The sequence below is a fragment of the Megascapheus bottae genome, chromosome 14, assembly GCF_031878675.1.
Source record: "Megascapheus bottae isolate mThoBot1 chromosome 14, mThoBot2.hap1, whole genome shotgun sequence".
Classification (NCBI taxonomy): domain Eukaryota; kingdom Metazoa; phylum Chordata; class Mammalia; order Rodentia; family Geomyidae; genus Megascapheus; species Megascapheus bottae.
Genome location: NC_143522.1, coordinates 37,703,161 through 37,775,249, shown reverse-complemented (window position 1 = coordinate 37,775,249; position 72,089 = coordinate 37,703,161). Strand labels below are relative to the sequence as shown.

At 34.7% G+C, this 72,089-nt stretch overlaps 1 long non-coding RNA gene and 1 pseudogene across 1 annotated transcript; one reads left to right on the top strand and one right to left on the bottom strand.

The window, feature by feature from the left end:
• Positions 1-22,494: 22,494 nt before the first annotated feature.
• On the bottom strand, positions 22,495-37,908 carry LOC150055073 (uncharacterized). The gene is made up of 5 exons (XR_016537679.1): positions 37,830-37,908; positions 34,128-34,201; positions 32,555-32,610; positions 25,769-25,859; positions 22,495-22,658 (listed from the first exon to the last, which is right to left on the bottom strand). It is a non-coding gene; the product is annotated as an uncharacterized LOC150055073 (long non-coding RNA).
• Positions 29,120-29,221, top strand: LOC150055074 (small nucleolar RNA U3; annotated as a pseudogene).
• Positions 37,909-72,089: the final 34,181 nt, after the last annotated feature.

Below are 72,089 nucleotides of genomic sequence, written 5' to 3'. Positions count from 1 at the left end.
GGTTACAGTTACATAAGGTTAAGAGTTCATTTCTTATCAAAAGGTGTTACCCCCTTCCTCATTTTCTCCCACTTTCCCTTTCCATCCCCTGGCTTTTCTTCTACAACCTACCCCATTCCCCACCCCAAGTTGTAAACTTTATTTCCGAGGTTTATTCTTGTTCAGATTACTGTTGCATTGGTTAGCCCTTTGTCTGTTAGTTCACCATTTTGCTGTTTCCCTTTCCTTTCTCAAATCAAATAAACGTACATAAAATACATAGGGCACAAAAATCTAAAACAATGATAATAGGGCATAAACTAAAAAAAATAAAACAAGTAATAATTTCACACAGTACATTATACACACACATGCAACACACACACACACACACACACACACACACACACACACACACACACACACACACACACACACCCTAAAACAAAAACAACAAAACCCTCTCTTGTTTCCATATGTTGGAATTCATTTCGATTAGCATCATCTTATATGGTGATATACACATATTTATTGCGCTATTGTGATCTTCCTCTAGGAATATTCTAGACATATTACAAATTAAGGAAATCATGGAATCTATGTTTCTTTGGGTTTTGCTTACTTGATTTAATATGTATACGAAATATATTCCAAATATATTTAAGATGTATATATATATATCAGATATATTTATATATACTAGATAAAATACAGGTACATGTCTAATATATATTATTAGCAGGAGAGAAGACACACAGAATTAATATAACCAGTTAGAATTGTCAGATGAGCTATAATTGTATTTTCAAACATAGGAATTAAAATAGCTCCTGATTTTATTCCTAATTATAAGTTATATTAATATGCAATAAACTTTCTTTCAATATACCATATTTAAGGCCTGACCCATACTAAATTTGTAGTACATTAATATATCATGAATACTTGAGCTGAAAAATTAGGTATTATTCAGCACAGTAAAGAGAAGTTAGTGACAATCTCTATTCTGGGGTACTCTGAACACTTGTATAGGCCATGTACACTTTATTGCAGCAAAAATCAGTCTAGAGAAAGGCTTTTAGATGAAAACACTAACTCGACTGTGTCTAGGTTTGTTCCTGTTAATCCATCTGGAAAGTATTTTATGCTTGGATTGTTTTCTTAAAATAAGATAGATGTTACCTGTGAAGGGAAATTTCCAGATGATAGAAGTTTATACTTGCTACATAAGTATTGTAGAGTAGAGGAATGATGGCAATTTCTTTGCTAGAATTTATACTTGAAGTAGAGTTTTCTTTCGTTGGTTTGTAGAAATGTAAATAAGTATGTATATATTGCTTTCTTTATATCCTTATTCTTTATATCATTGATCCAATTATCTATGACTTGCTTGAATTTTAACCTAACAATACTAAGCATTTCAACATTTGACTGTTTACCAAGAACTATAAATTGCAATTACCTTGTGGATTCTGTAACACAAAAGGCTTCTAGTAACAGTTCTGTGAAAAGCTACTGTAGATATTTGAAATTCTGTACTAGTGTGAAAGCAATCGACCATTGAATATGACATAATTTTCACTTCCCTTCATGATGAAACTTCATTGATAGATCATATTTAAAATGTAACAACAATTTAAATTGGTGTCACAATGAATAAATATATTTGCAATGACAAATAGTAATGTTACATTAGCTACTTTTTTCTATAGAGCATAGAATATTGAATGTTGCTTCATTTCCATAACCCCAACTAAATGTATGACCAAAACTAACAAAATTCTAATATTCAATATTCAGTGGGATGAGAGGTAAATAATGTATGGCATAATATTTGTGTTGTATATATATATAAATAAAATATATGATACTTATAACAATTTGTTAAGTGACAGAAACATCTTTTGCTTTTTCTTAATGTATTGAAGAGGTAGAGCTAGGTACCTGTGGCTTTACTCCTGTAATCTTAGCTACTAGCAGGCTGGGATCAGAGGATCACAGTTCAAAGTCAGCCTGGGCATGAAAGTCCATGAGACTGTTATCTCCAATTCACCATTAGAAAGCTGGAAGTGGCGGTGGGCTCAAGTGGTAGAGCACTAACCTTCAGCTGAAGAGCACAGGGACAGTGCCCGGCCCAGAGTTCAAGCCCCACAACCAAAAATAAAAGAGGTAGAAACAAAAACATAATTTCAGGTACTCATATATTTCTTTTTTCCATATATTTTTATTGTAATTAATAGAAGGGTTACATTATGTTTACCAGATGGAAGGTGCATTACTTCACAAACATTGATACCCTTTCTCATGTCTTGGTCCCCATTTCCCTCCCCCCACCCCACCCCTCATCTTACTTTTCCCCTTTCCTATCCTATTTCAAGTAACCAGATAAACATATACAATACATCAGATAACAAGGTAAAATACTATAACAATATGAGATAACCAAGGGACAGCAAAAGAGATGAGAGATAGCATAGTGCATTAAGGACAACAAATCACTCATTATATGGCTTTTGTTTCTGTATCCTGGAGGTCTTTTCTTTTAGCTTCATACTATATGGGCTTATGTATCTAGGTTTTGCTCTATTTTATATCTCTGCAAGGAGAGCCTAGTGTATTTTCTATTCCTTCTTGTAAAGTTTTCAGTGTATCTGCTTTTACCTCCAGGTCTTGAATCCATTTGGTGTTAATCCTGGTGCAGAGTGACAAAGCAGGATCCAACTTTAGTTTTCCGCAGGTGCTTAACCAGTTCTGCCAGCATCACTTGTTGAAGAGGCTGTCTTTCTTCCATTCTATTTATTTTTGCTCCCTTATCAAAGATTAGGTGACCATAGGTCTGTGGGTTAATATCTGGGTCCTCAGTTGTATGCCATTGGTCCTCAGGCCTGTTCTTGTGCCAATACTAAGCTGTTTTGGTCACTATAGCTTTATAATAGAGTCTTGGGCTCTGATACCTCAGGCTTACCTGTTCTGTACCATCCCTTTATCCCACATCCCATGCAATTACTCTCCTCATTTTAGGGATGATCTATTGGGTTTGCAAATATTGGTACAAATCATGACTTGTGATATATGTACTTGTAGATATAAATGTAACTTTGGGTGAAAATAAGTGTCTATAAATAATTATTTTCATATATATGTATTTGGTATCTGTATTATATAACTGACATAGGAGGCATTTGGATAACAGTTATTAGTAATTTGTATATCCTATAATAACAATAATTTATATTTTAAATGTCCTCCTCTAATACCAAAAAATAATACTCATGAGGAAATAACTAATTCCAGGGCATAATCAAGAAGCTACAAATTCAACCTGGGCCATCTTGTCTCAGAAAGTGGGGAAGTCTTTGAAACATGACAAGGTCAGATAAAAGCATAGAATTCTGCTTAAAGTGACTTTCACTAGTCAACTCAGTGACACTGGGAGGAAGAAAATAGGTGATGAAGAAAACATATTGAAACATGTTCAACACTCTACTAAAACTTGAGTTCATAGATGTGAAAGGAATCAAAGGTAAGCAAAACATATGATTGCATATATTCATGTGAAAGCAGCCATATCACACATAACTGTTCATTACTGAAGGAAGATTAGAGAAAGACAGGGAGAAAATGGCTGCCTGCAAGTTAAATGGGAAACCAATCTTGCCTACACCTTGATCTCTTATTCCCAATTTCCAGAACTGTAACAAACTGAACGTCTTTCTTTCTTTTTCTTTTCTTTTCTTTTCTTTTCTAGTTTTTGGTGGGTTTTGGGCTATGATTTCTGGATCTGGGCACTGTCGCTGAGCTCTTTAGCTCAAGGATACTGCCCTACCCCATGAGCCTCAGTTCCACTTCCCATTTTCTAGAGGTGAACTGAATATAAGAGTCTCTACTTTAAGTGCCAGGGCTGGCTTCAAACCTTGATCCTCAGATCTCACCTCCTATGTTGCTAGGATTACAGCCGTGAGTCACCACATCCAGAAATTCAAAATGAATTTCTTTAAACTGTTTAAGCTTCGGTGTGTGTACACAAGCACACACACAAATGTACATTTTCATAGAGAAATGCACACATAAATATGCACACATACACAAATATGAATGTATGTATATATGTATATAATAGCTTTAACAAAAGTGTATGCAGCAGACCTCAAAATCTTACCTTTTGATATAGTTCTGCTTAACACTTAGCTCTTTGAAGCCTAATTCTCCTGGATTTAATGCTTTGCATTTGAAACATTGAAATGTTAAGGGATCTATTGATACTGTGTATGTTTTCTTTGTCCTTCTAATGTATTAACTATACATATTTAGTAAATTACACTAAAGTAATATTTATGCTAGTGAATTTAAACATTTCCCATCATTTGAGTACCTTGTATTCTTATATTCTCTTATATTCTTTTCAGATACCAAGGATATATATATATTCATATGTATCTAAAAGACATTGAAACATTAGCAATTTGTAAAACTTAACCACTAATTAAGGTTTGAAACAGTGGTTGGCAATTAAGTTGTAACAATTCTGTTTACACTTCAACAAAAAGGTAAAAATGTAACATAAAATATTTAACTAAATTCCCTCCACAATGAGAACTATTAAGAACATTACGCTACTCAACACCATTTTACCATCATTCAAAATTTCATACGTTTAACCAAGGATCACACCTCCTATTTTTCATGCTCATAACAAGTTTTCCCAGCCTCACTTAATGAATAGACTATCCGTTCTTCAAAATCAGATTTGGCTTCTTGGTCAAAAATCAGTTTGCTGTACATGTGTGGTTTTACTTCAGTTCTCTTTTCTGTTCCAGTACTCTATGTGTCTGGTTTTGTGCCAGTATCATATGATCTAGTAATTCCTTTCAAACAGGCAATCAAGAACATGAAATCTCTATCAAAAAGACGTATCTGCACATCTCTGTTTATTGCAGCACTATTCACAATATCCAAGATATGAAGCCACCACAAATACTGAACAACAGAAAAGTGTGTGTTAACATTATGTGGTACAAGGATTAAAATGAAGCACTACTCAGTCATATGGGAAAAAATGTCATCTTGCATTTGTAACAATGAAACTAGGAGGTGTTATGTTCAGTGAAAGACAAAGGCCTCACCTTACCTCACATTTGATAATGAATGAACAGCTCTGGGTTCTTACAGAGGATTACATATTTTAAAAGGTGAATCGAATAATATGTACAATTTTTCTACAAAATCTTTTAAACCAGTGTGATTGTAGTTCATGCCTACTCAGGAGGCTTAAATCTGAGAACTGTGCTTTGAAACTGGCTCAAGCAAGAAAGGATGTGAGTTTCATGTAACCAGTTAACCACCCAAAACCTGGAAGTGGTGATGTAGCTCAAATTGGTAGAGCACTAGGCTTCACAAGAAAGCTCTGGGACAGCGTCCAATCCCTGAGTTCAAGTACCACATTGGACAAAAAAAGGAGAAGCTTTTAAAATCATCAGATACCATGTACATAAATTATTTCTTCTTTTTCATATTCAGTTAATGCAGTTTTAAAATACATGAATTGCAAACTATAGCAAAAATATTTGGAATTTTTTTATATTTCATCTAATACAGTAATATATGACAAATCAGTTCATATGAGTATAGGACAGAAAAAGAAAACTCAAAATGACAAATGCACATTGAAATATATATGTCTTACAGCAATGGATGGAATGTGATTTAAGGTGAAAAAAATCTAGCTTTTCAAACAGGAGCAATAGCACTAGATATTCCATGCATATATAATTTAAACATCCCTTTCATAAGCATTGTACATAATACAGCTTTGTAGGACAAGTTATCAAGATAGTTTATAAAGACTGATAAAAACAACTGGCAATATGTAAAAATTTCTATAGCAAGAAATATCAATATTAAATGTTGTTCCTAAACAAATAGATTGAGGCTACAGAAAGGAATATTTATTAAATTGCTATGTACTCATGTAACATTTCTATTGCAGCAAACATAGTGTTGAAAACTCAGAGAATAACAAGAAGACACAAATGAAATAAAAATGTTTTCTATATATATATACAGTCATTAATATTTATGACTATGTTCAAATAATACACTCTATTTTTTTACAACATTACTTTGTGTCTTAAGAGAAGTATATATATATATATTGCTTTGGAATCTGTAAGTAAAATAGAAAATAAATTATGATGCATCTATAAGAATACATTATCAGGGACTCTTTTACTGGTTATTTTTATAAAGTACACCTCTAAGAACTTCCTTTAACTTTTTAATGTTGCAATTTGGATATGTATTTAGTTCTTATTTGGCAAAAATCATATAATATTGTAAATCACAATGTAATTGTTTTTTCAGTTCTGATGTTTATACAAATGTATTTCCCATAAAATCATGTGCCCACATTAAAAGAAAGAATGTAATTTTTTCAGCATATAGTCTTTGAAAGTTTTCCAAATCTTTATAAACCCTCATGATTTAGAAGTATAACTACATTTTACAAGCCTTCAAATCATATTGTGCACCAGTATTTTCTGTTTACATAACTAAGATATTGTAATTTGAACTTTTTCTGAGAAAATTTCAGTAAATCTGTTGAAGGGATATTTATTTATGTATTAATTCTTCAATTGTTTATTTAAATATGTATGTCAGTACCAGAGCTTGAACACATGATCTCATACTTGCTTAGCTGGCCCTCTACTATTTGAGCCATGCTTCCTCTCTGATATTTTGCCCTTTAGCTTGAGATGGAATTTGATTAATTGGAGATAAGAATCTCTTGGTTTTGTAGTGCCTGGGCTGTCTTTGGACCATGATCCTCATATATCAGCCTCCTGAGTAGCTAGGATTACAATCATGAGCACCTGGCCTCATGTACTTTTCTGAATAGGCTTAGAATCTCAATACTAGGATCTCAAATCCTTAAGAAGTTCAGGTTACAGTCACTTAGCTAGAAGGCTTATTTTTTAGAATTTATTAACATAGGTACTCTGTAAATGTAGAAAGTGCAAATATGTATTTTCTTTCATAGAAGCAATTATACAATAAGTATTGAGTGCTAGTGCTTGGGTAAATTGGAAAAAAATTTACAAGTTATTCACCTTAGCTCTTAAAAGATTCTGATTCAATATGAATGTACATTTTTATTCATTAGGTGAATATGGTGATTTCCCCTGCTCCCAAATTCAACATTGTACTTTAGAAGCAGCATAAATGACAACAGGATTTCTCTGCTCAACTATTGAAATGAATCCTTTGTAATTTTCAAGCAACGTTTTCTTAAAAAATAATGTTCAAGGGGCCAGGAGTTTGGCCTAGTGGTTAAAGTGCTTGCCTAGCATTCACGAGGACCTGGGTTCGATTCCTTGGTATCACATACATAGAAAAAAGCCGGAAGTGGTGCTGAGGCTCAAGTGGTAGAGCTGTAGCCTTGAGAAAGTCCAAGGACAGTGCTCAAGCCCTGAGCTCAAGCCCAGGACTGGCAAAAAAAAAAAATGTTCAAGGAGTGGGGAGAGGAAATAGGGACAAAAACATAAGGAGGGGTATCAATGTGTGTGAAGTAATGTTCATTATTTTTCAAGTTAAGATGCACATTAAAAGAAAGAAAGCTGGGCACAGTGGCTCACGCCTGTAAACCTAGCTACTCAGGAAGCTGAGATCTGAGGATCAAGGTTCAAAGCCAGCCTGGGCACAAAAGGACCTGAGCCTCATAGCTCTAATTAACCTCTAGAAAAATAGGAAGTGGGGCTTGGCTCAAGGGTAGGGTAGTAGCCTTGATCTGAAGAGCTCAGGGACAGTGCCCAGGCTGAGTTCAAGCCCCATGACCCACCCACCCCCCAAAAAAGAAGCAATCACAGAAGAACAAAGTTTTCCACAACCACAGGTCATTGAATTGAAAATGTCCTTTTAGAGTATATATGTACAAACAATCCCTTCAGGCAACTAAGATTGTATGATCTTTCTCATGGTTTTCCAAACAATATGAATATTCACTCTTTCAAAATCTTATAGCTTCATGAATATTTTTGCTAACCAAGAACACATTATACCAACTTAATGTATTAGAAAATAGTTACAATCCTGCGTTTCCTGGGGACAAAATGTCACTAAAGACAGAAATGGCAACAGGTCTCTAAATGAAGTATTGGCAAATCTAAAAATGAAATAAAATACTGCATCCCCTCTGTGTTCAATTTATGAGGCAATATAGAGCAAAACATACTAAATAGTTTCTAGGCTCATTATTAAGTCTGTGATGTAGTATTAACAGCAAAAAGAAAAGTATGCTCCTATTGAATCTATATACCCCTGTGGTTCAGATGGAAGCACCTACAACAGTGGCTCTAATCACAATGTAAATGTGAGTACATCTGCCCACGTATTCTTTTCTGCAGGCTTCATTCCAGCATTCCGCTGCCATTCTATAAATGACTCCTGCCCATAGTATCCAGAGGTGACACAGTGCTAGGTCCAAGATACATCTTCCATTGCTTTTAACAGATATTATCAAACTAGCTCACTCAGTAGTGCACCTTTTCACTACCACTTCAGGAAGAATTAAAGCTTAGCTGTTTTGAAATAATGACCTGTGTGCACAAGTATGAGTATTTTGCCAAAATGCATACATGGTCTTAACTGAAATCTATATTTTAGATGTGGACATATTTCTATAAAAATGAATGAATAAATTCAAATATAGATTAGGGATTGTGTACATAGGTTTTACTCAGAAATGTGGCTTTTGATATCAAAAGAACAAGAGACTACATTTGTAAAGTAAAACTGTATGCTGGCACCAGAAAATGGTAAGTGGTTACCAGATGCAATTGTGAGATATAGAAAATCCTGAAGGTTTTGAAGGAGAATACACTTGATGACTCTTGGCTTACGAAACGTGTGTAATAATTTGGAAAGAAGTAATGGATGTGCGAAGACTGTGACACATTTGGCTTGGATGGATTTATTGAAAAAAAGAAAGTCTGGTGAATTTATTACTACCAATTGTTACAAGACAGCAAGACTAGTCTTTTCTTTGTTAAAATGACAAAGAGGTTTTTGAGCATTCATCAGGCTTTAAGAAAAGGTACTCTGCCTTTATAAGAAAAGTCTCTTACCATTCATGAATAATTTTATGTGATTTTCATATTGAATTTATACTCTAATTATTTTGTGTTTTTAATAATATACAAAACTGACAGAAATTTCCAATTCTTAAATAGTTAAAATGTCTCTACATATTATTTCTACTTAGAATATTAATAAAATATTATTATTCAAACTGGTGGTTGGCTGATCTAACAGAACAAACATGATTAAGTCAACTGATCAGAATTTTAAAAATATATGCTTTGAAATATTTTTAGATTTTGAACATTTTATCATCTTACAACTTTTAGTGAAGCACTTTGTCATTCTGAATCAATATTTCGCCTATTATGTTAGTGCCTTTAAACTTATACTTTCTTAAATCGTATTTTGTTCTTGCTCAATATTCATGATTAAGAAAGACTTTTAGCTAGCCCCTATTTCTAATGGCAATATTAAAATTTAGTATTCTTATTTCAAAGTCTAAGATCTCCTTCCTTTTAAGAGGTATAGGTGGGGAGTTTGGCCTAGTGGTGGAGTGCTTGCCTAGCATTCATGAAGACCTGAGTTCAATTCCTCTGTAACCCACATATAAAAAAAGCTGTAAGTGGTGCTGTGGTTCAAGTAGTAGGGCTCTAGCCTTGAGAAAAGCCCAAGGACAGTGCTCAAGCCCTCAGCTCAAGCGAGAACTGGCAAGAAATAAAGAAAGAAAAAAAGAAAGAAAGAAAGAAAGAAAGAAAGAAAGAAAGAAAGAAAGAAAGGAAGGAAGGAAGGAAGGAAGGAAGGAAGGAAGGAAGGAGAGAGAAAGAAAGAAAGGAAGGAAGGAAGGAGAGAGAAAGAAAGAAAGAAAGAAAGAAAGAAAGAAAGAAAGAAAGAAAGAAAGAAAGGAAGGAAGGAAGGAAGGAAGGAAGGAAGGAAGGAAAGAAGGAAGGAAGAAAGGAAGAAAGAAAGGAAGAAAGGAAGAAAGAAAGGAAGGAAAGAGAGAGAAAGAAAGAAAGAAAGAAGAAAGAAAAAATGAAAGAAAGAAAGAGGTATACATTAAAGCCAGGCATGGTGGCTCCTGCCTGTAATTCTACTTACTCTGAGGGTCATGGTTCAAAGCCAGTCCGGCACTAAAATGTCTGAGACTCTTATGGGCAATTAATCGCCAGAAAATTGAAAGTGGCACTGTTGCTCAAGAGATAGGGAGGTCTCCTTGAGCTGAGGAGCTCAGGAACAAAGCCCAGGCACAGAGTTCAAGTCCCACATCTGAATGGAAAAAAAATGTATAGATTATTGTACAGCCAAGGCTATAACTGAAATTTCTCATATTCAGGAGGATATTGGAGATTTCATGTGGTTTAGAAAGACTAGACTGCTATTGGAGTTTGCACTTTAATTCTGGAAAGAAATCCAACCATCTGTTCCAGGAAATGGCTTATGTCCTTTGACTTGCTACGTTTTTACTGATGAGGAAATTGAGCACACTTTGTTGGATATTAATAGCAAGGAATAGAATGAGGAGGATGAGGAGAAGGAAAAGAAGGGTAAGGAGCAGGAGAAGCAACCTAATTCACAAGTATGAATGGATATTTTGGCTTTGCTGTCTATACTTAACAATGCAGTACAAGCAAGAACACATTTGCTCCAAACAGTGATTTGGATACTGATACTTTAGGTAAGAAGTGATTGGTCTAATTCTTAGCATAGCCTGTAGTGATGCAATAGTTCAGTGCTTAACAGGATTGAAAGTTAAATTTATATATCTATCCATTATATTGCAAGGAGCTGCAAAATATTGGTTTAGAGCAGCCTAATACCTTGTAAAAGCCAGCAAGTAATAAGTAATGGGCTATACAAAAGTAGCAGACATTTTCACTTAGTAATTTCTGTCATCTCCCAGGTTTTGTCTTTATTTTATGTACTATTCTAGGCATTTTAGACATTATGATATTTATTTCTCAATTAATTTTCAAAGTGGATCTCATCTTCCTAGGGATCGCACAGATATATGAGATTCTTTTTTTATCTTATTTTTTATTATTGAGGTAATTTATAGAGAGGTTATAGTTACATCACCAGATAGAAGGTGCTTTAATTTTCACACATTGATAAATCTTATGTTTTTGCCTCATGATATGTGAGATTCTAAGCCGAGTCAAACCAGGTTTACTTGGGCAAATCTTCCCAAATAGGCAGATTTCCTTCCATATTTCTGTCATTCTCTTTATTAATTTATTTGTTGAGGCTGATTTAGTTTTCTTTCTTTCTTTATTTAGGCTGATTTAGAATCTTAGCTATTGTGAATACTATAGGAATATACATGAGCATAAAATATATCTCCTTGATGTGGCAGTATTTTGATTTAATACCCCCAACTGAGGTAGTTGAATCAATCATGTAGTAGACCTAATTTCATTTATAGAAAAGCTCCACAATGTTCTTTGTAACAGATATAATAATTTCACATCACCACTTACACTGTATAAAAGTTGTTTTCTCTACCCCATCACTAGCTTGGTTATTTTCTGTATTTGTCATATAGTTAATACAATTGGGCTATTATGGTATGTCATTGTAGGTATGTTTTTTAACTTCTTGATAACTTATAAGCATCACAAAATTTTCATTAGCTTCTTAGACACTTACTTCCAAGAAGTGCCATTCATACTATTTGCCTAATTTTAGTTTATATCTTTGATTTTCATATTGAGGTTTCTTTGTTCATTTTCTTATATATTCTGGTTATTAATGTTTTCTTGGATAATGGTTTGTAATTTTGTTTTCCATTTTTAGGTTGTTCTTTACCCTCATTTAATTTATTGTGTAGATGCAACTTGATTTAATATTATTCTACTTGTCTACTTTTTCTTTGCAATTTTAATTCAGAACAACCGCTGTTTGCTCATGTGAATGGCTTGAAATGTTTTTTTTAATCCTTTTGGTTCATACTATCATATTTGAACTTTATGTTTACAACCTTGATGTGTGTTGAGTAGGTTTTTGTATTGGGTGAAATGTAATTGTCCTGAAGTAACTCCAGTCTAGAACCTAGGAGAAATAGAGCATAGGAAGAAATAGTGCAGAGACAGCCAGGGATGATCTTTCCCTCAGTTAATTAATCCTCTCTGGACACTCAATTACAGACACACCCACAGTATACTTTACTAATATCCTAGGAGCTTCTCAATCCAATCAAGTTGACAAGCAAGATTAACTAATTAAATGTTTTAATTATATTAGCTCTTGCTAAATGGTGCTTCCTCAGTTAAGTAATGATGTCTTAGCTTTATTTCATCCTATGTAAGGAAGAGGTTGATATAGGAATGAGAACAGGCTTAGACATGTTGCAGTTTGTTGTTCCACGTCTCACCTTTTCCGTGGCATAGGTTTAGAAAAGAAACCTATGATGTCATAGACTTCTTGTCTCTTAAAGGAGGATATTAATAAATACTCCATGAAATTACCAAAGAAATTTAGTGAATTAAAATATATGAGTTTGAGACATGGCGCCGGGAGTTTGGCCTAGTGGTTAAAGTGCTTGCCTTGCATGCACAAAGACCCAGGTTCGATTCCTCGGTACCACATACATGGAAAAAAGCTGGAAGTGATGCTGAGGTTCAAGTGGTAGAGCTCTAGCCTTGAGAAAATCCAAGGACAGTGCTCAGGCCCTGAGCTGAAGCCCAGGACTGGCAAAAAAAAAAAAGAAGTTTGAGACTTTCAGCGTAGAAAATATTTGTTTTTGCTATTGTTGTATTCTCAGAAAGATGCCAGTAAAAATCATTATTTGGTTGAAGAGTATTATAAATTTCATCTTTCATTAGGTTAGCTATCATTTTTAAGAAAGAAATTTGCTCCAGGCACCTATCCTAGCAATATCTTTTTTTTCTCAAAAACTGAATTGTTAAAATGGTTCCTATTCTCATTTTTATACTTAGGCATTCAAAGTGAAATCTACAGTTAACTTGCAACAAATGAAAAGACTTTAAAAGATGCATTTCTTGTAGCAGCCTACATAGTTTGTTTTATATTTTAAGCTTAGATTTTTGTGATGAGTTAATTTAGTAAAATGCTTTGTAACAAATAATTGGTAAAATGTAAAAAAAACTGACTCAAATTTCTATTTCATTTTTAGGAGACATTCAACTGTTTAATATATTTTCCACTTTTATCCTGTTATCAGAGTGATACCTATCTTAAATTCAAGTAGGAAAATGTATTTAGATATTTTCATTTACATTGTTAATTCCTAGATATATTAACATATAATATACCATAATATTAGCTTCATTTATAGGCACACAAATTTGTTTTTATTATGATGATAAAGCACATATTAGATGTTCCATAGTTTGCAGAAAATATCTTTTTATAAACAATGCTATCTGGGGTGGGGGGAAGAAATGGGGACAAAAAACATGAGAAGAGGCATCAATATGTGAGAAGTAACTGAAACCCCTCTATACATTATCCCAATAATAAAAGATAAAATAAATAAAAATAATGTGAACTTAAAATTTTTTTCATTCAAGTGACAAATAGGAAAAATAGTTTTCAGAAAATGTCAAAAGTAAAATTAAACAGATAAAAACATTCACACTACAATCAAATAAAACACTTATATTCATCTTCTAACAACAGATGAATTACATGCACCAGCAATTGCTCTCTGAGAATATGATAATGTTGTCAGTCAGGCACTAGTGGCTCATGTCTGTAATCCTGATAAATAGAGGGGTGAGATCTAAGGTCCAAAGTTCAAAGCCAGCCCAGGCAATATCAATTGCCCTTTTTCTGGTCTTTAACACTCAACATCCTTGAGCTTCTTTAAACAATATAAAAAATACTTGAAAGTGATATATGACAAAACCAGGATATGGAATATATACATGATACACATTCTAAAAAAGTTTTGTTGTTGGTCATGTTGTTGAATTCTGGGCCTGGGTGTGGTCCCTGAGCTCTTCAGCTTAAGGCTACCACCCTATCCCTAAAGCCACAGTGCCACTTCCTGAATCTTTTTTATATGTGCTAGTACTAAGACTTGAGCCCAGGGCCTCATGTTACTATCTGGCTATTTCCCTGAAGGATGACCCTCTACCAATTGAGCCACACCTCCATTTCTAGCATTTTTTTCTGATTAGTTGGGGATAAGTCTCAGAGATTTCTTTGGAACATGATCCACAGGTCTCAGCCTCCTGAAGAATATAGACATCAGACTGGGTAATGTGTTTTGAATTCGATTAATTAATATGACTACAAAATTTCCTTAAGGACGGTAACAATCTCTTGAAACAATCTCCTAAAGGTCAGAGTTTTTTGCCAATATATAACTTTTCACATATTTCTACAGAAATACAATTCTAAATCAATATCAACAAGCTAAAGTAACATTAGCCAGGAATTTGCCAAGTTCATCTAGAGTGTATTAGCAAGTGAGGGTTATGAACTTTCCTCTTTCTGTCATTTTGTTTTCATAATTCTTACATAAATACCCCCGGAAATAGTCAACATAGTGACATTTAGCCCCTAAGCTGATGACCACTAAAAATAAACAACAACAACAATCAAAACAATTGTTCAGTCAAGTCTCTTTGTCAAACTAGAGTCTAAAAATGGAGAAAAAGAAAATCCTTTGTCTCATTTAATTTTGATTGCTTAATAAATCATGTTACCATAAATTATGACTTGGTCAATGTCACTGGGCTAGTAATCATTAAGGTTCTGAGAAGAATTAGGTCATATTGTCTCATATCCATCTTTACCAAGTTGCTTTCCTTTTACAACGATAAGGCCATCACTATTCCAGTTACTAATTAATGAAGTATCTCAAACATTAGAATTAGTGGAATAGCAAAATGACAGAATTGAGGTTAGTTATATTAAATGGTTCTAGCTTTGAGAGGAATGGATTAAGTCAACACAACACCATAAAGACTTCTATGATACAATACATGGTTCTAATTTGAGAAGAGGGCATAAGATAAATATCAGGGAAACAAAACTGAGGTTAAAAGCTTTGGATTTGAACTGAATTTAAAGAAAGCCCTGATGCTACTGAGAGATATTTTTAAATCAGGTTTGAAAAATAGTAGCCAATGCAACAGCCATACTCACAACACAATATGCTGAAAATTAATTTTACAACTTGAGGAGAGACTTGGGGGTGGAAAAGTGGGAATAAATGAGGGAGGGGATAACAATGTTCCACAAGAAGTGTATTCACAACCTTCCATAACTGTAACAACCCCTTTGAACATCACCTTGACAATAAAATTAAACAAAAAAGAGAAAAGTATCAGCCATAAAGAAAGATCCAGAGTTCCATGACAGTTTCTTCATGTGGAGAAAATGTAGTTCCTTTCTGCCTGAAGGGACTGACATTCTTCTCGTCTCTCTTCTTTTTTTCTTTCCTTTTTCTTATTCTGTGGGGCTGAGTGCTGTTGCTGATCTTTTAAGCTCAAAGCTAGCACTTAGAGCTAAAGGCTCCACTTGTGATTTTTCCGGTGGTTGATCGGAGATAAATGTTCCTGGGACTTCTTATGCAAGGGCTGGCTTAGAACCAAGATCCTCAGATCTCAACCTCAAGATTAGCTAGGATTATAATTAGGAGCCACCAGTGCAGTAAACCGTTTTTAAATCTTGCCAATTTACGGACCACACTCTTTTTCAAAAACCTGGGTGTGTTATTTTTCAAGCAGAGTCACCATGGAATCGAGGTTTCCTCTTCCCCATTTTTTGGGAGCATAAAAAACTCAACGTTTGGTGTTTGTACCTTACTCCCAGGTACAAAATAACCTGCAGTCCACAGGCAGGAAAGTTTATTTTTTCTTTGTCTGGAGCTAGTTAGTGAACACAGATCACCAATTAATTGTTTCCTTGTTATTTCTGTACCTTTTCTATACTCAACACCACCCTGAGGTTAACATCTCTGATTTTAGTTTTTGATCCTTAAATAATAATTTGGGAATTAACTACTTCCTAAGGCATCCCCCACTCTCTTTGGGTGCCTAGTTTTCCATACCTCTTTAGATTCTCAACATGAATTTCTAACTAATACAAAGATTTTAATTTTGAAATGGAAATCATGCTACTGTAACAAAGTAATATCACCTAGGAGCTCTCAAATACTATCAATGCATTGGATTCCATCTTTGGACATGAGAGGTATGAACTTAAGTTGTCAATGGGGGCATTCCTCGTGCTGTAGAGAAATTCTTCTTTCTGTGTTTACAAACAGCCCTTGGCTTACATGTGGATCACTTCAGGCTCTGTTCTCACATCTCCACCATTACCCTTCCATTGCTTGTCTTCATTTCACCTACATTCAGTGGATGTTGTGTCTAAAGTCTTCTCATTAGGAAGCTATTCATACTAGAGTAGAAGATCACTGCATTCCAAGATAATCTCTCCTTTCCTAATTATAACTGTAATGATTATCTCAAAATGATGACATTTAATGCACCCTGCAAATACCTTCCCAGAGATAGAGATTAAGTGGGAGAATAGGACGTCACACTTTCAAATTCATAGTCCTTAGTAAATCTCTAGGAATACATTTAGGCATTTACTCATTTCAGGTTGATATTGAACACTTCAAAACTTCATGAAATCAATGAACACAATAGCACATACTTGTAATTCCTGCGTTTTGAAAGTGGAACGGTGTGATCTCAGGAAGTGGAGGAAGGAAAATGTTGAGTTGGAACTTGCTGAGTCTACACAGCAAGACCCTGTCTCAAAAAGCAACAAAGCTTGATGAAATTTGAACTAAACAAACAAATTAAGATGCTCAAGTATCACTTATTACCATAAATAATTGTTACACACATTCTGGGGAAAATCATGTTGTTACTTTATGATTTTAACTTAAAATGAGTTTGATTTTTTTTAGCAAATTAAAGAGTTTGTAGAAGTTAAACTTGCAAAAATACAAAATAGTTCTGTAATGCAATTCAGAAACTACCACTTGGTGGCAAGATAATGCTATTGTAACATCGCCATGAGTGTGGTAATGACCTAAATATTTACTGTTAAATTATAAATTGCTGGTAAATTTGAAATAGCTTCATAAAGTGAATCAGGCTAAATTACGGATATACATTTTTAAAAGATGTAATTTACATAACAGATATAACATAAAATACACATGTAAAATTGAATCCAAACAATAAGCTAATTCTTCCATCAGTTATTATTAATAAGAAACTAAAATAAAACAAAAAGATGAAAAATTATTACATAAAATATGTACTATCTGTTTATGTCTTTTATCTTGGTTGAAGGTATAGTATTTTTCTTAAAAATGGTTTCTCTGGGGCTAGGAGTTTGACTTAGAGGTAGAGTGCTTGCCTAGCATGCACAAAGACCCGGGTTCGATTCCTCGGTACCACATCCATAGAAAAATGTCAGAAATGGTGCTGAGGCTCAAGCGGTAGAGCTCTGGCCTTGAGAAAGTCCAAGGACAGTGCTCAGGCACTGAGCTCAAGCCCAGGACTGGCAAAAAAAAAGTGTTTTCTCAGTTTGAATTCATGTGACTAAGCATCACTACTTGCTCCTCATCACTGGAGTTGTGTTCAGGGATAGGCTTAGAAAATGGGAAGGATTTGCTAAATACATCCACATACTCACTTTTGTTTTGTTTTGGCTTTTTTTTTTTATCATGGAGCTTGATCTCAGGGTCTATCCACTGTTCCTGAGCTTTTGGCTCAAAATTAGCATTTTGCCACTTGGAGCCACAGCACTAATTCCTGTTTTCTGGTGGTCATTTGGAGATAAGAAGCTCATTGATTTTCTGCCCACCTGGATTTGAACCTCAGTTCTCAGACCTCAGTCCTCTGAGTCCCAGGATTACAGACATGAGTCCCTAGTGCCCAGCTATAATTCCTCTTTTAAGACACAGGAGGAATTTATTAACTTTTGCACAGACTCTTCACTTGAGGTAAAATAGAGCATCAAGAGGAAAGTGTTTTATATTTGTGAAGGAAAATTCAAAGAAGTAATTGAAAATTGGGTTTGCAAGAAGAAAATAGCATAAATGTAGAGATTTTTAAAGATGCAATGATATTTTTGCCAGGTTATAATATGTAATGATGAAGAAATGCTCACAAAATAATGCCATGAGAAAAAAAAACACTTGGATATTAAACTATATATAAAAATTGTCTTTTCTTAAATAGTGTATTGCCATTTTATTATAGTATTGATATTATAAAGATAATCTTAAGCAAAGGGTACTGAGTCTAAATTAGTTAATTGCTGTGCCTAACAATTTCTTTTAGCTATCATTCTATGAAGAATTTGTGGTAAGTTGTAATCCATTGAATTGTATTTTGATACGTTTTTCAGACATCAGAATATGGTTAAGAAAGCAATTATTACTACGTCATTGTAACCCTATCTCTATATCTATATATTCTTGGCCATATCACTTCATTTCTTTTCACCTCAGTTTCATTTATAAAATGGCAGAAACCATAGCAGCTGCCTGATTAAATTAAACAGTAACTATTCAAAATAGTTAATATCATATAATTTACACTCTCAGCATCATATTCCCTTTCCCTGATTTTCTTCAGCCCCACATCAGTGAACATTTCTTGACACTTGATGAACAATAAGTATCTTAGGAAAGCATCTTAGGAAATATATTTCTACCAGATTCCTTTTTTCCCAAGCCTTTTACAGTTTCTTCACAATTTTCAAGTAGGAAAAGATTATAGGGTCTTTTTGGTTGCTGACAGAAGATCAATTCTCCTTGCTTTCCATAGCCTTTGGTGCTCTGCTTTGGCTGGAAATCTGAAATCAAAGCGTGCCTGGAGGGGTCACATTTTCTGGGAAAGTACTAGAGTCCTGTAGTGTATAATGCTCAGCATAGCTCTCAATGAGCTTTTCAACTTCTGTGCCATCTCCTGTAATGAATATTGCCAATGGCTGTGGCTTCTAAACTTATTTTTTTCTCTCAGATCTTTTTAGTCTCTTAACATATTGCCCAAGCTGATAGAGACAGATATCATGAAGTCACTCAGGGTTCTGATACAGTCTACTCCATGCTAACTGGCATTGACAAAAGACAAATACTATATCTAAACACTAGGCTTTCACAAAACTGACATAGATGCCCAAATTTATTCGGGCCTAGAGGAATGCTCAGTGCGATCATTGGTCATTTCTTAATTTAACTGTATAGACTGACATAGCAATATGGGGATGCCTAAGTAAGTTATCTTGGGAAGTTAAAATTAAATAACGAATCCTACTGGAATCAAAACATTTTGCATCACATTATTTCAAAGTCATTTTTTAGGGGCCAATGAGAAAGGGAGGACAAATAAAGAAGAGAAGGGGGGGTGGGAAATTCAGGCAAGAATCCAAGATGTAGTCTACAAAATTTAAGAAGAATAAGGGAAGGGATGTGTAAGGGAGAGATAGTTAAGAATGCTTATAAGGGTGACATTGTTCAAGATATATTGTATTTGTGAACTGCTTTGTTAAATGACAACTTCCTTGTACAATGACTTAAAGATTATTTGAAACAAAAAAGTGTTACTTTGTGTTAGTGAAAATGTGACTATATTTGTCAGATGTTTCCTATTATAGCCGAGGCCTGAGGCAATGAACACAGAGTATTTATGAAGCATAGTACACACAGAAATGTGAGAACCAGTCAGTCACTCTACTTTCAAGAGCAAAAACAGTATCACTTGATGATTACCTTTTTCTACTAAAAATGTGCAAAAACAATAGGAACTGTAGCTGTTCTAGGTTGGTATTTTCTATACTTCTAACAGGCATGCTTGGAACTATCTAAAAATAAAGAAAAGATAATTAATATTTGGAGCCTTATCTGTATGGTAAAATTATTCTTCCTTACTGTATCATAAAATGTTTTATCAAATAATGAGATTAGATGCCCTTGAAAGAGAAATGCCCTATCAGTAAGAAATCTACTTAATCAAATATGGCAGATCTTTTTCAGCTTTTATATAGAAATTAAAGATATCATCTAGCCCCAGTGTTCAGCCCAAGGACATATGCTAACAAAATGCAAGAATTATTTTTAAAATAAATATGTTATTTTTTAAGACAAAGAAGTATCAAGGATTTCCCCTTAAAAGGAAACAAATAAAAAAGTCTAATCAACTGAAGACACTTGAAAAAAAAAAGCAAAAACAAAAACAAAAACTCCAAACATGAAAGCAGGTGGTAACAGGGCTGATAATTTAGACAGCAGAGCAAGTTTTAATCACAGATGGGTGAGAGAAGATACCAAAGAGATTATTTCCCAAGGGTGATTTAAAATTTGTTCTTGCCAGAGAGAAAGGAATGTGAGATATTTTACAGGACAAGGCTGCACAAAAGTCTGCTGCTTCTATAAGATCTACAAAATCAAGGAAAGGAGATGGTCCATTCATTTAACACCTTCTGTGGCCCTTTGGAGACTTTATTTTTTCCCAAAGCTCACAGTTTGCTTTAGAGACAGATCAGACGCTGTCTTTTCCTTTGGACAGAATATCAACATGAATTCTATCCAGCGGTGACAAAATCTGTGCTGCATTTCTCTAAAATACAATTTAATCTTCTTCCATCACAACTATTTTGACCAGCTCCATAAAAAGTGATATCATTGTGATCTGAGTTCTCACCATTTACATTGGACAGCATTTGCTGGTGTTTTCCTTTTACACTGGATAACTCTGCTATTCTTATATGTTATATATGTGTATATATATATGTATACTATACACACACACATATATATATATGTATATATATACTACATGTCTCAAAACAAATACAAGAAAGAGGTGTTTTAGAAGCAATGAAAAACATCAGGATAAAAACTTAAAGGCAACTTCAGGGAAATAATCCTTAAGGAAATTCACTAAGACAAGTAGCGTGCTTCAAAACAGCAATGACAGATGCTATGGAACCAAGCAAAATAATCAGCCTAAAAGTTTCCTTCCCAAAATATATATTCAGAAAGATACAGTTTTTACTTTTATCAAAGGAAATGTAAAAGATCTTCAAGAGAAAGGAAGTCGTGAAAGGAACTCTTGTGATACAAAAAGAACTAATTGAAATTGAATTGGTTGCTCCATAAATGAACGTTAGCAAATGCCAAATCTGCACAATACTAATGATTATGTGTGCAGCTAAAAATCAAGAAGTATTTGTATTGAACTGTGTCATTCTGATTCTAGGCAAGAGTACATTTAAATGGTGGTAGAGTTATGTAAGAGCCTTTTGATAAGGAGCAATAATTTCTTTAGAGTACTGATAATCATTAAATTTTGATACATTAAGTACATATGTATCCTACTTATTTGTTCAATGTCTGAAATATGCAGATGCATTTTCTATTTAAAATTATGTTAAACTTCCTTCTCTCACATGTAAATAGAAACATCATCACAAGGAGTAGAGAATTCATAACTGTGTTTATGAATGTTTATAAAGGCTAATTCCTAGTACCTAATTCTCTCTAAGGAAACATTTTTAATTATGAACTCTATAAAAATTGAAGAAATCTTACTTTATATATCATATTTTCTTCAAAAAGCCATATGCACACAAAACAAATAAAAGAAATAAAAAGTACATTGAATGATGATTAGACCTTTGAAAAGGTGATATAAATTATAGTTTTACTCTTCTGGTATTGTTGGTAAGAAATTATGAGCTTACATGTAATTATAGGTAAAATCTTAGGAGTATGTGAATGTACATGCATTTTTCAGTAAATGTAAAAGAAATACTTTTCTTAATACAAAATAGAATTCTAATAATAGCTTTTGAACACGTATTGCTTACTCACCTCTTTTCAATTTATTATAATGCTAAAATAATGAATTTTTCCAGGTGACCTCCTGTCATTAGAAATTAATGATGGATTCACTCTATTCAGTTAATACATTTTACTTTTAAAATTAAAACCTACCATAGTTTTCTGTCTTGTAATGTTAATATATAGCTCATATAATGAGGTATCTTTATTGATTCTTCTACTTTGGATAATGAGTAGAAGAAATGTTGAGATATGAGATAAGGACAACTGTTTTAGGGTAAAATATGTGTTGGAAGCTGGATGTACATGACTTTAATCTAGCTTTCAGGAAGCTGAGGCCAAAGTTTGGGCATAGCCAGGACTGCATAGAGAGGCCTAGTCCCACTATCTGAAAGAGAACTCATCAGCATGAGTTTGGGTGATTGTAGGGAAGGCCTACAGTTCATTAAGGAAAAGGTACACATCCTAGAAGTATGAAGCTAGAGAGAACAGAGATGCACTGCATAGAAAATCAGGAGGTACAATTCCCTTGCCATCTTCCTATCTTACTTCTTCATAGAAAAGAGAAATACATGGAAAGGCTGAGAATTCAGTTGACAAAAATGCTGAAAATAATTTTAAAATAAATAAATTTTAATTAAGCTACACCTCATCTTTCCTTGTAGTTAACCTTCAGAAAATTCTGAAACATATGGGGATTTTGTGCATAATTTCCCTCTTTATCTGTGAAGAAAATCAAATATCTATGCCACTTTTGGTCGTATCTTTGTTGTGGGATGCAGTATTCATCTCGACTCTTGGATACATTCAAAGGGAGTGGGATCTATAAAGAGGTGAAAAGAAAAAATTCATGTAACTTTTAGCACTAACAATCTCAGGAATATTTGAAGGGGTAAGAAACTCCCACAACTTAGTATTCAGAAAACAAGTACTTTTGATATAATATTTGCGTTACATTACTTAAACATAATTAGGGCTAACTAAATGTTTTATTTTGTAAATGACTAATGCACTTACTAATTTACATGATCACTTTATATCTCCAAGCATATATTAAAATAATGAAATCAGGAGAAATATTTTCCTTCATGTCTTGTACTAGACTGCATATCCACTTATTGTATTTGTCTTTTGCTAGGGAAGTAATTTTTATGTAAATATTATCTATGCATGAAGTGACAAATTACAGGTTAATGAATTTCCAAAATGAGTATACTTAAGTTACCAATTATACAGGTCAAAAAGTGAAATGGTGTGACTAGCAACAGAATTAGCAACTGCGTCTCATCTGCTACCCTATAGCAGGTCCTCATTTTGGAACTTTGGATGTATGAAACCATACATCTCTGCTTCCTCAAAATTATTTTATAGTCTATCCTTGTTATTACCAGGATTAATAATTAATTCTTAAACTACATACTATCCACTACATTTCACCTAGGAGGAACGGATGAGAATATCAATTATTCTTTTTTAATTATTCTTTGCTTAGATTATTTCACTTAGTATATATGATGATGTGCACATAGCTGTTGAACTGTTGTGATCCTCTGCCAGGAAGATCCTAGGTGAAAATTATTACAAATGAGGGAAACCATGGACCCTTTGTTTCATTGGGTTTGGCTTACTTCACTTAATATGTATTTCCATTCCTTAGGAATAGGGCGATGTCATTCATTCTGATGGCAGTATAGAATTTAAATTCTACATTTTGTTGATCCATTCATTTATTGAGGGGTATCCGAGTTGGTCCCATATCTTAGCTATGGTAAATAATACTGCAATGAATATGGTTGTGCTCGCAGTTTTAGTATGGCATTGCTATGGAAACAAGAGGTTTGTCTTTATGGTTGTTATTTCTAATGTATTATGTGCAGTTAATTTTTTCTTTTTCCCTTTCTGGTTTATCCCCTGTTGTTACTGTACCTGAGTTTGGTACCTGGTGTATTGCATTTATTTTTATTTGTTTTTTTAATAAGGGAAGGGCAGGAGAACAGCAAGATAAGACAAAGGACAAATTGTGAACTCACAATGTAACAGTGATATTCACAAGACAATATGTTGGAAATTAACTTTTCATCTTAGGAGAAGGTTAGGGAAGGGAAAATAGGAAGAAAACATGGGAAGGGGTAACAATGTTCAATAAATAATGTACTCATTACTATCAGAATGTAACTGTAACCCCAATATACATCATCCTGACAAAAATTAAAAAAATAGAACATTTAGATTATTCCCTGTTTTAAAGTATTAAAAATTGCATTTGATGTGTGCTTGCATACATTTATGTGCTGTGCATGGACAAAGAGTGAAATTTCAGGCCACATACTTGTGAAGCCTTAATATTTAAAGATATTTGATATTTAAACCAACGTAACAGAAGCAATAAGGTAAGGCACATGACATATTGACTTTAAAGTCAAGCTGGCTTTTACTTCAGTTCACATTAGTTTTAGAATAAATCAATCTTATACTACTCAATTTGTTGGTTCTCATAGGTCTCCAAAATGAATACATAATGCATGATAATAAAATACTAAGGAGAATAATGTTTATTTTCAAACATATCCAATTTGGTGCCTGATAAATATTTATTTGATGTCCTTTTGCTGAGTATTATTAAAGAATTAAAAGACAGGTAAATCTAAATAGTTACTAAAGAACTGAGAGCAGTTAATTCATCCAACAACCTTGATTTTAACCCATATTTGTTTTCTCTCACCACAAATCCCTAATGATTTCCCTGGAGCTCTGGAGCCCAGTACACAGTTGGCACAGTAACTAATGTTTGTTAATTAAGTGAGAACTTATTAACTAGTGCTATGTGTTCAGCATGGTATGGTGCTATGTAAAGAACATGAAGTAGCACAGATGTCTTTTCCCATCCTTCAACACACTTAAAAAAAAAGAAAAGGGCCAGGAGTTTGTCCTAATGATAGAGTGCTTGTCTAGCATGTATGAAGAGCTGGGTTCATTCCTTGGTACTACATACATAGAAAGAGTTGAAAGTGATGCTGTGGCTCAAGTGGCAGACCACTAGCCTTGAGAAAACCCAAGGATAGTGCCCACGCCCTGAATTCAAGCCCCAGGCCTGGTAAGAAGAAGAAAAAGAAAAAGAAAAAGAAGGAGAAGGAAGAGGAGGAGGAGGAGGAGGAGGAGGAGGAGGACGACGACGACGACGACGAGGAGGAGGAGGAGGAAGAGAGAAGAAGACGAAGAAGAAAACAAAGAAGAAGAAGAAGAAGAAGAAGAAGAAGAAGAAGAAGAAGAAGAAGAAGAAGAAGAAGAAGAAGAAGAAGAAGAGAAAAAGAAACAAAATTAAATGAGAGAAAAAATAGAATATGTAGATCCTTTATGAAATAACAATTTTAGGCCATATATTTTACATCTGGAGGAAGATGTTGAGATGCAAAATTTCAGCTTGTGAATATATGAACTCCAATATTTATTAATTGTACTAAGTGGCCCAAATTGAAGAATACACTTGTAATATGGAGCTTGATTTTAATGCTTCTGTAGCACATGCAAATGAATACAATTCTTTACAAGAAAAAAAGAAAGAATAGGAAAATTAACAAATGGGAACTGAGCATTGGGACTGTAATTCTAGGATACATTTTGCTTTTCTGATAGTCATTGAACATTAGAAAATAAAGTATGAGGAGCAAAGCAAATAGCTTTTTGAATAATTGTGGGATAAATATGGGTTAATGATAAGCAGTGCTTTCCAAGAAGGAAAGAAAATTTACGTTTTAATAATTGTCCTGAATATTGGTTAGGGCAATGCTATAATTCATGATTTTATAGATTATCAAATTGCTCATCATTTATAACAACAAATTTAATCCCATGTCATGTTTCAGAGTAATTTTGCAAATACACTTTCATAAAACATAATTTGCATTCTAGTTAAAGATATGATGAATATATTACCTGATGTGATTCATACCCCTGAGGATACAAAGTGAAATAATCCAGTAGTGAGAAACACAGAATTTTGGGTGAAGATACTCAGGTGTCTACACTGAGAGGAGAAACAAGTTAGAGAGGTTTTTAGGTAAGAACTGAGGATGTCACAGAGGAGAATCAGTAAAGGCAAATCAGCAGATTTAATTACTGTGCTGAATTTTACAATTGAACAGGGGCTTAGTGTATCTTTTTATGGTGGCATTAAATGTGGTACATCCATGCGAATGATAGAGATTAATTAAGAAGCAGAACATATGGCAACTAAAATGCATAGTTTTTAAGGCAAATATCATGTAACCCTCTATTAATTACAATAAAAATATATGAAAAAAATAAAAAGGGTTGTAAAAATGCCTTGTGGCCAGGTACCCATGGCACACATCTGTAATCGTTGCTAAGTTTTAGTCTGATATCTGAGGATTGCAATTCGAAGCCAAACCTGGCAGGGCAATTTGAGACACTTTTCTCTAATTAATCATCAAAACTGCAGAAGCTGAGCTGTGGCTCAAGTGATAGAGCACTAGCCTTTAGCACAAAAGTTTAAGAACAGCCATCAGGTTCTGGGTTTAAGATCCAGGAGCAGCACTTATGTTAAAGAGGTTTTGTTTTTGTGAACCATTGATTCCCCTATTAGGCACATCACATAGCACTTCTTTTTTTATTGTAATTAATAAAAGGGTTACATGATATTTGCCATATAGAAGGTGCATTAATTCACATACATTGATACCCTTTTACATGTCTTGGTACCCTTTACCCTCTCCCCCCCGTCTTGGTTTTCCTCCCGTCCCTATCAAATTTCAAATAATCAAATACAAATAAATTCAATATATCAGATAACAAAGTGAGGTACTGTAACAATATGAGATACCCATGCAGATTAATGAGATTTCTATCACCATCACTTTTTTCTTTATTGTTTATTAAAGAAGTCTTGATAGAGAGTTGATATTTTCAGATTTCTAATTTTCAAGAACTTTTGAAGACAAATAATCTTAAAATTGTTCTACTTGATGATGAAAAATGGGAATAATAATAAAAACTTTAAATGACAGTGACATTTGCAAATGATTGTCAGTAAGCACAAGGGAATAGGTAACTTCTGACTTCGACACACAAAAATGGCTTACACGTCACAAGCAAGCATTCCAAAGTTTTAAAATATTGAAATATGATACAACAAGAAAGACTTCTCAAAGACCGAATGTTGTACTTCAAATGTATGTGTAGATTTTTAAATTGTATGTAAAATGCCTTATCGGACAGACATAAAAGGGAGTATATTAATATTAATATCTCCTGACCTTTCAAGGCATTATTGAGAGTGAAAAGGCAGGATGCAGACTAGGAAAGGCAACTTGTAACATGTGTTTTCAGGATATATAATAAAGAATTCTTAACATCAGCAAAAAAAAAGAGAGAAAGAAAAAAATCAATTAAACTAAAGGTCCAAGAATTACTTTGGATAAAATGCTAGCCAAACACCCAAATGACAAAATCTTTTACATGACATAAGACACAGGAAAATTTTTTTCATATATTTTTATTGTAACTAATAGAAGGGTTACATTATATTCACCAGATAGAAGGTGCATTACTTCACAAATATTGATACCCCTTCTCATGTCATGGTCCCCATTTCCCTCTCCTTCACCCCTCGTTCATCTTGATTTCCCCTTTCCTATACTATTTCAAATAACCAATTCAACAGACACAGGAAAATTTAAATGAAGCTGTAACAATACATTCTGAATCCTACTGAAATAGCTAAAATAAAAAGATTTTAGAAAGTTAAGTGTGGACAGGACTTAAAAAATTGGCCCTCACATATTGTTCATAGGAATATCTATTTTAAGAGATATTCTGGAAAATTAAGTTGCTTAACTTTATCTCCTACCCTGAATAAAGTAGAATCCTATCATTCTATCCTGAAATAGTAGTCACCCAGATTCAGAATTAAAAATAGGGATTAAAGTCAATAAGTGGCACTGCAGCTCAAAGTAGTAGAGAGCTAGCCTTGAGCTGAAAAGCTCAGAGACAGTGCCCAGGTCCAGAGTTCAAGTCCCGCAACTGACAAAAAAAAGTGGATAGAAATACTAATTAAGAGATGTCATTGTGTATAAAATAATAAAGATTATGGTCGTAAGCACTATGGAGAAAATACTGCCTTAGATTAGAGCAGAGATCAATTATCTTTGCTCCATAGATTCTTAGGTCTCAGATTGGATGATAGGAAACCAAAAGCAAATAATAACTTCAAGGATTCTTCACCTGAGTGTGACAGCGATTACTCCACTGAAACATTAGCATGTGGCATGGACCTTCCTAAGCATTCCAGCTACATTAAGAGCTTCCTCAGGGGAAGTATTTACATAGCCAATGTGTCAAGAGACCAGAGTCAAAACTACTATACATATGACAGAGCCTTTGAAGTTAAAGTTGCCACTGTTCATTTAGCCAAATTGTATTGATTTTGAGAAATGATTCAGGTCAACATGATTCAAGAGGACAGAAACTGGATTTTATCCCTAGGAAAAATGAATCTGCAAAAGACAATATAGGCTAGGAATTTTTGTTGTGGGAGCTTCAGAAACAAAATTTGCAACAGTGAACTCCAGGCAATGTGGCTCATGCCTGAAATCCAGATCTCAGGAGGCTGAGATCTGAGGATAGCAGTTCAAAGCCAGCCTGGGCACTAAAGTCCATGAGACACTTATCTTCAATTAACCACTAGAAAACAGGAAGTGGTGCTGTGGCTCCAGGGGTAGGGTGGTAGCCTTGAGCTGAAGAGCTCAGAGACAGCTCCCAGGCTGAATAATCCCAACAACAAAACAACAACAGCAACAATAAAAACTATAGCAATGTATTTATGAGATTGACAATCAGCATAGATGAATTGATACCATTGTTATAGAGAAAATTCTCTCGCATATAGTTGAGTAAATAAAGCCAGGTTCAGAGGATATGTGGAATATATTCATTTACATGCAGAATTTTAATGAGGGCATTGCCAATTTATGCTTTTATACATTGGGATGATATTTATTGGTGTTCTGATTGAAAGAGTACAGACAATGGTTTCTAAGGCAATATTGATATATTTTATTTTATAACAGTACTAGTAATATAATATTTCAACTAACGTTAAAGTAAAAACAGAGAAGGCCTTTAAATTTACTTGTGTTGATTATATATGGTTTGTGTTAGTATTGCAACACCATTGCTCTGTTAATTTTTTATTCACTAAAGCTTTTAATTATTAAAAACTTATGCTATTTTACACATTAAAGAGGCCTATTCAAAGATAAATGTATTAAGGCTATACTTTTAGGGATCATTTCTACAGTATGTTACTAGAGAAATCTCACTGATCATGTAGAGTGCTGAAGTGGATGAATCTAGAGGGAATCGTGTTGAGTGAGACAAGTCAAGATCAAAGGAACCAAAAGGCTCATGGCATCCTTAATATGTGGCTATTAGATCCAAACAGTACAAGAATGATGCCTCAATATTTGTGTACAAAATGCTATGGACATGGTATTGGAAATATAAACATAACTACATAGACATAAACATTTATGACTCTATAGACATAATGTTTTATTACATAGATTAATATGTATTCATGACATACAAATCCTCAACCTAATTTTAATTATGTTCCAAAATTGAAGTGCCTGTGATTATATATAGAGATTCTCTTCTTGAATACCTATTTGTTAAACATGTCATTTGATATATGATATAAGAATCAATGCTAATAAGTTCTTTAATTAAAAAATACAAATGTATTACTATTGTGCTAGAAATTATCATTGTCTAAGAATATTGTTGCAGTTGCTTATTAACACAAATTAATTTCCAAAAGTAAAAATACTCCTTTTTTATTGTATTTTAATTTTATTGTTAGGCTGATGTACAGAGTAGTTACAGTTACATATGTAAAGTAGTGAGTACATTTCTTGCCAAACGTTGTTCTTGTCCCACATTTTCTCCTAATTTTCCTCCCCTACCACTGCACCCCCATGTATTAAAGTTCCTTTCCCACATATTACCTTGTGAGTATCGCTATTGCACTGGTTGGTCCTTTGTCTTTTGTCTCACCTTTTGATGATCACCTTCCCTTACCCAATTCAGATAAAATTGTATATAATACACAGGGTACCAAAATCAAATACAAGATATTCTTACCACTTTTAATTTCTCCTTGCTACCAATAAGTACATGTAAAAGTATTGAAAAAGATACAAATAAACTGTTATCTTTCCCCAGGTTCTATATTTATACACATGCATTCAGAAATAGTCATTTTCCTAACGCTTTCAGACACTTTCATTTTTCTTATATATGTGTTCTCTTATACCCACAACCAACTTACTAGCAAATCTTTTACTTTGTGCTTTAACATATATTCAGCATCTAACCCTTCTCCATCACTTTCAGTAACAGTGCTCTGTCTTGTCACTTCGTTCTCTCCCACTTAGACTTATTGTTCTGTTAAGCCTCCTACATTTGCCCCTTACATTTCAATTCACAACAGTAGCCCAACTGACCATATTAAATCTGTCACAGAGACAGATCATGCTGTCCTTGTGCAATTCATCCTCCAATGGTTTGATGTCACTTAGAGCAAAAGTCAAATCTCTGAGCAAGACCAATAATGCCCTGTAATAACTCATTGTTTTTCCTACTTGGTCTCCTCACTCAGCCTCCGGAGTTTCCCTGCTTTTAACAAAAGTGTCCAACTAACTCTCACCAAAGTATTTGTATTTCATTTTGCTTACACCTCTCCCCTAAGACAAGTGAGTTATTTCATTAATATGTGGTATTTGTTCAATTTTACCTCTACTCACTTTATATCTACCCTAATATTTCACTCACATTCCAATCTGCATAATTTCCATCTGTTTAACCTTTTCCTGTTGTTGGTTAAAGAACCAATCTTTACATTATCATTTGTGCAATATTTTCTTTTCCTCTCCCTTCTTCTTTTCTAATTTCTTCCCTTCTTTCCTTCTTTTCTTCCTTTTCCTCCCTTCCATCTTTTCTCGCTTACTTTCCCTACCTTTTCCCCTCCAACTTTTTTCTTCCCTTTCTCTTTGCTCTCTCTCCTTTTCTCTTTGTTCTCCCCTGCTGCCTCCTTCCATGTCTGCCTTCCTATCTCCCTCCCTTCTTCCTTTCCTTCCTTTCTCTTTTTACTTTTTTGATAGCATCTCAGTTTATAACCTAATCTGGCATTGAACTGGAGATTTTCTCCCCATGCTTGTGAAGCATTGGGATTCTCCAGACAAACCAGTGTGTGAATGTGTGTGTGCCTGTGTGTGTTTAAGTGTATGAATGATTTGTGCCTGCCCTCCAGGGTATTTATCTTTTTACCTCTTTTTGATTTCCCTTTCTAAATAATGCTCTCTACTCATTGCTATTCTTCTGGTTTTCAGATTCCATATTTATACATTCTGTCAAGGCATTTCCTGTTATTTCCTTGGAGATTATATAACACTTAACGATTTCTATTTATTTTTCTCCTTCATACTTCCCAACTTATTTTCTTTCATAGATTTGGCATGGTAAACTCACCAGATTAAATAATTGTGAAATATTCATCTTCTTATTTGGAGTATGATCTCAATGAAAAAAAGAATTTTGTCAGTGAATAAAAATGTCGGGATACCGACTCTCATTTTTTTTTGCCAGTCCTGGGCTGGAGCTCAGGGCCTGAGCACTGTCCTTGGACTTTCTCAAGGCTAGCACTTTACCACTTGAGCCTCAACACCATTTCCAGCTTTTTTCTATGTTTGTGGTATCGAGGACTCGAACCAGGGTCTTTGTGCTTGCTAGGCAAGCACTCTACCACTAGGCCAAACTCCCAGACCCCGACTCGTATTTTTAAGCAAATTTTCTGTATGGATAAGACATATCTGTATTTTGAATATAACTTTTGAATGAATTAATAAACTGAACTAAAATTTAGTGATTACCAATAGTTTTGGTCACTAATTTGTTGTTGTTCTTTTCCATTTCTACTTTTAGGAGTTCTTTGATTTTTTTAAGATTATCTACTACCAGAATCAATTGGATGTCATTTCTTACTTTGATCAAATATTGATTTTTATCACCATTGGTATTGGACAGGCATTTCATGGTAGAGATATCATGTTTATTAATGTTGAGTTACCATTTTTTTTTGTCAGTCCAGGGCCTCAAATTTAGGGCCTGGGCACTGTCCTTGGAATTTCTTAAGGCGAGAGCTCTGCCATTGAGCCATAGCACCACATTAGGCTTTTTTACATATGTGGTACCAAGGAATCAAATCCCAGTCTTCATGCATGCGAGGCAATCACTCTACCACTAGACCAAACTCCTGCCCCTGTTGAATTACTTTGAATGCAGATAGTATTTTGAGGGACCATCCACTCTTAAGAGTCTACTTTTTGACATTATTACCACTATTGATTAGTTTAGTGTCTTCTAACAACTAAAATCAATTACAAGTCAAGGGTAATGTTATTTTGTTCTTCATTCCACAGACTAAACACAATTGGGAGTTTCTTTCAGGTAGTAAGAGACCAATTTGAGTTTGTCTGCTTCTTTCAAAATTGTATAATCTTTCATCAGTTAATATTGATTCATTTTTAGTCAGGTTAGAAATGTTTTTATAGAGTAACTCTCAGTACAAGTAACTTGTCTTACTAGTCAGTAATGTCTAAAATTCCCTAACAGTATACTGTATTTCGAATAACTGTAACTCACCTCTTATACTTTATTGTTGTCAGTTCAAACTGAGGTAGTAAATACTTTTTGAGAATCTAGTAAAAATAAATGAAAGCAGAAATCTCACTATGATTTTATTTTAAATTTAGTCTATTTCAACAGGAGCATAAAATTAAAACAATTTTTCATGCAATTTTTTCTGGGTTTTAAGAAAATTCTTATTACCATGTCTCTCAGGTTACATATAGAAAACAAACATGTTAGAAAATATTGTAGCTGTTTTGTTACTTATTATGCATATCATTTTTTATCATACTCAAATTTTTTATTTGTTTTCCTTGTCCTCTGTCTCCATTTTAGTTGGATTTGGTAATTTTACATAGTGGAATCAAAATAAGGAGAATAAACTAAGAACAGAATAAGTCAATACAAATTTCAGAAATATTTATGTTCTCATTGAAGGTGATTATTAATTTCTATGTTAACTGTAAAATCAATTTATGATTTCTTTGAATGTGTACTCAGCTTACAACATTTTCTCTTGATTTTCACCTAGTTTTCCAGTTTTTATAATCAGTATATCATTGTTCTTTTTAAAAAATTAATCGTTGTACTTTATTGTCTGGGTGATATACAGAGGGGTTACAGTTATATTCATCAGGTAGTTGATACATTACTTCTTGAATCTTGATCACCTTCCCAACTTTTTCTCCCACCTTCCCTCCCTCCGCCCCCTCTCAATCATTTTGATTTTTCCCTTTCCCTTTCCTACTTCAAATAAACAAATATATATATATATATACACCAGATACCAAAGTCAGATACAGTAACAACATGAGATAAATCATAAAGATAAAAAGAATAAAGAGAAAAATCAGTTCATTATCACATTAAGAACAATAGCAAAATAACCCTTTATAAAGAGATGGATACACAGATATGGATAGTCCATGTATATATTGAAAATACACATCATGATGCTAAGTACATATTTATATGTAGAGGCATAAATGTAGTTACTTTCCCAAGTAATTTTCCTCATTTAACTCACATGAGTGAAATGTGTAGAAATACATATCAGAGTCTCTTTAGTATAATAATAATAATAATATACATTTTGTGATTCTAATTGTTTACTTTTTCTTTTTGGGTCATATGAGGAATTTTTGCAGTTCCCAAACTGTTTACCAACATACTTAACCAGTAAGGAAAAAGAGATATAGCTAACCAGCCAAACAAAAACCTCAGAAATGAATTTTCCTGTCCTAAAATTTTATTTGTGGAAGCTGCCTCTAATTTTGTGAGAAAAATAATGTACCGAAGAAGTAGTACGTAAAGGAAAGATGAGGAGAATGTATATGAGAATTACATGTAAAATAAATATAAAAATTGATACTAGATAGAACAAAAAGTGACTAATGCTCAATTGATCAATAAAAGTGAAAGCACCATATGGTATCACATAAACATGTACACCTTTTAATTTTCAGTGTGAAGTCCTTCATTATTATGTAAGATGTGAAATTTTCAGAGAAGTAAAATCTGGTTAAAATTGTTTTGCTGCAATACTTCAAATGAAGCAGTGATAGTTTCTACTTTTCTCTTTACCTACTTGGGTTGATGTTGAAGTTCTCGGTGGTTAATAGGCACTTCAAAATTCTACAAGTGGCAATTCTATTTATATTTCTGTGAAAAAACACAATAATGCTAATCTTCATCATTCTGGAATGCTAAAAGAAAACTGGTTTTTTAATTCATAGAATTTTATAAACATGTATAGACCAGTATATCACAGAATAATAAATAATGTAATTTTCTTTGAATTTTCAATTACAAAATGAAGGAAAATAGAAAAATAATTATACCACTTGTTTCCAAACAGAAAATAGTTATATAATTAAGGTAAGAAATGAATGTTTCCTGAAATTCTGCTAGTTCTGAATAACGAATTAGAGAATTGGGAACTGTTAACATTTACAAATTGAAAAACTGTACTGAAATTTAACTAAGCTGAACTAATATGGCATCTGAGTAAAAATACAGTCTAAATTTTCATTCCAGTTTCAGTTAAACAATTATTTATGGTTTTCCCTAAACCTCTAAAATATAGCGTCAGACAGAGAATTTCTACAAGACACTAATTCTGCTACTGGGAGCAGGGATATTTTACTCATGCATAGAATTAAGAACAAATGTATTAAAAACTAGCAAAAAGAAATCCATTAATCTATCTGATGAGATTCCAATGGAAATATGTCATTTATACAAATAAAATACATTCAAGAATGGTTCATCATAGAGTCTCTAATGTGGACACAAAAATGAACAATTTATGGTATATTTAAATTTTAAAAAATTAGAAAATTAGTGCTTTAGAGACTAAGGAGAAAACAAAAAGTAATGAAATATAGAAATGAAAATTGACATGCTATTACTGTGGAAGTCTAAGGTCTTATTCTTAATTTTACAAATAATATGTGTGGGAGAATTAATGGATGGGTATTTTACTTTGCTTTACATGTATTTTATTTATTTTGTTACTAATTTGAGCATACATTAAAAAATTAGTGAGTGTTATCCTGCTGAGATTGAATCAGCTATCTTAGTAGAATGCTGGGTCAGAAAAATTCATGAAACTGTATCCATTTTTGGTAAACTGGTCATGAACCTGTGTGATCCCAGTTGTCCTAAAACATAGACCAATCATAGCTCACAGGTGCTACTCAGGGAAAGTTATACCTTAATTTCAATTAAGGCTTAGACCTTAAAAACGTCAGATCCACAGATGCTATCATGATAAAATGCATTCACTTATTTACATAAGAGTTTGCCTTTATTCTAGTCAACTAAATATAGGTTGTAAATGCTGACATATCTTCTCCAAAAGAGATTGTGCTGTTCCTTTAAAAATTTTAAGGTATGGTCACAGGAAAGAGAAATATCAATAAAAATACATTGGTGAATGATGTGGAAATTTAAAAAAAGATTCAATTTTACTAAAAGAATCCTTTGAGCATAGAAGCAAAATCTTTGAGAATAAGGACCAGCATGAAAGATGGTTCTAATTTTTCTAATTTCTGAGATTTTATTAAAAGAAGTAATGTGAAATGGATTAGAAAACCACAAATCTGGGGCCTCGAGTTTGGCCTAGTGGTAGAGTGCTTGCCTAGCATGCACGAAGACCTGGGTTTGATTTCTCGGTACCACATGCATAGCAAAAATCCAGAAGTGGTGCTGTGGCTCAAGTGGTAGAGCCCTAGCCTTGAGAAAATCCAGGGACAGTGCTCAGGCCCTGAGCCCAAACCCAGGGCTGGCAAAAAAAAAAAAAGAAAAGAAAAGAAAAGAAAGAAAACCACAAATCTTTCCCGGAAATCTACAAGGAAAACCTAATATTACAAATTAATAAAGTTTAATGCAGTAATTAGTCCATGAAATTTCTTTTCTCTGTGTTCTTGGTCATTCATTTCATCTCGCATGTGCTCTCAGCATATCTGTTCCAGGATGGGATGACAATGAGGATAAAGCTGTTGTCAGCACTACATCCTTGCACATCTTCCACTGTGAGCTACATAAACATTTTTTTTTGAGCTCAGGGCCAGAGCACTGTCCTTGGGCTTTCTTCAAGGCTAGAACTCTACCACTTGAGCCATAGCACCACTTCTGCCTTTTTGATATGTATGTGGTATGGAGGAATCGAACCTGGGCCTTTGTGCATGCTAGGCAAGCACTCTACCACTAGGCCAAACTCCTGGATCCATAAGCCTTTTTAAATAACGTGGGGTGTCTCAGACCTTTCATAGTAGTAAGGCAGAACTGCCTATATTAGTTATAGTACTTGCTTATGCTATTCCAGCATTTCATATTATTTATACAATTATGAATACTTTCTCTCTGAATGTATCAGTAAGATTATACTAATCTATGATGAGGTATAAAATATTCCTCAAATGACAGTATATGGTTGTTGGGACCTGACCTCCATCTCTGAGGCCTGATTCCTGCTCAGCTGCAATTAAAGGGCTTTGGTCAGGCATTCACTCCTTGCATACCTCTCTTTTTTTTTATTAATTTTTTTATTGTAATTAGTAAAAGGGTTACATGATATTTGCCAGATAGAAGGTGCATTAATTCACATACATTGATACCCTTTCACATGTCTTGGTACCCATTTCCCTCCCCCCCCACCCGTCTTGGTTTTCCCCCCTTCCCTATCAAATTTCAAATATCCAAATACAAATAAATTCAATATATCAGATAACAAAGTGAGATACTATACCAATATGAGATAACCAAGGGACAGCAAAGGAGATGACAGACAACATAGTACATTAAGGACAACAATCATTCATTATATGGCTTTTGTTTCAATATCCTGGAGGTCCTTTCAATTAGCTTCACATTATATGGCCTTATGTATCAAGATTTTGCTCTATTGCAAATCTCTGCTAGTAGAGCCCAAGGTTTCTACTGATTATGACGAATGAGGGAAACCATTGAGCCTAAGTTCCTTTGAGTCTGGCTTACTTCACTTAATATGATTTTTTCTAAGTCTTTCCATTTCCTAACAAATGGGGTGATGTCATTCTTTCTGACAGCAGCATAGAATTCCATTGTGTACAAATACAACTTGTTGATCCACTCATCAACTGAGGAACATCTAGGTTGGTTCCATATCTTTGCTATGGTGAATAGTGCTGCAATGAACATTGTTGTGCTAGTGGGTTTAGTGCGCCCTAGATTTTGGATGGTTGGGTAAATGCCAAGTAGTGGAATTGCTGGTCATAGGGGAGTTCTATGTTTAGCCTTTTGAGGCACTGCCACACTGCTTTCCATAGTGGTTGAACGAGTTTGCACTCCCACCAACAGTGTAGTAGTGATCCCTCCTGGCCACATCCCCTCCAGCATCTGTTGTCATTCGTTTTCCTGATCCTGGCCCTTCTAACTGGAGTGAGGTGGAATCACAACAAATCAGAGAAAGGCTGGATAAGTGGGACTGCATTAAACTGCAGAGCTTTTGTATGGCAAAGGACATAGCTAGTAAACTAATCAGGAAGCCTATAGAGTGGGAGAAGATCTTCACCAACCAAACAACGGACAAAGGCCTCATATCTAAAATATATCAACAACTCAAAAAATTGAATCACTCCAAAACTAACCTCCAAAGTAACAACCATCCCATTAAAAAATGGGCCAAAGACTTAAAGAGAGTCTTCTCTGAAGAAGAAACAAAAATGGCCTATAGACACATGAAGAAATGCTCAACATCTCTGGTCATAAAAGAAATGTAAATCAAAACAACTCTAAGATTGCATACCTCTCTTAAGGCAGCTCTGTGTACCTGACTCGATTGACCCCCCTGCAGCTTCGCAGCTTTGTGGGTCTCCCAGCAGTGCACCTGTCCCACCCAGTACCTGAAAGCCCCACCCAGAACCTTAGTGGTAGCACAGGAAGAGGAGGCCCTCTTCCTATTGGCTAGCTTCCCAGTTCCCACCTTCTCTCTCCCCAACAGTATATAACTAATTGTCTGACACAATAAAGAGAGAACAGCAGATCAGATCAGGTCAGCAGAGATCAGCAGAGAGATCTGATGCGCTTTCATGGTTAACACTGCTCCTGACTCAGTGTGTTTTTTTCTTCCCCGGTAATTGGGGGAGGGCTGAGTCACCAATACCATCTCACACGGCTCCGGGGGACTACATGCTGGCCCTGTATGTCCCTCCCTGTTCCCTGTGTTGCTCCCCAGAGAAGCAACATATGGTAATAGCCAGTACTAATGCTTTATGCAGTAGTAATGCTTCTTTTTCTGTTTGTATATCTGTGAGCATGTGTGTGTGTGTGTAGAGTGCCTGTAAGAGTGGATGCTAGTGTGTTGTTGAGGATGTGTCTGATAGTATTTGGGCACATGTGCATATTCATGTATATGTGTGTATTTGAGAGCATGTGTGATGCGAGAGAATGTGTTTGAGAATTCATGTAGTTTGTGTCTGTTTGTGTGTGACTAGTATGAATATAGCTTTCCATATCATGTTCATTCATATACTAGAGGCAACAAAGTGTGCATATCAACATGCTCTGCCCAGATAGCAACAAGAGTATTCATATAGTATTCATGTAGTTTGGATTTCAGATCTTATGCCCCACCCAAACTATTTACTATACATATGACCATTGTGAATATCATGTTATAACCCTGATATCTCTGTATACTTATAAACATTTAGATGATCCAAGCCCTTGAAATAGCCTAATTTTTTCTTACCCATAAAACAACTTCATGTTTTCTCTACCCCAAATCCTAAAAGTGAGACACATCTTTCCTTCACCCAATCCTTAGGGTATAATATAGTAGAATGTTTTGTAGAATAATAAAATGCCATCATCTATGGGCTTTCTCATTCTCCTGCCATCAAAATTCCACATTCGCTATTCCTTGGCACTGTGTTCTCTCTTTTCACTCTAGGTAGAAGCTTCTTAGAGAAATTACAAGATTGGTGAGTCTCTTTGCCATCTCCAGTCCCTCCTCTTCCACACAGATCTTTAAAACTTCCAATAGCCAATTTACTTCTATGGCTACTCCACTCCACATCTGGCTATTTTAGGTATTCTAGATGTACACAACTCTTTGTTCTTCCATTTCAATATCAAATAAATCTAAATCCGGCTTTTACTTCCACAATGATTCCTAATTCCTCTCCTTTTAACGATCAACTTGGAAAACATCAACTGTGATCAATGCTGACTCATGAAGATTTTCCTGCACCCATGCCTTCTCCCAAGAAACTTTCTTGTATCCTTTTGATAAGTCCTGACTCTCACTGATTAAATATGTGCAGAGTCAGCTAAGCCACCGTGAGCCACTTGTAAATCTTTAAATATGATTTAAATACTTTAAGAGTAAGATATGACAACTGAAATTGTCATTTATCAGTACTCTTCCAGTGTGTGCCCATTGTGTCCTTTCACCTTGTGTTCTCCAGATATTCAGGTTTCTTTTTTCTTTCGATGAACCCTTCTGGGAGTTGATAGTGCTGTACTATCTAAACCAGGAGCTTATTGACAGTTCTTGGAGGAGCTATTGATTATTATCTGTGTAACTTGAACTGCTTTAGCAAACAAAGTGAGATGATCACTTTTCTGTCTTAACCAAGTAGATTCAGTTCTGTGCTGCATGCTATAAAAAATAATCTTAAATAAACCAAATGTATTGGCTTTGTGTTTGCTAAACTTAGTGGGTGCAGATTTGGTTTCTCAGATGCATTTGTCAACATGGATTGCTTCTTCATGAAATAAAACACACTTTTTGATGTCTTTATTTGTTCCCTTCTTGCTAGTCTGGAATGTAATATCTTATCTTTACAATCTGTTGTTATAAAATTTATTTTCCATGTACTTTTTACATTTTAGCGTAATTTGGGTTTGAGGCATCGACTATACTTTTCTGAAAAGAATGTATTATACAGGTGATATACAGCTGGGCACCGGGACTCATGCCTGTAATTCTAGCTATCAGGAGGTTGAGATCTGAAGATCGTGATTCAAAGCTATCTGGGGCACTTTGTGAGACTCTTATCTCCAATTAATCACTAGAAAGCAGAAAGTGGCACTGTGGCTCAAGGGGTATCTGAAGAGCTCAGGGACAGCACCTAGGCCCAGGGGTAGGAGGTAGCCTTGAGCTGAAGAGCTCAGGGACAACACTCAGGTCCAGAGTTCAAGCCCCATGGCTGACAAAATAAATAAATAAACAAAAAACAAATAAATAAATGGTTATATAGAAGGGTTACAGTTACATAAGTCAGATATCGACTACATTTCTTTTGAAGTGTCACTCCTTACTCGTATCTCCTAGGTTTCCCCACCTGACCCTTTGACTCTCCAAGCTGCACAATTAATTTCCAACATAGTGTCTAGTGAGAATCACTATTGAATTGCTTCGCTCTTTGGCCCATAATATCTATGATTCCCTTTCTATTCTCCAAATCAGATAAACTTATATACACGACAAGAGGTACAGAAATTTAAAAAAAAACCAGTAATCAAAGGCAAAAATCCAAGGGGCTGGGGGTGGTGAAGAATTGAAAACAGTACATTTGGTTACTTGAAATTAGACAGGGAAGGGGGGAAAATCAAGGGGGGGGGAGGGTAATGGGGACCAAGACATGTGGAAGGGTATCAATGTATGTGAATTAATGCACCTTCTATCTGGCAAATATCATGTAACCCTTTTATTAAATACAATAAAAATATAAAAAAACAAACAAACAAACAAAAAAGCCAATCATTTCTACTTCTTGGAGTTCATTTTGATAAGGGAGAGAGTGAGGGAAGGGGATACATGGTTCAAAAACAACTGAAAGAATTGCTTACTATCTGATTCCTGTAACTGAACCCTCTCTGCCAACTCTGTAATAACAATAAATATAGAATAAAATTTACTGCGTCCATTCTTATATATTGAAGAGCTTTCATCACTTTTTATTTTCAAATGATTTTTTACTTATTAATCATTCTTCATTTCCCTGCATGCTTAAAGTCAGTTTTAATGTCTTTACTTACAGATTTTATTCCTTATTACTTAAGCACCTCCATAGTACAGAGTTACTTCTGTGTATTCATCTTCATGTGGAATTATGTGTGAGACTTTTTTCCTCCATTTGTAACAATCTGCTTACTAGAGGGATATGGGAAAAAAACAAAATTGAATAAACCTAAGGAACCAGGGACTATCTAACATACTTTTAAATAGTTATTTGGCACTAATAGTATTGTGTTACTTTTGTCTACAAAATGACAGATTCTTTGTTCCAATGCAATATTTGTCATTATTCCTATATAAGCATTGAGATATAATAGGTATCTAATTCATTGCTACATATTTATATTGAATCTTCAAAACTGAGTGAGCTTAAAATCAAGATCTCCAATTGTAATCAGATCAACATCTACAGAATAAATGATAAAATACACAAATATATTGTCACCGCCACTTTCTCATGAAATTAGTTTTTTCTGTTAGAATTATTGTCACATGTTTTAGAGCTCAGACCAGACCGGCCTAGGCAAAAGGTAAGGCTCTATCTCAATTATTACCAACACAAGAAAGGGCTGAGTGTGTGTCTCCAGAGGCAGAGTGCTTGTCTAGGAAGCACTGGACCCCTGAGTTTGATCTCTAGTATGAAAGAAAGACATAGAAAGAAGGAAAGGAAGGAGAAAAGAAGGAAGGAAGACAGGAGAGAGAGAGAGAGAGAGAGAGAGAGAGAGAGAGAGAGAGAGAGAGAGAGGGAGGGAGGGAGGGAGGGAGAGAGAGAAGATAGAAAGGAAGGATTTCATTCATTTCATCGTTTTATTTTATGAAAAAGGCATGTCTTGGTCTGAAAGTATAAATTAGTATGAAGAAAGTGGTAAATATCTTTGGGAGTTTTTACCTGCCCCTTCCAATTTTAAAACAATGCAGCATCTTTTAATATAACTGCACTAATGGAGTCACCCCTTATCATTAATTTGAAAGATTTTTTTAAAATAGCATGATGATATTATGTACATGATTGCTTCATTTATGCACTTCCATTAAGATTGAAAAATTAAAAACTGCACAGCAGTTGATGCTGCTTAAAAGCAGATGATGCATCAGAGCCACTTAAGCTATCTGTCATTATATCTCCCATGCCATGGAGGGAAATTACATGAGGGAAAAGCCCTGATGTCCCTTTTTCAGGGAATGCGCAGCTTTAATTTTCTCTCTGTGGAGGAATTTTAACGTCATGATGTTTCTGTTTAATCTGGATATGGTACTCTTTTTCTTAACAAAAAGTCAGACATAAAATCCAAAGGAACTTTCTCTTTTTTTTTCAATATGCATTTGTCCTGTCCACTAAAAATAGAGCTCATCTAACTATTTCCATTGCACATGCAAATATGCCAATTTCTTGCATTTTAAATCTTTATAACAGAACATTTAAAAGGACTCATTAATCCTTGATGGAAATATCAGTGAAAGAGAAACTTGTTGTGCGGTTAATTTGCACACATAGATTTTTAGAGGAAAGGAGCCACCACTCTTACATTATAACACATCCCTCACGATTATAAAAATATAGTCACAAACTTGGAAAGAGGTGATTTTGTGAAATGATTCTGTAACTCCATAACTGTTAATAAAGGGTTGGAAAAGAACATATGTAATTCTACCTGCCCCAGTAGAGATCAAAGAACTAGATAGGAATCAATAGAAAAACTGTCGTTTGTGGCCCGAATTCAACAATTTCATTGTGATATTTCCATATATGTTTATCATGTATTATGACCAAATCCACCCCCTCTATCACTCTTTCTTATCTCTCTCTTTTGAAACAGTTTGAATTGTTTTCACTATCGCATTTTCCAGAATTTTTTATTATTATGCATCTATTACATACAAAGCCTCAGCTTAACTTTAATTATATTCTAAAATCTATGTTCCAGTGATTGCATATAGAGATTCCCTTCTTGAATGCTTGTTTGTTAAACATGACATTTGAAATATGATGTAAAAATCAATGTTAATAAATCCTTTAATAAAAAATTATATAGAATTTTGTTTGCTACTCTGTTCATAGGCACCTGTGCCTACATATAAGAATGCATTTCAGTGACTATTTTCATTCGGACTTATTTGATCATCTGATCATTTGAAACTTGAAAGAGACACTTGAGAAAATGTAGTTTTGAAACTAAATAACTTTTCCAGGCTAATTCTATTTTAAATTTTATTATAAAAGTGATATATAGAGGGGTTACAGTTATGCATCGGATAATGAAAACATTCCCTTTTGAATAGAGTCACCCCATTCTTCATTCCCTCTCTGATTTTCCCCTTCTGACTTCCCTACCCTCAGAGATGTATAGTTCATTTTCAACACAGTATCTAGTAGGTTTCACTGCTGAAAAGGTTCACACTTTGCTCCACCCTTTCTGTGCTTCTCCTCACTCCCCCCAAATCAGATAAAGTTGTATACATAAGAAAGGCTACAGAAATCAAAAAACAGAGACAGAAGGGAATAAACCAAAGAAAAAAGGAAAGAAGAAAAGAAAAGAAAAAAGTGATACTACAAATCATGTAATAGAAAACCTCTTGCTTAAATTTCTTGGAGTTCATCTCTATGCACATCATTTTATAAGGTATTATACAACTAGCTATTGCATCTTTGCAACAGTTCTCACTGTATGAATATTCAGAATTCTATTTAATTAACCCTTTCAAGTGTACTTCTTTGACTTCTACCATCCATTGAGTTTAATTTTAGATTTATAGGCACCTCCTAATTCTGACAATGATGAAATCCCTACAGCCTGTGTTTCTGTGGGTCTAGCTTACTTCTGTTACAATAAAACTTTCTCCAAGTCTTTCCGTGAGAGGATTAACATGTAGCTATATAGTTTCTGAGAAGAAAATAAAAGGTGGACATTAAGCTTACTGGTGAAGTGGTAGGGAGAAAGTAGGTGAAATAGCCTAAATGCTGAGTGTGTCTGCTGAGTGAAAGCAGGGATGTTAAAGAAAAAGGACATGATCTAATAAGCAGATATAACAGAACAAGACATACTGCACAAGAATCAGAATGCAGATGTTTCAGCATTTGCAAAAGGCAGGATGCTGAGAAATCCCCAGAACTTTCCAAAATAACATCCTAAATCAGGAATGGAAGTTACTTAAGGTCAAATCTGAGTTTAGAGATTTATCAGATAATAGGTCCTATATTTTCCTGCCCCAGTGAATCTTTAGCAAACACACCAGGGCACTATTTTAATGGGGCATCTAACCTGGTAGCAGAATTTGACTTTGAATGTGTTCCAGGAGAAAAATCCTGCTGAATATTCTGTTGGGGAGGAGTTAGTCAGTGACATGGGAGGGAGCAGGGATCTCTTCTTTTTTTAGGCTAAAGACTGACTAGCTAAGAAGTTGAAATCCAGCCCCCCCTCCCTACATGCATTTCTTTGTCACAATGTTCTACCATCTAAAACCCCTGCACATTTCTCATCAGGTCAATTGTGATTTGAATTATAGAAGCAAAGAAATTCTGGGTATCTTGATTCCAAGATTACTCCGGTTATAAATAATACATGGTGAATAAATAAATAACAGTAAACAATACAACAGAGATCTTTAGTCTCAAGCAATATATAAGAAATAAAAAAGACAGGTTAAGTGCTGGAGGCTCACCCCTATAATCCTAGTTAGCCAGAAGTGGAGATGGGATGACAGCAATTCAAGGTCAGCCAGAGCAATGATTTACAGAGAGCCCTATTTGAACAAAAAAACTACACATGATGGAATACAGCTGGAATGTCTGGTGTGTAGGAAGTATACTTAGTATAACCATGTCCTGGATGTTTCCAGGCAAAAATATAAGATGCTAGCTGAAAAAGTAATGTAAAACAAAGGATTTGGGGTCTGCCCAAAATAGAAGAGTGCTTTTCTAGTGAAAGAAAAGTCCTTATTAAATTCAAACTTCATTACTGACAACTACAAAAAAAGGAAAGAAAATAAAAGAAATGTTTGGTGTATCCACACACACACACATGTAATATGAATAAATAACAAAATAATAACTGAACATACTAATGATCCCATATTTGAGGATTCTTATTTTATAAGTATGTAGTATGGTGTATATCTTAGGAACCTGACTCTGAAATATGAGCCAATGTTTTTAGAGAACAAAATTTTTTTCTAGTCCTGGGGCTTGAACTCAGGGTCTGGGCATTGTCCTTGGGCTTTCTTAAGAGCAGTGCTACCGTCTGAGCCACAGCACCACTTCCAGCTTTTTGTGTGTATCTGCTATGAAGGAACTGAAGCCAGGGCTTCAGCCTGCACTCTATCACTAGGCCACTTACCAGGCCCAAGAGTTTTAATTTATATCAATTAATTTGAAAAATTATCTGATTTAACCAAGTTTGCTTACCTGTTTGCCTAGGTTTTCTTTATTACATTTTGATGTACTTTTATCTATATAATGTCTGGAATAACTATATCAGTTATGAAAAGCATAATAACTGAAGAGTTATTTCTGGCCATAATTACATATGCTAAAGATGGGAATGAAAAGTTACCATGTCCCGTTATCCTAAATATTTTTATTTTTTTTTGCCAGTCCTGGAACTTGAACTCAGGGCCTGAACACTGTTTTGGACTTTCCAAAGGATAGTGCTCTACCACTAGAGCCACAGCACCACTTCCAGGTTTTTTCTATGTCTGTGGTATGGAGGAATCGAACCTGGGTCTTTGTGCGTGCTAAGCAAGCACACTACCACTAGGACAAACTCCCAGCCAATATCCTAAAAATATTTACTTCTTTCATATCAGTTTATGTTCAGCCTTTAAGTTGAAAAATCTCAATGGGTTATTTTCATACTGAGGATGTAAATGCTAAATATGAAGAGCAATCTGAGTAAAAATTTAAGAAAAACAAATAACTTACATCACAAAATAGGCCATGAGAAATCTTTGATTTTGTGTGTGGAAACTGAGACTTGATTGTGTCCAACCACATTTTTCAGTCACATATTTCAAAGAGATTATAGAGTGGTTTTGTGTTATAAAATTAAAAGAAATTGAATTTGAGCCCTCTATGTTGACCTGTTCTTCAACTACTAATGAAATCATTTTCTTTTACATTTAGGTATCCTGTAACCTTGTAATTTACAAAAAGATGTGATTATTCTCTCATGTTCTTCATGATTTTCTGCAGGTGACATGGTCTGTCACCTTTCCGAACACTAAGTAAAGAAGATGATATGAAACACATAGATTCCTTGGGTGCAATATAAAAACTAATGAATTGTTTCTAAACTAATTTGTGTTTCTCCAAGTGATACTTCTTTCCCCATTTTGCCCTGAAAATAATATTTATTTTGCACAGAACAATAGTTATTCTTCTACTACTCCTTGTGAGAGATATGTTTTCTCTGAATGGAGAAACATTTCTACCTATTTAAAAAATGAAAAGACACAAAATTAAAACAACAATAACAACAAACCAACCAAGAAAAACAGAACACATTTTAAAGGTTCTGAAAACAAATCAAGAAAGGCTGTAATCTTTTAATATAGAATATATATAATGTATAGTACATAATACATAACTTGGGAGACGAAAAGAGCCTGAGCAAAAATGACATTTATTAAAATGTAAAATGAGATGTGCAGAGAACTCTGCCTTAGCCAAGTTCCTGAATGGTCTCTGGCTTTGGCCTTTAGTAGAGACACTGAAATGTCATACAGAACTTTCAGACAAGGTGATATACTTAGTTGGCAACAGGCAGTTAAGTCATAAAATATAGTTTAATAGAAACAATTTTAAAAGTCTATTTAGAAAATTATTTGCATGGAATGCACAAATGGATTTAAAAGCTAATTCTTCAAATGTACTTTTAATACTTTCAATTTATTTTCACCTTTTGCCTAATTTATTTTTAACTTTGAAAATGAGACATACTTTAGGGAACATTTTTGATTAATACTTTCTGATTTCTGTGATTCTGGCAGAGAAACTCAGTAGATTGCACATCTCCTGTCAGTGTATACAAACCAAAATCTGAGTGACATTCTTAAGAATGTGGTAAGAGTAAATCATTATTGGCAGAGGACTGACACTTGGCTCAATTCAAATGATCTGTAACAATTTTATTCACCTAGAGAGAGTGGCTGCATAAAATAGGTTACATCTAAAGTCAATTAATGGCATAATCAATACAACTTAGCATGGCTGTAGATAAGGAATAGATAAAGTACATTTTAAAAAAATCTAGACAAGGGGCCAGGAATTTGGCCTAGTGGTTAAAGTGCTTGCCTAGCATGCACGAAGACCCGGGTTCGATTCCTTGGTACCACATATATAGAAAAAGCTGGAAGTGGTGCTGAGGCTCAAGTGGTAGAGTTCTAGCTTTGAGAAAGTCCAAGGATAGTGCTCAGGCCATGAGCTGAAGCCCAGCACTGGCAAAAAAAAAATCTAGACAAATATATTTGACCTGATTGAAGCATTGTATAATGTTCATATCACATGATATTCAATTAATACATATATACGTGTATAATATATTTTCACTCCAAGATACTAATGTGTTTGTGGAATGTAGATCTAAGGTTTTAAAATAACAATACTGATGCCATTTGACTATAAACAAGCATGGTGGAAACATCAATGAGAATTGAGAAGATCAAAGTTTCTCTCTATATACACATACACACACACACATGCACACACACATACACATATGCATGGAGATAGCACAATAAAATCCAACTTATTTTTTAACAGTAGGTAGGCTGAATGGGGACTGAGGGATGAAACTGCTCAAAATTTACTCTACGTTATATATGGAATATTCAAATGATTCTCAGTAGCTGTGTACTCTTAAATATTTGTTTGTCTAATTCTCTTTGTTTTATTTTTTGAAGATTTTTATTGTAATTAATAAAAGGGCTACATGAGATTTGCCAGATAAAAGGTGCATTAACTCACATACATTGATACCCTTTCACATGTCTTGGTACCCATTACCCTCCCCCCCATCTTGGTTTTCCCCCTTCCCTATCCAATTTCAAATAACCAAATACAAATATATCCAATATATCAGATAACAAAGTGAGATACTGTAACAATATGAGATACCGAAGGGACAGCAAAAGAGATGAGAGATAACATAGTACATTAAGGACAACAATCATTTGTTATATGGCTTTTGTTTCAATATCCTGGAGGTCCTTTCAATTAGCTTCATACTATGCGGCCTTATGTATCAAGGTTTTGCTGTATTACAATTCTCTGCTAGTAGAGCCCAAGGTTTCTACTGATTATGACAAATGAGGGAAACCATTGAGCCTAAGTTCCTTTGAGTCTGGCTTCCTTCACTTAATATGAATTTTTCTAAGTCTTTCCATTTCTTAACATATGGGGCGATGTCATTCTTTCTGACAGCAGCATAGAATTCCATTGTGTACAAATACCACATCTTGTTGATCCACTCATCAACTGAGGGACATCTGGGTTGGTTCCATATCTTTGCTATGGTGAATAATGCTGCAATGAACATTGTTGTGGTAGTGGATTTAGTATGCCCTAGTTTCTAGATGGTTGGGTAAATGCCAAGTAGTGGAATTGCTGGGTCATAGGGGAGCTCTATGTTTAGTCTTTTGAGGCACTGCCATACTGCTTTCCATAGTGGTTGAACGAGTATGCACTCCCACCAACAGTGTAGTAGTGATCCCTCCTGGCCACATCCCCTCCAGCATCTGTTGTTATTCGTTTTCCTGATCCTGGCCATTCTAACTGGAGTGAGGTGGAATCTTAGAGTTGTTTTGATTTGCATTTCTTTTATGACCAGAGATGTTGAGCATTTCTTCATGTGTCTATAGGCCATTTTTGTTTCTTCTTCAGAGAAGACTCTCTTTAAGTCTTTGGCCCATTTTTTAATGGGATGGTTGTTACTTTGGAGATTAGTTTTGAAGTGATTCAATTTTTTGAGCTGTTGATATTTTTTAGATATGAGGCCTTTGTCCGTTGTTTGGTTGGTGAAGATCTTCTCCCATTCTGTAGGCTTCCTAATTAATTTACTAGCTATGTCCTTTGCCAGACAAAAGCTCTGCAGTTTAATGCAGTCCCACTTATCCAGTCTTTCTCTGATTTGTTGTGATTCTTGGTCCTTATTAAGAAAGTTTCTACCTGTGCCAAGGAGGCCTAGTGTATCTCCTATTCCTTCTGGTAAAGTTTTCAGTGTGTCAGCTTTTACCTCCAGATCTTTGATCCATTTGGACTTAATTCTAGTGCAGGGTGAAAAATGTTAAAAAAAAAAAAAAGAATCCTATAGACTCTACTCCCAAGCTCCTTGAGCTGATTCAAAGCTTTGGAAAGGAAGCAGGCTATGAAATTAACCCTCAAAAACCAACTGCCTTCCTCTATGCAACAGTGAGAGGAACGAGGCAACAATCAGGAAAGCAACTCCTTTTGCAGTAGCCTCAAAGAAAATTAAGTACCTAGGAATTACCTTAACTAAGAATGTAAAGGACCTTTTTGATGAAAACTGTAAAACCCTGAAAAAGGAAATCAAAGCAGAACTGAGGAAAGGGAAAAACCTCCCATGCTCCTGGATTGGAAGAATCAACATTGTGAAAATGACAATCTTGCCAAGGGCTATCTACAAATTCAATGCAATACCCATCAATATACCAATGTCATTCTTAAACGAAATAGAAGAAGCAATCCAAAATTTCATATGGAATAATAAAAGATCCCGTATAGCAAAAACACTTGTTAGCAGAAAGAACAGCGCTGGAGGAATTTCAATACCAAACTTTAGACTCTATTACAGAGCTATAATTATCAAATCAGCTTGGTACTGGCACAAGAACAGGCCTGAAGATCAATGGAATAGAACTGAGGACCCAGATATTAAACCACAGACCTATGGCCACCTAATCTTTGACAAGGGAGCCAAAAAAATAGAATGGAAGAAAGATAGCCTCTTCAACAAGTTGTGCTGGCAGAAGTGGTTAAGCGCCTGCAGAAAACTAAAGTTGGATCCTTCTTTGTCACCCTGCACTCGAATTAACTCTTAATTTTTTGTAAACAAAATAACTGAATGAAAAATTACAAACTACAATTTATATGATTTTGAGTAACAGATTTCACTTAAGAAAGGATGTACAAACAAGATGTAAAGCTCTTTTATTTCAGAGACAAGAAAATCATGAAGTTAAGGCCAGCATATCAGTGTAACCGTATATCCCAAAAAGACAAAACAAAACAAGTCTAAAAGTAAGAAGGAGGGACAATCCTGTTGTCTTTGAACAACAAAATTTAAACCAGTACTTTAAACTCTAGTATGTATTGAATTATATTGAATGGATATATAAATTATTCAGTTATAACTCACTCTGTGAACTACAAAATATGCATTATCATATTATTATGTTAATGGAATCTGCCCCAAATCTACATATTAAGAGACTAACTTGTTTCAATTAGTTCCCATTTCTAAAGTTTAAATAGTTTTCCAATTTTTCTGTTTATGAAAGATGTATAGCACGTATGTTTAGTCTTTAAGTTCTGTTATTAGAAAATGGTATAAGCTAAATTAAAAAGAAAGCAAGCAGTACACTAAAAACAAACAAACAAAAACAAAAATGATACTTTTGTTTCCATATCTTGGAGTTCATTTCATTTACTATCATTTTATATAGTCATATGAGCATAGCTTTTGAGCTATTGTGATCCTCTGCTAGCAGAATCCTAGACATATACAAATTCTAACAAATGACGGAAACCATGGAGCCTGTGTTTCTTTGAGTCAGTCTTACACAATATGATTTGTTTTCAAGTCTTTCCATTTCCTTACCAATGGGGCGATGTCATTCTTTGTGATCGAAGCATAGAATTCCATTGTGTATATATGGCATATTTTCTTGATCCATTCATCTCCTAAAGGGCATTATTTCCTGTTTTATTTCATTATTTTCCTCTGGTTTATTCCGTTTTTGACTCAGTGCCTTTTTTCTTGTATGGAAGTTTGTCTGATTTGGAAAGGGAAGGGAACCAAAGACATGGCAGAAACAAAGGTGAACCAATGCAACAGCAATACTCATTAAACACTATGTTGGAAATGAAGTTTACAATCTGGGGGCGGGAAGAGGAATTCAGAGGGAGGGAAAGTGAGAAAAAACAAGGGCGGTGGGAACACTGTTCCACAAGAAATATACTCCGTATCTTACTTAGGTAATTGTCCCTTCTGTACATCACCCTTACAATTTAAAAGAAGGAAAGAAAAAAAAATAGGGGAAAAAAGAAAAGAAAAAAGCCAAGCAATATGATCTCATTCTTTCATATCTAAATACGTAATTCACAGTGTATTGGGGTCTCTACCACAGACTCCTCTTCCTGTGTTAAATCTTCTAGGTTTGTTCCAGAAGTCCTCTCCTGGTTGTCAGAGCCCATGTCCTTTAACATTTCTCTACAACGGATTTAAAAATGGTTATTTTCACAACAACTGAAAATGAAATCACCTGAAAAACACCTGGAGAGCTCTGACAATACCAGCACTGATCACCTTTCTAAAGTTCTTTACCGACACATCATACAAATCAATGTACATGAGTGATCTCTGCTTTCAACAATTGTTAGTATTTTAAATATTTTTAAAGTTCACGAATTTTAGATGCTACTACATATTCCATTTTCATTTGAACTATGTGAAATTCTTTCCCGTCTAGTCTTATGACTACTTCAGTTATTCCTTTGTGTTAGTATTAGATAACTTTAAATCTTGTTTTGAGTATTCAGATTTTACTGTTAGTTTTAATTACTTTAAAATTAATAAAATTAATAAATTTCCTATTCCCTTTTTACACCTATCTTGTTTTATAATGTTAAGATTTTAGTACTTCATAAAATAAAATCTGCACTTCTAATTTTACTTATAAAATTTATTTTAATAATACACTCAATGATACTCATGGTACTATTGTTTTATTTAGTGTTTTAATACATCTATAATTATTTTTACTTGTAGCAAAAAACTAAATAAGATTTCATTCTTCTAATATTACACTCTCTTAAATATATCATAATATTTAATAACTGTCCTATTTATTTCATACTAACTAGAATACATGTCACAACCTTTTAATTGATTTAAGACTAGTTTTTCTACATTTGCTTGTTAGTGTATCAGTCAACTATGCTAATTAGTTTTAACTCTAATAAAAATTAACTTTATTATGCCTGATTCAAAAAATGTTTGTTTGTTTTTTATCTTTTTTCTTACCGTTGTACTTGGTTTTGCCCAGCGCGCCTCTATGTAGCGCCACAGATTAATCAGTCCATGTAGGATACATGCAGATACTGAGTACCGAGTTCTGAGTTTATAATTGACTTGTGATATAAATGAGCTAATGTGTACCATGTGGGCTGTGTCCAAAGCTTTGTTCAAATCGAAGTGTCTCTAGTCATAAGATCTCTCTTATGAATTCTTCTACCATCATGTTATATGATTTCACTGCCCTATAAAGTTGCTTTTGTGAGAGAAATCACAGGTAAAGTGGTCAAATAAATTATTGATTTAAAATATTGTTGTAGTATTGTAGTACTCAGAAAACAATTTCATCAAGTGGCTTATGTAATGTGTGTGCAAATTTAAAATTCTTATTTTAGAATTAAAAAATATATTTGAATCTCCTTTATACTATGCTTTAATTAACATATGATAAATCCTTGAATAAGATAGGCTTGTTCTAGGTCATGAATTTATGGTATGTTTATTTTAAATAATTTAAGGGATGATTGTAAAAATCTCAAAACAATTTAAAAAAGAAAAGAGGAAACAATTTTTATTTGTTCAAGAAATGTAGCAAATTATATATTACATAGAGTAATGTGAACAAAATTATATTTAGCCAAAATATATTGAAAATAAAAGACTATGCATATTCCTCATTAGCATTTGCTGTTATTGTCAAAGATAGTTACAAAATTCCAAAAGCAGGTTTATTGGTTAAAAAATGTTCTAAGTCTGATCACATATATTTATTCATTTTACTTGATTATATTTTTTGTTTAGAAAAAAATCTGTACAAGTTCTGGTGTTGTTGTGTTATTAAACTTCAGAGTTGTGATTAATAGGTATTAGAATTGACATCCAGGCAGAGATTTGAGTAACAAAATTTACAAATGTGAAATTAGGTTAAACACTATGAAAATGTATTGCTTAATCTTAATTTTTTTTTTTTGCCAGTCATGGGCTTGAGCTCAGGGCCTGAGCACTGTCCTTGTACTTTCTCAATGTTAGAGCTCTACCACTTGAGCCTTAGCACCATTTCTGGCTTTTTTCTATGTGTATGGTACAGAGGAATCGAACCCGGGTCTTCATGCATGCTAGGCAAGCACTCTACCACTAGGCCAAACTCCCGGCCCCTAATCTTAAACTTTTATAAGAAGTATAGTTTATACATCTTCTGTGATAAATACAAATATTCCTTTCCTGCTGGTTTCATAATATAGAATAGTGGCCCTGAATGTATTAATATTCTCTGTTAGAAGTATTTTATTAAAAGTGTTAAGCTTCTTTATTGTCATCTGTTGATTTAATTAACAAGTATATTTTATATGTTAACTGTATACCTAGCTTTCTGCTATGACATATAAATATATAAAATATTTTTAACAAAAGAACTTCATAATCTTGTTCAATAACAATGAAAGCTAATATGAAGCAGTATTATAAAACCGTTATTCTTTATAAAGAAAAAAATATGTGCATCATGGTTACTTAAAACTTACAAAATATTTAAAACATAGTATATTAAAAGCCTTATTTTCTGCCATTCATGTAGAATGATAACATTAATATCACCAAAGTAGATAGAAATTTTCAGATGTAAATTTTTGCTTGGTGAGTTATTTATACGGTTGTGCAAGACTTCACAGTGAAATACAAATTTCTTCAGGGAGAAATATTCAGAATTAAAATATTCTTTTTTAAGGATTATTTCAATAAAGAAACATCTTACCTAATAGTTAAACAAGAAAAGCAACTCTGTGAAAGAGAAAATAACATATAAGAAATGTTTTCTACTTAGGAAGTCACTAAAACCTTACTACTTTTTACTTATTCAGATACTCTACTAATTGTTTATGTGATCCTAATAGGATGATTTCATATACAGGAACTGATTGTTCAATTTAGATTTTTTCATTAACTTTATTCCCAAAAGTATGGTTTAAGTCTTCCTGTTTAAACTTTTGAAAATTATATTTTTATTAATTTTAATTAGTTGTACCAAGGGATTTCAACTGATCAAACGAATCAGTGGTAAGTGCAGTACATGGCAATACAGTTCATCCTTGTTCCCATCCTCGCCTCTCAACTCACAATTCCTTTCTTCCATTTACTATTCTAGTTTGAAATGATTTTTTAACATATTATTGCAAATTAAGAGTTGGATTTGCATTAGTTTAGTCTTGAACTCTGTCCTTTGCAATCTGAATGTATTCCTTGAGTTCTGTATTAGACAAAACAACAAATCAATGTTTAAATGTGAAATAGTTAATAGATGATTAGATGGAAGTTCACAAGACTTTTGCCCTTACATATTGATTTGTCATTAGTTAAAAAGGAATATGAACCAGGCAGGGTGGCTCACACCTGTAAACCTAGCTACTCAGGAGACTGAGATCTGATGATCAAAGTTCAAAGCCAGCTGGGGCACAACAGCACCTGAGACTCTTACCTCCAATTAACCTCTAGGAAATGGGAAGTAGGGCTTGGCTCAAGGGTAGGGCGTCAGCCTTGAGCTGAAGAGCTTAGGGACAAAGCCCAGGTCTGGAGGCAGGGTGGTAGCCTTGATCTAAAGAGCCCAGGCTGAGTTCAAGTCCCATGACACATAAACAACAACAACAAAAAAGGGAATATGATTTTTATAAAAGAAGGTCCCATGGTTTCCCCCATTTGTAATTATCAGTACACATCTAGGATTCTCCTAACAGAGGATCACAGTAGCTCAAAAGCTCTATACATATGGTCACACAGAATGAGACTAAACAAAATGAACTTTAGGTTGCACAAAGAAGAGGTTTATCTTTGTGATTGTTGTTCTTAATGTACTATGTGAAGCTATTTCTTTTCCTCTTATGGTTAATCTCATGTAGTTTCTGTATCTGACTTTGTTACCAGGTATAATGCATATATGCTTATTTGCTTATTTGAAATAGAGAAGGGAAAGGGGAAACAAGATGATTGTCAGGGGGGAGGGGAGGGAAAGGGGGAAAAAACATGAGAAAGGGTATAAAGGTTCAAGAAATAATATACCTAGTACTGATGCATGTAACTGCAACCCCTCTAGACATTATCCCAACAATAAAATACAATAAAAAGTATTTATATTGTTTCTCTATCTCTCCTCTCTTTCTTCACTCTCACATACGTACACATTCTCTATATCTTTCACTCTGCCATATTCTCGCTTTAGTATCTTCCACCACAGGATGCCCTGGTATTTGTGAGCTCATACCAGGTGTTGGTCTCATGAGTTTCCTACTGTCCAGAAACTAAGAACCAAATCTTTGCTCTTCGTAAATTATCCATTTTCAGGTGGCCAATTGTAATGGCACAAAACAAAGAAGCCACCATTATTTTTCCCTGCAATGTCCTCATACCTCTTGTGTAAATTAGTTAACAGGAAGAATTTCTGTGCATTGGCCTACATGTCTCATAAATGACAGAAATCACATCACTTACTGTAGTTTGTATGTTCATATTATTTATTTATTTATTTTACTATGCCATTTCTTGGGTTTGATGTAGGCCTTTGTATTTTCACCTTGCTCTTTTGCTTACAACTAGTACTATGCTACTTGGGTCATCTTTCCACTTCTGATTATTTTCTTGTTAATAAGAAAAAAAAATCATCCGGATTAGTGTGCCTCTGCTAGTTTCAAACTGAGAGTAATCTTCAGATCTTAGCCTCCTGTGTGGCTAGGATATAGATTTTAGAGACTGGTACACAGTTCATGATACAGTTGTTTAAAATATAGTTAGTATGCAATTTATTATCTTTAAATTGTTGTTCAAAGTGGCATTGATTCAGCATGTTAATTGTACAAAATGTGTGTGGAATTAAGTTGGATTAGTGTCAACCAATTGAGACAAGTCTAGCAGGAATCAAGTAAACCATTCAAAGGTATAAATATTATTTAGGATCTTCAAAACTGAGGTGTCTTAATAATTAAAAACAGGGTTTTATTGAGTTTCTAGTACGTGAAAAGCAATATATGAACTATTCCCTTTCTTATAGTTAAAAAATGAGAATTCTCTACTTGAATGATTAATTCACAGACAAGCAACACCCTGAAGCTGCTTGAGTATGCCAGGTTCTCTTTCCCAGCTGTACCCAGCCTATGTGCCACATTGTGGTTTTGATATTTCTTGAGGTCTCACTTCCTCTTGGAGGTGGTTTAAGCCACCGTCAGGCCTGCTCACATACCCCTTTACCTTAAAGTCTGTGGGTCTCCTGTGATTTCTGAGGCTCACAGTTAGTTAAAGTCTGCTGCATGCAACCTACTTTATAAGAAACTGTTGATGATGTATAGCAATAGTTATTTACCTGTACATACAGTGTCAATGAATTGTAATGAACTGACAAGAAAAAAATACAAAAAAGCTTAAGGCTACACGCTTTCCTCTTGTCTTGGCCAACACCTAGTATCTTTAAATATATGGAGGGTAATGGGGACCAAGACATGTGAAAGGGTATCAATATGTGTGAATTTAATGCACCTTCTATCTGGCAAATATCATGAAACCCTTTTATTAATTACAATAAAAAAAAGAAAAGTAAATCCCTGGTTCAAAACAGGCATTTGAAAAAGAACATTGAATACAGCCTACAGGTCTTAAAACAACAACAACAACAACAACAACAACAACAAAAACCCTAAGCTCCATGATACTAATTCTAAGATATTTCCAGTAATGTAGGATTTTCTACCTCCCATGACAGTCTCTTGATATTTCTCTAATTTTTTCAGTGACATGGGACACTGGATTCAGGGGTTGAATATGCATTCACGCTTAACTGAGAAATAATGACAAAAAATATCATACCAACGAAAAGAATAGAGACAATCAGATACTGATAAATGATGAACCCAGTCAGTACTGAATACTAAGTTTATTTTATTATTGTTGTTGTTGTCATTATTATTTTAAAACAATTTCACTCTGTGTCCAATGCCCCTGTGACTTTAGCCTGACTTCTGCCATTTTAATCCTCTGTTACCGTGTCCAATCTGAATCTCAGGCTTTTGAATTCCATTTCTCACAGGATCAGGTACAAAAAGGAATTCCTTTTAAGTTTTCATTTTATTTTGTTGTAAAGGTGATATTCTCCTTTTAAGGAAAAAAATTGCATCTAGAGAAACATGGTTGAATCATATTCTTTAGAGGTAGCAATGAGAGAATAACTAGAAAGAGAGCCTGCCTCTTCTTTCAGTCTAAACAAAAAAAATAAGTTATCTATTTTTCCTGACTGGAAGTAATGAATGTAGATATCAATCAGTACTACTATATGAAGGTAACTTCCTCTGTCTAAACAAGTATTAGAATAAGCACTTTTCCCTTTTCCTTAAAGCTACATGTGTCTCACCCTAATGCCTATCATTATATTCAAGTCACATCTTGAATGTGAGTTTAACAAATTTCTATAGTTAATGTCCTACCCCTAGTACAACCAAGCTTTTATTTTTATTAAAAATCAGGTTTAATTATTTTTAAAAGCTGAGCTTTTACTATGAAAATGAAATGTCTATTGCTTTCTATGGCTGTATCCCCAGAAATATTACTTGGATTTTCCTTTCTATTTTTGTACAAAGTCCGTTTGAAAAAGGAAAAAGTAATTGGCACTCTGTGATTGTCCTTAGCAATCTACATGCCTTTGATTTTACTTAGTGAGAAGTGTTCCAGTTTGATTTTAAATAGTTAAATTTTATTTAGTGTTGTTCAATATTTATGCAGACATGTGCATTCAGGAAAGAGTATTACATACATGAAATAAAATATACTGAGTATAAAGAGAAAAATATACTGAAGAATGCATAAAAATAGATTGCACCTTTCTGTTGTTATTAGAGATCAATTTCCTGTGAAATGCTACATTTTTCTTCTATACCCTGTTACTTTCTTTTTTCATATATTTTATTGTAATTAATAGAGGGTTACATTATATTCACCAGATAGAAGGTGCATTACTTCACAAATATTGATACCCTTTCTCATGTCATGTTCCCCATTTCCCTCCCCCTTTTCCCCCATTCATCTTGATTTCCCGGCTTCCCTATCCTATTTCAAATAACCAATTAAGCATATGTAAAATATATCAGATAACCAGGTGAAATATTGTAACAATATGAGATAACCAAGGGATAGCAAAAGAGATGAGAGATAACACAGTACATTAAGGACAACAATCACTCATTATATGGCTTTTCTTACCTTATCCTGGAGGTCCTTACATTTAGTGTCATACTATATGGCATTATGTATCTAGATTTTGCTCTATTGCAGATCTCTGCTAGGAGACCCAAGGTTTCTACTGATTGTGACAAATGAGGGAAACCATTTGAGACTGGCTTACTTCACTTAATATGATTTTTTCTAAGTCTTTCCATTTCCTAACAAATGGGGCGATGTTGTTCTTTCTGACAGCAGCATAGAATTCAATTATGTATAAATACCACATCTTGTTGATCCACTCATCAACTGAGTGACATCAGGGTTGGATCCATATCTTTGCTATGGTAAATAGTGCTGCAATGAACATCATTGTACTAGTGGATTTAGTATATCCTTGTTTTTGGGCAAATGGGTAAATGCCAAGTAGTGGAATTGCTGGGTCATAGGGGAGCTCTATGTTTACTCTTTTGAGGAACTGCCATACTGCTTTCCATAGTGGTTGAACAAGTTTGCCCTCCTGCCAGCAGTGTAGTAGTGATTCCTCCTGGCCACATCCCCTCCAGCCTCTGTTGTTATTAGATTTCTTGATCCTGGCCATTCTGACTGGAGTGAGATGGAATCTTAGAGTTTTTTTGATTTGCATTTCTTTTATGACCAGAGATGTTGAGCATTTCTTCATGTGTCTATAGGCCATTTTTGTTTCTTCTTCACAAAAGATTCTCTTTAAGTCTTTGGCCCTAAGTTATTTCTGTAATAATTCATGGATGTTAGGTTTTGTGGTATTACCAGTCAGCTGTCATACTTTCTGGAGTTGGTAGGTTTTGTTTGTCTAACTGCAGTACATAAACAGAGTATCTAATATATGTAGTTAATTCCACAGCATCCTGAAGGCAAAACTTTGCACTTTAAATAATGTATCTCTAAATTGCCATTCCAAATTGAGCGATTTCTAATATATATGTGCTTTGTGAATATGTCAACCAATTGTTCATTCCCTAGTCACCTGAAAGAAAATTTTCAGATAAGAAGAAATTGCCCTCTACAGTCCTGAGTAATAACTGTTACAATGATGGAAGCTAGGATATGAAGACACATAGATGAGGATTCCCTTGGGCCATTTAAGAAGCTGCTGAATGTGCAATCTGAACAGTTGGCTTTTTATTTTTTTTGCCTGTAATTGGAATTGGCCTTAGGAGACCCTGGTAGACTAATAAATGGTAAAGAACAGACTGATGAAGTGGAGCCCTCATCTGGTATTCTCTCCAAAGAATACAACCTTTTTATTTTTCTGTGAGGGCAGTTTAACAATATTAGTTTTCTTTGCAGAGGAAAGGTACTATTTCCTATGTCATAAACATTCCCGTGGATTCTGGGTTTGAGAACACCTTGCCCATATGTCTTGCTGGGTAAGTGGATCCTCAGGGCAGATGTTCTGACATCTCATGGCCTGGCTGGCTACACCCCTTGAAAGTAACTCTATCAGATGATGACATGGACAATAGTACAAGGAAATAGAATTTTGCAAGTTATATATCAAAATACATTTGTATAAGCTAGGTATATATTAATATACATTTGCATAAAAGTGAAACTAGAACAAAGTCATACATACTGCACCATAAATATTTTATCATGTGTCTTCTAGCCAAAATTTCTCCTGTCATGGAGAGACTTCTTTTTTTCCCCTTCACTATTCCTTTTGTGGGTAAAACCCCACAAAACAAGGCAAAAATACCCTCACAATTCTGATTCACAATACACTGTGTTGAACCTAAAATAAAGGTACAAGATTTGTACAGACTCACTCTCCATCGGCTGCCTGAGGGTCTGCTCCTGTTGGACCTGCTTTTATTATCTTTAGCCCTCATCCTGCCTTCGTATCAGGATGTGGTTTAATTATAGTCACTTGTCTGTACTTGAGGCAAAAAACTTGACACAAAAGGAAAAAAAATGTAGTGTGGGAAAATGCAGAGTATATCAGCTCTATTTCAGGCGTGGGAGAGTGATCACTAAAAGACTTATTTGCTGAGGATGTGTAATTTACAATCAATGCAGGGTTTTTGTAGTGCCTACCCATGAAATAGCACACTCCCCTCACACAAAATCCTGCAGTCACATAGGACTTAATAGGTCAGCGCTCAGCTCTGGGTAGAAGGAAGCTGAGTAGGGAAATTTCCCACCTTGGACTCACAGGGTCCATTGTATTACCAACCCACTGACCTTTGTGAACAGAATTTGGCTTCTCTTTGTCACTCTCTGTCTCCCCCTTCTCTCTCTGTCTCTTTCTCCCTCATTTACTCAGTCCCCTTGGGGGGGCGGGGAACTTCTAAGTTAAGCTGCAAGTTTATTTGCTCCAAACATTTAAATAGATAGTCCTAAAGAACTCTATTAGAAGGAAATATAAAAATAATATATAATTATCCATAAATTAAAATAAAACGTAAAATTTGGTAAGAGAAATATTTTAAGAGGTTATAAAATATTGGGAGGTGTGGGGCCTCCTAGCTGGTGGTGTAGAAGCCCAGGTTGCTTCTGTGACTCTGTGCCGACAGGAAAGTACACTCCTGGGCACACGCAGTGATGTGGGCAATCCGAGCCAGAGGGCCCTGGCTGCTTCCACCTTGAGCAGGAGGTCTAGAAACTCCAGGTAAGTGGGGCGGTCAGGACACCATTGGCTGAGGGTTGCATCAGAAAGGTCCCTATTTGCTGCTGGTATGAGGTGGCGGCCATTGCATGATCTGTATTTAAGCGAGCACATTTATTAAAATAAAGTTAGATCTGCACCTGGAGTTTGGTCTCTGGAGTCTGTGTTCCCGGGATTATCTGTGGGCTCAGTCGCCACTTCACCTCCTCCCAAATGTCGAGAAGGAACCCGTGGAAAAGAGGGAGGCACTGAGTGGAGGAAAGGGGGACAAAAACATGAGAAGAGGTATCAAGTTTAGAAAAATAATGCACCCATTACCTGACAAATGTAACTGTAACCCCTTTATACATTATCCTGACAATAAAATACAATTAAAATAAAGGAATAATAAAATACCAGCCTGCTCCATAACACTTATAAATGCGTAGCATCGTTTTCCCCCTCTTTTTCTAAGTAAATTAAAATTTAAATGTAGGCTAGCAGCAAATGTTCATTTTTCTTTTTGCTTTTCCTTTTTCTGGCAATTCAGTCCTATTATAATCATATATATGTCATGTTGATCATAACTATGATTCTTTTACTTGTCCAGCTCAACAAAATAGTTCTCAGCACAAGGATAAATTATTTTATTTATGGCCAAGAATGTTGGTGTCTCTGATAATGTTCTGTTTGCCGTATTAAGTCACAATAGAGTAAAAATTTTAGACACACGTCTAGAGAAGGTATGTAGTAAAAAAATAATAGACAAAGTAAAAAAAAACAGTTCTTAGAGGTATATTGTAATAAACTTAAAGCATATACGAGATGATAACATAAAGGTAGAGAGAGATGAGACTAAGAATTAAAAGTTCTTCAAACAAAATAAGGAGATAGGAAAGAAGAAGATGTCAAAGAGAGGAACGAACAAACAAAAATAGAGTCATGAAAAGAAAGAAGAAAAACAAAATAAAGGAAGGAAGAGCAAACAAGTGTGAAAGTAAGAGGAAGTAGAGGATGAGGAAGGAGGAGAAGGGAAAAAAGGAGGAGGAGGAGAAGGAGAAGGGGGGAGACAACTTCTCTTCAAAAAATGAAAGGAAAAAATAAGTTCTAAAATCTTGTTTTTGAAAGAGGCATGCTTCTTTTAAGAAGAATAAAATAAACTTTCATCATTAAAGACTATTGACATGATCACATTCTAAAATGAGTTTAGGGATACCAAACAGGAAACTGACAACACAAAAAGAAATAATGGCATCTATGCAAGTTGATTGGCACATTATTAAATGTACTGTGTGGTGCCCACAACATTGGAAAACAGAAAGAAATCCATTTTGCAGTTTCTGGGTCACATCTAAGTTTAAAATTGAGTAAAGATTTTATTTTTATATAACAAAGATGCTTTTAGTAGTTATTTTACTTTAGTAGTGTTGCCCTATGATACTCCATTTTAAATATGATAACTACTCTCTAAAATTTATTGCTATATCCAGATTACTTTTCTTGTCTTGTGTTTTTCCTTTTGTGTGACCTGTAATTGCCTAACAGCAGATCTGTCTGAAATATGGTGAACTCCACGACAGAACACAATTTCACGTTTTCATTAAATGACCGAGGTTCTCATCTTAAGGATATTTCCATACATTGCAATGTTTTACGCAATGGAATTTAAACATTTTCATCTTGTTCTCTAAAAACTTGTAAGTTTAAGAATTAATATTACTTGCTACAATTAAAATTAATAGATAATATTAAGCTTCAAAGATAATGCTGGAAATCACTGAATGCATGAGTAGAGTTATAGTGGAAACTAGAGAGAAAATGTACTCCTATTAGAGTGTCATTTGTATCATGTACATTATACAGAGGAAGAGTGAAATAATTCATTAATTCCTTTGTACACTGCAAAGTTAAGGCAGAATGCTATTTTCTGAAAAAAAGAACAGTGGCTAATTTTATGTGTACATATTTAAAAACAAATTCAACTTTTCTGGCTTTCATTGCTCCACCTTGTCATTCAGTGTTAGAGGAAGTGAATAACAATAGGAAAATAGTACAGATTATTTTTGGCTTTATATTTACTATTTTTAAAGTCATGTTTCCTTAAAATTCCACTTATACTTTAAAGTAATTATTCTTTTTGGCCCAAACCAAATGACTTTTCTTTTATTTGTATTTTTAAAAATGTGAAAACAGGTGCTATTTAAGAATATTCTAACATTATAGTTTTCTTGTGGATCATATCTCCTAAATTCTAACACATCCCTGCTTTGTGAGGACTGTTATCTGTTTTAGTCTTTGCTTTTATACATGTGAACGCACACACACACACACACACACACACACACACACACACACACACACAGATTTCTGACATCCTGTAATCAGATTTTCTTCTGCATTCTGTTTGTCATACTCTAATGACCTGTGACATGGTTTTCTTATCACTCACACTGGTTCAGATATGTTATCTTTTTTGAAAAGATTGTCTCATAATTCTTTTGTTTTGCCTATTTTCTCGGCTACATTGTATATATCCTCACTCATTTTCTGCCTCTTATACCTATTCTCTGGATGCCATCTCAATCAATAGGCCAAATATGTTCACCCTCAAAAAATGATGGTTGATGGGGCTGGGAGTTTGGCCTCGTGATAGATTGCTTGCCTAGTATGCACGAAGACCAGGGCTCAATTCCTCGGTACCACATACATAGAAAAAGCCAGAAGTGGTGCTGAGGCTCAAGTGGTAGAGCTCTAGCCTTGAGAAAGTCCAAGGACAGTGCTCAGGCCCTGAGCTCAAGCCCAGGACTGGCAAAAAAAAAATGATGGCTGTCAATGGAGCAGATGTCTGATGCACAGATGTGTAAGTCATTGGTTACTGAAGAATGCTCAATAGAGCACATAGAGAATCAACACACTCATCTGAACATGCACACAGATCCACAACATACAAAAAAAATCTATGCTGTGAGTATATATGTGTGTTGACATACACACATACATACTGCATATACACACATACACACACACACACACACACACACACACACACATACACACATGAAACTTTCCATGCTGCTTACTTTCACTCTTTTCTGTATTCAGCTTGTACTGAATGTAGAGATAAACTTGGGCCTCTGTTTGATGCATGACATATCAAGGAAAAAAAGAATCCTGGGAATTCTGTAAGATTGTGGATTAAACATCCCTAGGGAAAAGATTCATGAACAGAATGTGAGGGAAGAGGTCTGCATGAGAATAGACTCTAGGGCTAAAGGGGAATGGAATAAAAATTCTTTATGCACATATATTTTTTCCTTTCTTTGTTTAGAGTGTGTGTGTGTGTGTGTGTGTGTGTGTGTGTGTGTGTGGTCCTGGAGCTGTAGTGCCTGGGCACCATCCCAGAACTTTTGTGATCAAGGTTCACTCTACTACTTGAGTCATAGCTCTGCTTCCGTGTTTTGTTTGTGTTTTTAATTTACTTTTATATTGCGGGGGGGGGGATACAGTTACATACATAAGGTACTTCTTGTTAGCCCTCCCTCATCTTTCTTTCATTTTCCATCCCCTCTCAATTCCCCTTCCCCCAAAATGTAAAGTTCATTTCCAACATATTTTCTTGTGATTATTTTTCAGGAGTTAATTGGAGATAAGAGTATCACAGACATTTTCACCCAGACTATCTTCAAATTGCCATCCTTAGATCTCAGCCTTCTGAGTAGCTAGGATTACAGGTATGAGCTACTGACTCCTAGCCTATAGATTCCTTTTTGCATTGTTTATTTTAATTAATTTTTTTAATATATGCCAAGCTACTGTCCAAGTCCAGTTTTTCTTTGGTTTTTGAATCAGAACTTTCTCAAGTGTAAGCAGTTGTGAAAAAACACTATACTACAAAATCCATTGCTTTTATGCTTAAGGAACTTTTTAATGAAAACTTTAAAACCCTGAAAAAGGAAATTAAACCAGAACTGAGGAAAGGGAAATACCTCCCATGCTCCTGGATTGGAAGAATCAACATCATAAAAATGACAATCTTGCCAAGGGCTATCTACAAATTCAACGCAATACCCATCAATATCCCAATGTCATTCTTTAAAGAAATAGAAGAGGCAATCCAAAATTTCATATGGAATAATAAAAGACCCCATATAGCAAAAACACTTCTTAGCAGAAAGAACAGCGCAGGAGGAATTTCAATACCAAACTTTAGACTCTATTACAGAGCTATAATTATCAAAACAGCTTGGTACTGGCACAAGAACAGGCCTGAAGATCAATGGAATAGAACTGAAGACCCAGATATTAAAACACAGACCTATGGCCACCTAATTATTGAAAAGGGAGCTAAAAAAATAGAATGGAAGAAACATAGCCTCTTCAACAAGTTGTGCTGGCAGCACTGGTTAAGCACCTGCAGAAAACTAAAGTTGGGTCCTTCTTTGTCACCCTGCATTAGAATTAACTCCAAATGGATCAAAGACCTGGAGGTAAAAGCTGACACACTGAAAACTTTACAGGAAGGAATAGGAAATACACTAGGCCTCCTTGGCACAGGTAGAAACTTTCTTAATAAGGACCAAGAATCACAACAACCCAGAGAAAGACTGGATAAGTGGGACTGCATCAAACTGCAGAGCTTTTGTATGGCAAAGGACATAGCTAGTAAATTAATTAGGAAGCCTACAGAGTGGGAGAAGATCTTCACCAACCAAACAACGGCCAAAGGCCTCATATCTAAAATATATCAACAACTCAAAAAATTGAATCACTTCAAAACTAACCTCCAAAGTAACAACCATCCCATTAAAAGATGGCCAAAGACTTAAAGAGAGTCTTCTCTGAAGAAGAAACAAAAATGGCCTATAGACACATGAAGAAATGCTCAACATCTCTGGCCATCAAAGAAATGCAAATCAAAACAACTCTAAGATTCCACTTCACTCACTCCAGTTTGAATGGCCAGGATCAAGAAAACGAATAACAACAGATGCTGGAGGGGATGTGGCCAGGAGGGATCACTACTACACTGTTGGTGGGAGTGCAAACTCATTCAACCACTATGGAAAGCAGTATGACAGTGCCTCAAAAGACTAAACATAGAGCTCCCCTATGACCCAGCAATTCCACTACTTGGCATTTACCCATTTGCCCAGAAACAAGGATATACTAAATGCACTAGCACAATAATGTTCATTGCAGCACTATTCACCATAGCAAAGATATGGAACCAACCTAGATGTCCCTCAGTTGATGAGTGGATCAACAAGATGTGGTATTTATACACAATGGAATTCTATGCTGCTGTCAGAAAGGATGACATTGCCCCATTTGTTAGAAAATGGAAAGACTTAGAAAAAATCATATTAAGTGAAGTAAGCCAGACTCAAAGGAATTTAGGCTCAATGGTTTCCCTCATTTGTCATAATCAGTAGAAACCTTGGGCTCTCTTAGCAGAGATTTGCAATAGAGCTAAACCTAGATACATAAGGCCATATAGTGTGATACTAAATGAAAGAACCTCTAGGATATAGAGACGAAAGCCATATAATGAGCGATTGTTGTCCTTAATGTACTATGTTATCTCTCATGTCTTTTGCTCTCCCTTGGTTATCTCATATTGTTACAGTATCTCACTTTGTTATCTGATATATCAGATATATTTGTATTTTGTTATTTGACATTGGATAGAGACAGGGGGAAAACAAGATGAGGGGTGGAATGGGAAGGAGGGAAAAGAGGACCAAGACATGTGAAAGGGTATCAATGTATGTGAATTAATGCACCTTATATCTGGGAAATATCATGTAACCCTTCTATTAATTACAATAAAAACATATGAAAAAAAAGGAAAAAAAGCTGGGCATGTTGTCTCACGCCTGTAATCCTAGCTACTCAGGAGGCTAAGATCTGAGGATGAGGGTTCAAAGTCAACCAGGGAACAAAAGAACCTGAGACTCTTATCCACAACCTCTAGAAAACAGAAAGTGGGGCTTGGCTCAAGGATAGGGTGGTAGCCTTGAACTGAAGGGTTCAGGGACAATGCCAAGGCCAAGTTCAAGCCCCATGAGCCTGACTCCCCCAAAAAGCCAAAGGTGACACTGAAGTAGACCCAAGATTATTCTTACTTAAGAGATTATATATAAAATATTATAGTCAAAAGACAGAACTGCTAGTTCTAATTTGATGCACTTATAATTACTTCTATAATGGAACAAATATATTCAAATAATATTATTTTCCTTTATGTTAAACATTTAACAGGAAACACGTATTTTACTAAAGTCTGCATGAGCTACTGAGTTACTCCTAAGAAAACATGAGCTGATCAGTCATTTATAGTTATTCCTTCATGGGACTAAAAGTATAACAGACAAAGCTAAAAGAAGAAAAATGTCAAAATCCAGTTTAATACCAGTATAATTTTTAAAAAATTACCTTCATTGTTCAAGAAAGATCTCTTACAGATGTGAACAGATAATTACTCTATTTATTTTCAATAATTTTGAGTAGTATCATAGCATGATACATATAATCAAGTAATATCAGAAAGTATGTTCAATAAATATCATGTGGATAATTAAGCAGATTTTTTAGACTAGAACTTGCAATACATATCTCTTAGTATATTTTCTCATTGTAACTGAAATGGCTTCTCCCCCCATCCACCCATCCCATCCCTATAATTCTGCATTGTTACTTGCACTAAAAGACCTTGCTAGCTTGGATCTATCTTCATTATTAGAAACAGCTTCTTTAGGACAAATATGTCAATTTATTATAACTTATTATGTATAACTACTGTCTCTTTTCCCACTCTTCTAATTCTTTATTGTTCACTTTCTTCTTCAAACCCTATTTGTGATTAGAGTCTACTCCACTTTCTGTTTCTTTATTCTCCTCTGTGAATCTTCAGTTCCAGTCCTGTGTTTTTTTCACTTCTCTGCTTTCCCTTGTAATTATCTTCCATTCAGCTCCAGCTTGCATTTGAAAATTGCATCTTCCTCTTGGCTTTTCACACTGTACCATTTGGAAAGGAAGGCAGGGTGTTTTGTGCTTTCTGTGTTGTCCATAGGGAGATGCACTGTCTCTCTAAGGAGCTGCTAAGTAAGTGGTACAGTTTACTGTACAGCTATGACTAAGATTCAAGGAAATAAGGTACATGAGCTTTAATATAAGCCAGATGACTTACTTCAGAATCGAATTTCTCATTCCACTCCAACATTTACTCTGTACATTTAAGAATAACATCCTACTAAAAGTCTCTCTTCCCTTCTCTCAAGTCTCTCTGGTCTCCCTCACACTGGGGTCATTCTCCTTTCCTGCTCACTTTTTTTTTTCAAACCCCTCTTACCTGAGGACTCTGAAAGAGCTTGTGTGACCTTTAAGCCTCATATAAAAAAATGGAGAAATATATTTTTAATGACTCAGGAATCCCCATGGAAAAACATAAATGGAAAATGTTACCAGAAAAATAAGTATGAACCTAGCATCAAGCTTGTGTGAAGGGGATTCCCTGAAGTGCCTCTGGAGTGCAATCTCGGTATCTAGCAGTGGGAACAATTACCTTAACAGAGCTACTGGGCTTATTACCTGTGTGCCAACATTGAGCACTCCTCTGCCACCACTATTTCTATATCAAATATACTTTTGATGGAACTGGGCATACATAAGACAGGAGATTGAAAATGAGCTCATTTAGAGAGCTGTACCTGAAGAGCGCCCCAAGACAATTGTGCACAGTGGTTTCCCCCTCACGAGTGTATTTATCTGTAGCCTAAGCCTAATTGTCCCCATTGTTAAATGAGTGATATTAACAATTTACTAGGTGAAAGAGAAGCTCTACTCTCTAGTCCACAGAGACTGAAATAATATTGCCTCTTCCGATAGCTCAAGAAAGGGAAAAGAGCCCACTCATGATGCCAGAATGAGAACTGGAAGGTTTTGAGTGACATTTAGTCTGCTGAGATTTCCAGTGGTTGTAAGCCACTGACATTCTTAGAGATGCACTGGGAGTAGAGAGTAGTAGAAAATACGCCACACTAAATGGAAAATATTTCAAAAGATATACTCACCTAATAAATTAAAGAAAAAACAAAATAATTATTACATAAAAAACTGTGCTCATGAACTTGAGTAAAATAATTCAAGCAAGTAAAGCCCAAACAAAAGAAAAAAATCCTACCTATTTGAGATCAATCAACATTCTGTGCATAAATTACAGAATGCTGTTCTTACTCTAGTTCATTTTCTTTCCATTCTTTCTAATGAAAGAAATGAATGCATATATTCACACACATACATACACAATGTTGAACAGGTGAATGTTTACAGGCCATATGGCACAGGTTTTATGAAGTGGGCTTTGAGAAACTTCTGGATCACTTTATCAGAGACATTGTGTCTATTCTCTATGAAATGTTTGCCCCTAATCCCTGCCAGAACTGGTAACAAGAGCAATATAACATAACAGAGAAAAAAAGTTGTGTCTCTGACAACATACATAGTGATGGTATCCTAATAAAAGATATGTATTAAAAAGTCCTAGAGGGCCTGGAGTTTAGCCTAGTGGTAGAGTGCTTGCCTAGCATGCACGAGGACCCAGGTTCAATTCCTTGGTACCATATACATAGAAAAAAGGCAGAAGTGGTGCTGAGCTGTAGCCTTGAGAAAGTCCAAGGACAATGCTCAGGCCCTGAGCTCAAGCCTAAGACTGGCAAAAAAAAAAAGGCCTAGAATACTATAGTCTAAAATCATCTTGTAAATATTTCATCATGCTTGTAAAGCGAAAAATAAAATAAAAAGAGTTCCAAAAAAAAAAAAAAAAGAGTTCAAGCTAGGTGTTGCCTGTAATTCTGACCACTGGGAAGACATGGTCTGTAGGATTAAAACCAGCCAGCACAGAATAGTCTCTGAGATTCTATCTCCAAAATAAGCAGCATAAACTAACTGCTAGTATCAGCAAAATACAGGGGGGAAAGAAAGAAGAGAGGATTTTCAATTACATCAGATATCAAACCAAAATGTAGGTCAGTTGATGAATTATGTAAAGATACGGTAAAACTCATTGGATTTGTCAAATTAAAAGCTGTGAAAATCTGTTCATATCATGTTCTGTAACAATTCTGTCATTAAGTTTATACCTAATATTTAGCTGCTTAGAAAATATCTAACATGTAGATGACAGATCTGATTCTTTATTATTCCGATAATTTTTAGCTTGCCACAGAGTGTATAACTAAATTTTGAAGTAATTTGTGGGATTAGCATAAATTAGATTGAGGCCCATTAGGAAAGGAAACCCCAATATAAAATTAATTAAAAATAACTTTGCTGTGATATAAACTCTGACATGGTATCTTTGAAATGGATGCTGATATTAAATAATTCATATTTTTCTTCACATCACATTTTTCTAAAACATGACAGTATTTTAATATCTTCCAGGGAAGTTGTAGAACACATTTTGTCAGGGGAAATTTTTGCCATTAGTGAAATTTTATATTTTATTTATTTCTATGCTTCATTATTATTGTTATCAATTTGTCTTTCCAGAAGATTCTAATATTATTTTTTGAGATCTTGAATACTTAGCACTGTCTTCATTATATCATTTAACTATCTCTCTAAGAGCATGTTGCATCTTTCCCATCTTTCATTTCATATCATCATATTCTTTTAAATGTTGTTTCATTTTCAAGGTAGTGTGCAGATGGGTTACAGTTTCTTAAGTGAGGTAAGGAGTACATTTCTTTTTGAATTGCGTCACCTGTCCCTCACTTTCTCCATCTTTTTCCCTCCTGACTCCCTTCCCCTAAGTTATATAGTTCATTTCCAACATAGTCTAGTGAGCATCACTATTGAATTAGTTCATCATCATTTCTGTGCTTCCCTCCCTTCCCTAAATCAGATAAATTTACAAATAGAATAAAGGTTATAGAAATCATAAACAGTAGCTGGTTGCAGTGGCTCACACCTGTAATCCTAGCTGCTAAGGAGGCTGAGATCTGAGGATCTCAGTTCAAAGCCAGCCCAGTCACTAAAGACTGTAAGACCCTTATCTCCAATTAACTACTAGAAAACTAGAAGTGGTGCTTGGGCTCGAGTGATAGCGTGATAGCTTTGAGCTGAAGAAACGAAGGACAGTACCCAGAGTTCAAGCCTGGAGGAGAGGGAAATAAAAGAAATCGTAAACAGTGACAAAAGGAATAAAAAAAAACCAGAAGAAATAAGAGAGAAAAGAAAAAAAAAGAAACATCCACAAACAGTACAACAAAAATCCTTTGTTTCCATTTCTTGGAGTTTTATTTTATTTATTTTTTTAATTTAAAGAATTTATTAACATTGATTTTTACATCGTATTTCAAATGACGTGTTTAACAAACAAGTATTCAAGAAGGGAATCTCCATATACAATCACTGGCACTTAGATTTTAGAACATAATTAAAATTAGGCTGAGGGTTTGTATGTCATAGATACATACTAATCTATGTAAAAATATTATGCTTATATTCATAAATTTTTATGTCTATGTAGTTGTGTTTATATCTCCAATACCATGTCCATAGCATTGGGTATGCAAATATTGAGTCCTCACTCTTGTACTGTTTGGATCTAATAGCCACATATTGAGGATACCATGCGCCTTTTGTTCCTTTGGTCTTGTCTTATCTCACTCAACATGATTCACTCTAGATTAACCCACTTCCCTGTGAATGCCATTATTTTATTTCATCTGTTGGCTATGTAGAATTTGGAGTTTTATTTTTGATAAGCATCATTTTATATGATCAGATGCACATAGTCATTGAATCCTTATCGTACTCTCTTAAGAATATTTATAAATTCTTAACTGTTATAGGCTTATATAAATAAAAATGTTCTTTTTTCCTATTATATAAACTCATTTCCTTTCTGTTTAAAAGTTTCTAAGCACCAGATAATCAGGAAATTAGGAAGGGGTCAGCTTGCCAGGACAAACT